Source organism: Pyrgilauda ruficollis, unplaced genomic scaffold, assembly GCF_017590135.1.
Source record: "Pyrgilauda ruficollis isolate IOZ18807 unplaced genomic scaffold, ASM1759013v1 scaffold17, whole genome shotgun sequence".
NCBI lineage: Eukaryota > Metazoa > Chordata > Aves > Passeriformes > Passeridae > Pyrgilauda > Pyrgilauda ruficollis.
This window is the reverse complement of record NW_024515875.1, coordinates 8,551,096-8,623,184: the sequence shown is the minus strand read 5'-3', so window position 1 is coordinate 8,623,184 and position 72,089 is coordinate 8,551,096. Positions and strand designations below refer to the sequence as shown.

The following is a 72,089-nucleotide window of genomic DNA, read 5'->3' as shown; positions in this document are numbered from 1 at the left end:
ATTGTTTGGTGCCCCACAGATACAGGACAGGTAGGTCCTCCTAGTGTTACTTCCACAGATTTGTAACACTGGGTTCAGTTAAGCATGAACAACAGATCTGCACTTTTAAGGAAATAGATTTTGAGGATTTCTTTCAAGCAGAATTTGTTCAGATCTGCATACTATATCGATGCTCAATAGATTGCCCTGGTGGTTTTGTTCTGCTTTGCTTTCCAGAGCAACAATTTTACCCTGACCCTGATCCTGTCAGACCTCATTAGCCAGGCAGGTTTGTTCCAGCACAAGAGGTAGCTGGCAGAGTCTGGCACTAAGGAGCTCATGGACCACGATGTGGCACTGTTTTACGTCACTGTGGCCATCCTTATTGACAAGACCACATGCTCTGGGATACAAGAAATCCCAGAAAAGCTAGGAATCTGAATGTCTTTGTCCTAGGACAACAGCTACATTTCAGACTGGGTGATTATATTTTGCCTCCACCTCCATACCCTTCCAGCAGCTTCATACAAAGACTTCTTCCCTTTCAGTACCAGAGAGCTGCAAAAGTTGCCTCGTGCTTTTATGTATTTGCTGTGTTTTGATCTGTAAATGGCTGTGGTTCAGTATAATGGCTGACATTAGTATTTCAACTAGTTCAGATGACAAAAATTGTTTTCATCTGAAGTTGCCATTGCCGTGATTGTTTCTTGCGTCTTTACTAGTTACTTTTGTGTAATGGAGTCATAAGAAATAAGCAGCCTTCTTCTGTCACAGCTGGGACAGGGCATTATTATTTTCATGTCTGAAGGTCTAAAACAGGGAGGCATTTCACTTCTCCCACTAAGAATTTTTTTTCCTAATAAAAAAGAAATTCTGATCCACGACAAGGAAAAACTATATTTTTCAGAAGGAGCTTTCTAATGTTTATAGCAGAAGAAGGATTTTTAATTTTTCTTTCATTTTTTTTTAGTGAGTTGACAGCTTTTCCACCTGTGAAAAATATGGGTCATAGCTCATTAAGGCATGAGCATGTTTTCTTATGTTACTGCTGCATAAGTTTTTTCTTTCTGTCTCCCAAAGAGCTTTGGCTTCTGTTTGTGGATTGACAGTTCTGGCAATAGATGCTGTTTGTAAACACAGCAGCTGTAAGAGGCTCTGCCTGATTTACCCATCTCTGTTCAATGCTCCTCTGGCTGTGAGAAGTCCATGAGTGAGTGCCAATGCTCCAGTCACTAGAACTTCACAGTGAAGTGTCAGTACGTCGTCTGTGGTGTTTTGGGTGAGGTACCTGCCCATACAAACACTTACATAATGGAGAGATCACTTTCTGGTTGCCTACAGGCTGCCAGAGAGTGCATTAGAGCTCTTGTTCATACCTTAATGTTCTCATTGTGAATGCCAGAGTTGGAGATAGCCTGGAATCGCACGGCCTTGTAGCTGATTTCTGCAGTCAGCTGCTGGATGATTTTCTGCACCTCCTCCACCGCTTTGGAAACCAGGTAATGCCGCCTTTCCACCTGTCAGTTCCAGGAAAGACACTTCATGTTACAGGTAATTGCAGTTTTTGTCTCCAGTGGGAAGCAAACAAATCAGCTTAAGGCATCCTGAAACATTTGTGCTTGTGCTGCACTGGGAATAAAAACTGTCCCCCTGTGTATTGGAACCAATTTACCGTGAGACAGAGCTGTGAACACCAAAGGGTCAATATTCAAGACTATTAAGCATTAATTGATATTTCCATGCCTACACCACCGGATGGAAGGAAAGGAGTTCATTACACAGACAAATTTGTTATCAACTACAGCTACAGTCTCAATTCTTCATCCATTTGATGCACAATACCCGTTACTCCCCTGAATATGGTAGCCATTCTCAAAGTCAGGATATGTTCCATTCCAAGAGATGACAGGACATCAAGAGTTACACATCTGTCCATAGCCAGGTGGTAGATATATGTGGTATCATTCAGATGCCTACCTTATACACTGAAAGTATCCACACTGTCTTTGTGGCTGAAGTTCAGATGAGACTCTACTCCTAGACAGTGTGAAAGCATCTTTCCAAAGCTGGTCCCGTTGGGAGCTAGGTGTTTGTGTTGCTTAAAGGGTAGTTCTTCAATTCAGGAAGTAGTAGCATAATGAATCATTGAAGATTATTTCAGTGAAATGTGTGAGTCTTGGGAGAACTGAGGTGAAGGGTGGACAACTCAGAAAAATATAAGATGAACTTATGACTAAAAATGAAGGGAGCATAGGGGGACTGTCACAATCTGAACAAGGAGATTCAACAAGAGGAACATGAAGGAAATATGTTAGTAAAGTACATTTAATATTTCCCAAATATCCTTACACATTTACCAAAGTGAGGAGATTCAGCTACTGTTAATGAAGTTCATGAACATATTTGTCATTACTTATGCAACCAGAATTACTTATGCAGAGTGAAATATTAAGATGTTTACTGTTCATTTTTGGATCCTATGCTTCATCTCATTTGGTTGCAGCTTTTGCTTTCTTCTTGATTCTTCTTTTTCCTCACCATATTCTACCGAAACTTATTGTTTGCAGGCAGGAAAAAAAAATCAGGAACAGAGTTCATCACTTGGCTAAAGTGAATGATAAAGCATAAAGCAATGATAATGATAATAAATTATAATTAATAAATGATAATAATGATAATAATTAATTAATAATGATAAAGCATTTGCCAGTCAAACATAATTGCTACAGTCTTTTGTTATTATCAAAGACCAAAAGGAAGCAAAAGCCTAAATTAAAAATTCTGTATTGTGACGGTGGTGAGGCCCTGGCAAAGGTTGCCCAGAGAAGCTGTGGATGCCCCATCCCTGGAAGTGTTCAAGGCCAGGATGGACAGGGCTTTGAGCCCTGGTCCAGTGGAAGTTGTCACAGTCCACGGCATGGAAATTGCACTAGATGATCTTTAAAGGTGCCTTCCAACCCAAACCAGCCTATGGCTTTCTAAAATTCCTGTGTCCTGTTCACTCAGCATCTTCTTCAGCACTTGAACAACTCTCTTTCCTCTTTTAAAAAATATCATTGACAAGTATTTCTTTAAAAGTCCTTTTGGACACCTTTATGCCAAATGTTGAACTAACAGCCAAAAACACTCAAGTGTGTTGAAATGTGTCCCCAGAGCCTGGAAGGACACATTCACTTCTTCACACAAAGGGACTATTCAATGGACTAAAGTGGACTAGTGCTTGCCTTACATCCATTAACCCACGAACAGCAATTGACTAATACTGAACTTGAAGATGAGCAGAGTTTGAATACCTTCCTCCCTCAGACAACAAAGTTAATAGTACTTTTACTAAGCCTGAATAGCTTTTGGAAGTGGGAAATATGTCAGACAACAGCACCATACTCCCTTGACTCATCCACCCTTGACATCCTGTTTCTTTGCTACCTTAACACCATGTAGTCCTTTACTTTTATATAATGCCCTTTAATTTCCCTAGTAATTCACCGTCCTCCTCATTCCAATTCATCCTTTTCTCTAAGAGCAGTTTTAGCTACTTACATGTACTAAAAAAAAACAAAAAAAAAACCTACTAAAAAATTTTAGCCCATGTTCATTTTCACCTCCTCATCTCAGCTTTCATTTATGGCACTTCTCCATCTGTATCTATACTGTATCTATTTTCTCCACCTTATTTTTGTTCATCCAGAACAACTCCTTAGAACAGTCCAATAAGCTTGACAGGATACCTAATGGTTTCTTCAGCCAGTGAATGGTGAGTGGCAGAGAAAGTTGTCCATGTCTAAGACCTTTTAGACAAAAAATAGACTTTTTTTAAACTGAAAAGTATAAAAGGATACAGTCTCACAGTGGGTCAGCTCAAACAGAGACTAGAGTGCCCTGTGTATGCATTGCTCATGCTCTGTTCTCTCTAAGGGGCACCTGCTGGAAACATTTCTTGCCACCTCCAGTATCCAGGGAGAATCCATTCAATCCAGCCTGGCCTCATTTAATTCTGCCTTCATCACCTACTGGCTAGGCTACAGCAGTTGTCATGAATTCTTTATAAGAGTATGCACTAAAAAAAACAGTTGAGGGAGTACCACTAAACTCCACTTTCCATGGGTACTCCCCATCACTGGAGCAGGGATTAAAGAACAATGGGCATGTGACTGACAGAGGGTGCTCACTATAATTAGCTAACTATAATTAGCTCCCTAGTCATCCTGTTGGAAAATATAACCTTCCTACAGAAGGGAGGGCAAAAAATCAGAAAACAGAACGTGAGTCTGAAGAGCCAAGGCATTTATCTTAGGTACTTCTAGTACCAGCACAGACACACTGGGAGAAAAGACATTGGAAGGTCATTGCTGGACAGTCACTTCTGTGACTCACTGGCATTCCCCTTACCAGGTCTTAGGGAATTGTGCTAAAACAAATGCACAAAACCTGAATAACCAAGTCAATTAAGGTTTTATTAAGGAGAAAGGAAGCAGGATTGGGATTCATTAGGAACTGCTAAGAACATTTGGGTTTTCTCTTATTTACCCAGCCACATCCACTCCATACACATTTGATTTTTTCCTTTGATGGGTGGCTTAAGGATGAAATCTCTGGTATTACAGAGATTCATTGCACCAGGTGGTTGACCTGTTTCCAAAAACAGGCAGCATTTGATAAGCTGAACTGCCTGAAGTTGGACAAGAGACTCAGGAGCAGGCAGAAACTAAGAATCCATCAGAGCTGGAGGGCTCCTAGAAAACAGACTTCCAGTATAACCTAAAATATTGGCAACTATGAGCCTCACTTAACTACAGTCTGCTTCTGTTCCTTGTACTTATGGCTGTCATATGAGCATTTTCCTGTGCATGGCTTCCCTCTGTTCCCTCCTTTGTAGCTCTTCTTTTTAAATCTTCAGAGAAGCATTCACTGTTATAGCTCACTGAACAGATTCACATGGAATGATTTTCCTGTGCACAACACTGCATGCCTGAAGAAGGTGTATTTCTGGGACCTCTTTTATACTTGCCACAGAGAAAACAAACCTTTCTTACCAGCCCCTTCATTGTACTAAAATACGTGATCCTTTACAGAAAATAAAGCCTCACACTTTCTCATTTTGAAATTATTTGTCACGTTGGTATCTTGCATTTTGTTGGGGAAAGCAGACTATAAAACAGGATCTAGCTAAGTACTGCCATGAAACATGTCAGCTTTAAAAAATGTTATGGCTCACTTAGAACTTTTATTAAACAGTATTGTTTCACAGAAGATTTTATTCTGTTTTATTTCATTTCATAATGGGGGAAAAATTGAGTGTTGGAATATCTTATAAAACAGAAAATGAGATTCCAGTCTGCATGTGCTAATGAGACATGTTATTTTAATCATGATATATAGAGAAGTATCCTAAGCTGAGGTGACAGACTGATGACTGAATTCTAACAATATTGGTCTGTCTCTGCAGTTCCTACATGAATCTTTCTTAGAGGCAATGCCTGGTGTCGGTCTTGTTTTGGTCAAGCCAAGACCGGGAGAGAGGCAAGGACACTTCCTTAGATTGAAATGCTGGCAATTACAGCTAGTCTCACATCTGGAATTCCAGATCAGGAACAAAAATTCAGGATACCTAGGAGAAGAGGACAAGCACCTTGAAAAATTAGGCTACCAGGAGATAAAATTCTGCAACAGAAACCTAGAAATCTCATTAGAAATACAGCTCTCATGAAACATCACCCAATCTTGTCTCTGAAATGAAGACAGGAGGCGAGCAACTAACTGTTAAATTTGGCACCCTTCAGAACCAACACCTAGTGTGGGAGACAGAAAATCTGGTCAGATAAAGTCTTACCTTGCTCTGGATGTAGATTTCTACATCTTCATCTGTGAATGGTTTCATGGCAAGATGGTCTTCGCTGCTCTTTAAAGTGTGAATTCACTCTTCACTTGTTCACCTGCCTCTGGAAGTAGAGGAACACTCAGAGAGAGCTGCTCAGAGCCTTCTTGCCCTGTGAAGCTCAGATCACCTAATATCTCTGTGCTGTGGATGAGTAAGAGAAGATAGAAGCAAGGAAGCATGCCTATTTTTAATAATTTTCTTTGTGGTCTGAGCTACAATGGTGACATCCAGATCATTCAGAAAACTATCTCCAAATATTATTCTCTAAGTTCAATTATTATTATTCATCTTACTACTTTTAAATGGTGGATCTTGCATGCAGGCATACACAAAAATATCCCAGCAACTGCTCTGTGTCAGGGCAGATCTGGAAGTGCTTTTCAGATTGCAGTGCAGCCCCAGTACATTCATGCACAGCATTATCACTCTGCATGCCACTTGTACGTCCCTGCCTTCACTACACCCTTTCTTAAATGCTCTCAGTTATTCCTTGTTGACTAATCCACTCTCTTTCCATCTGAAAACGCATGGGTATTTTTACACTCAGATCATTCACTGGGGTTGCAGTCTGCAACCCCTGTTCCCCTCTCCTCCCCTCTCCTTTTATCTCCTCTCTCTCTCTGGCTGTATTGACAGTAAATATTATACAGCCTGTCCCCTCCTGCAGCTTGCTTCGCTTTCTTTACAGTAAACACACAGAAAGCTGCCTCTCGTTTTCTGCCAGCAGCTCAGCTAACAACCCCATATGGATGATTCAGAGGCAAAAACAATTGATCAGGCCTCATTGATCCAGTGAAGCTTGGTGGCTTTTAGAAAGAAGGGTACATCGGCACATGGAAGGGAGTGACAGAGTATAGAGATGAGATCCCACGCTGCTAAGCATTCCTTATTAAGGAAGGCACACTCCACTTTTGGGTAAAATCACTATTGCCCCCAGGAAAACGAACTTTGACATCCCTTGACCAATTTACTGCCTCTGCAGCAGCTGGCAAAAGGCAGCACCTGGGTGAGCACTGGGTGCTACTTCAGGAGAGGCACTGTTGTTGCTAGTTATCCTTCATTACGTCCTTCATTAAGTCAAATACGAAGTACATTAATTTAAGTAAGTAATTGGAGCACAAATACCTGCAGGACATCTGCTTCCCCAGCACCTACAAAGCAAACCTTTCTCTGCGAGACAGCTGCCATTGTCTTTTTGCTGAGGAACTTGAGCACTCCTTCACAAAGACATGTGGGCATTTACTTCCCAAACCAGGTTCCACTAGATTGGGCACTGAAAAAGATTTTCTTGGTTCCCTAAAGTTTAGGGACTCATACCACGTTTTTGCTCACTTCAAGACTTACTGGATATCTTTCCTCTGAGGGGCCAGCAGTTTATGTGAGCTCTGCTAGGGAAACCAGATAAAAGGCAGGGTCTGAAAGAAGGTAAGTGGAATAATAGGTTGGAACAGAACTTGTAGGGGCTGGTTGGATGGGATTATATCCAAGTAGAGTGTACAAGAGAGGAAAATTAGCCTTTTAAATGGTCAGGTTCCGTTATTAGCATGCCCCTAAAACATTAAGTCCCTTGCACCCCCTCAGATAGCCCACTGCACATACAGCAGATAACTTCCTTAACACTCTTGACACCACCACACATTAATACTCAGAACCTCAGATGTGTATTATGAAGCAAGGAGAGATTCAAGGGTCTCTCTCTTCTGTAAGGTCTCTCCTCGTGACAGCTGTCCAGAGACATGGTGCTGGCAGAGAGATGAACTGGTTTTGGTAATTTTTCTTCTATATAATAACATATGTTCATAATCCATATTATTATAATCCATCCATTGTTTCCATCCTATAAGTAGCACATATTATGCTACTATTTGGCTGACAGAAAATACTACAACTGATAAAGGCCTTTACACCACCAGCAAACAGCAAAATACAGGTTAGAGTGGTATGGGAGGCAGCAGCCAGTCTTGACCTCACAAGAACTTGTGTTCATCACATGAGGACCAAATAGCATAGAATGCAGCAGAAAAGTAGAGGCAGATGGTCACGTGTGAAGAGGGAATCTTACTGTGGGAAAAGCCTGCATCAGAAGGAAAGAGTAAAGAGAAAGGACAGAGCAGAAATCAGAACATCTGCATAGATAAAAGCGGATGTAGACACAAAGTGGGAAGAATCCAGGCTTCTCCAGTGAGGCATACTGAGCTGATATAGTGGTACTGCCGAGAAACCTCCACCGGATGGGTCCTTCTCAGGAACCTTCTACCATGACAGTGCTTGTATAAAGTAAGACTAAGGTGGAGAAAATCTGAGATGGATCCAAGCTCCAAAGGCTGACAAACACAGTCTCCTGAGAAAATATTTCCTCTGAGCCTACAACAACTTAATTCCCCAGGCACACCGGCAAGAGGGAGTGAAGAATGGCTATTTCTTTTTCCTCGCTCTTCAAGAAGCACGGAAGGAAAGAAGGAGAGCATCAAGAGGATGAAGCCAGGCTCTTCTCAGTGGTTTCAAGCACCAGGACAAGAGACAATGGGCAGAAACTAATGCACAGGAAGTTCCACCTGAATATGAGAAAGAACTTCTTGAATGTGGGGCTGATCAAGCAGTGGAACACGTTGCCCGGAGAGGTTGTGGAGTCTCCCTCACTGGAAATATTCCAGAACTGTCTGTATGCAATCCTGTGCCATGTGCTTAGGGATGACCTTGCTTGAGCAGGGAGGTTGGACCAGATGAGCCATTCTTTTGTGAAAAGCTCACAATGGCTTCATGGAGATAAAAAGCACTCTGCTGAAGCCAGGCAACCATGTGAAGACAAAACCACAAAAGGTCTCTCCAGTTCCAGTTAGCTCACAGTCCATCAGATATCATGAACATGAGCACTATTGAGAGCTTTTGGACTTGATTAATTTGGCAAATTGAACTCCCAAGTATACTTGTTTCTAAGGAGATTCTCATCCACACTGAGAATGGCTATCTTTTTGACACCTCTGAATCGCTTTCTTTTCTAGTGATTGTTAGAAGTGCCTTAAGCCCCTGCTAGGGTCTGGGCATATTTTTGAGAGACAGTTTCTCCAGACAGTTCTTGCTGAAGCACTGCAATTTTCCTTCCCTCTTTGGTGGTGTTTCTGAGAAGGTTTTCAGCATCACACATCTAATTAGCCAAACACATACACCCAAATTCTGCTTGAGGAACATCCATTGATTTATAAACTTTCAAATATTTTCAAGCCACACATCAATACTTTGCTTTTCTCAAGTCCCAGTTCCCTGCCTGCTGATCTGCGTAAGATCATATGGAATGACTCAGCTATATTACATCATCCCATTTATATTATTTCAGTTCCCATTTCATAGTACCTCGTAATGGAGTTCAGATGGTGGCTAATTTCCTTTGTACCTGCATCTTCATTTACTTAGCAGTACTCTTTTAAGAGGACTCAGAAATTTCCTAGTATCTGCAAAAACACTGAATCTGTGGTATATAATTTTCATTCATGCTGTTGGCAATGTGCAGGACTGAATATGATTTTGGATCTGTGAAACCCTTGTGAAAGTATTCTGTGAATATATGCCTTGAATGGTATTAGATTGGCTCTTGTACACTCTGAAGATGCCAATTACTGATGCTTTCCATGCTTGCTTGGCTCTCCTTTCTTCACTCTTCAGTTTCACAGATATGACAAAGACATTTCAAACCTACAATCAAAAGTAATATGAACTGTGAACTGCACAACAATAAAGAAATCACCAACATCTTGTAAATAAGAGCAGCAGTATTAACTGCACAGGGTTGTCCAATATTGTGCCTTTTTCTGTTGGGCAACTATTTAGAAAAACTATTCATACGGAACAGTGAGCATGTATTAAAAAGCCTCTGCTAAATCACACAAATGAGTCAGACCAATGTACCACTTGTGACTCACAGACGATCTGCAGTGGCAACAAATATGCCCTGTTGAAGATGCTGCCTTCCAGATGAAATACAACCCTGAAATTCTAGTTGCTAATGATGACCCATCTCTTCTTGCTCTAATTACCGGAGGCATTAAGTCTGTTGTATTAGCTGAAGCATGTACTTGGGTCAAGACAGACTACTAAACCAAATGATCCCAACAGATTTAATAACCTCTGACAGTTCTCTTGCCTTCTTAAACTGTTGTCCCGTTTCTCCCCATTAGTGGATTAAGTGACTGTGCAAAATGAGTAATTGTAGCTCGAATCCCCTATAACATTTATGCTGTGACAGTCGTTAGAACTGTTCAGTCTCCATTCAGAGGATAGCAGCATAACATAATCAGGCTTTTTGGGGGCAAAAGTTCTGGGAATTTATTTGGGTTTTCTTCCACTTTGTCTTTTAACAAGTTGATATGAGCAAAGGGGATACTTCAATGACAAATGCCTGGGATGGACTAGAGGGAAAAGAAAGTCCTGCTAATTCACTGTGACAGCACCAGAATCACACATGGGTGCCAAATTGAAATGCTTCTCCACTCATTCCCTCCCATTACCAATCAATACTTGGCAGGCTCAAAAATGCTCCAAATGCTTATGCTGCTTGTTCTCACTGCCACACGTTCTCACATTAGCCTTGGGCCTGCACTTCATATCAATTAAGTTAAAGGTTTATATCCTTTCCAAACTAAGAACAGGATTGGATCAAGTCCAGTCATTTATAAAACCTGGTATCTTTTTTCCATTCGTGGTCTTACCAGACACATCAGAAAAAGGCAGACAGCTTTTGCTAGAAATGAGTTCTCATAATCTGGGAAGAGATTTTCAACCCCAAATTATTTACAACCTGAATGTTTTCAGGCTGCAGTGTAGTATTTCCAAAGAACGTGATCCTGCAGGATCACCAGCTGAGGATGTGGGAAATTCTGAAAAATGCTGAGATTATAATGCTGCTACCCACCACTGACCAGCCTCAGCTAGGAAATTCATCAGAATCCAGTCCATTTTGCAGCTGCTGTTAAGCATCAAGCCACTGTGCAACAAATATAAATCAAACAGCAGTGCTTCTAGTATTGCCAACATCACTGGGACCATGTCTGGTGATGTATCCAGGGCCTGGAAATTTCCAAGTTTAAAATGGTCAGCTCAGAAGATGGCAGGAGAGGCAGAAAGCTGGGAGTCCTGGCTGCATCAGCTCTGAGGCTTCCAGGAGAGGTTACTGAGATGCGGGACAGGAAAACTGGCATTTTGAGTTCTAACTCCATGTACTGTCCTCTGAAAGTTCACTGAAATAGTGTAAGTTCAGTGCATGATAATTTAAACATAAAATATTCCACTAGACCATGTCTGTGGAAATTTTTCCTCTGTTTTATCCATCACTAAACTACAACTACTGTTCTGCTGTTTCAATCAGGATGTCCCACCATCTTGAAAACCTACCTGCACCCAACATCCACACAAATGAGAGCCTTCCAGCACTTTTATTTATACGCCTAGGTAAATAGTCTGCATGCCAAAAAGGAAATACTTGATACCACTGATGGTACCACACATGGTTAGAAAAACAGCATCTGGAAAAAACATGTTTGGCAGAGCACAGTGCAACTGGGAAAACCTTTAATAGTGGAAGTCTTTCCAGGTGAGAAAAAGCTGCCTGACTTTTGATGTCAGCATAGGTTTGCTGGTTATTTTCAGGTGTCAAGAAAAAGATTTTAAATTTAGAGGCACAGTAACTTGGGACAGAGAGACCAAGTCCAAGATTTAAAAGAGCCAAACCAAGAAGCATGCTTGCAATGATGCTCTGTCAACAAGAGGGGCTGAATGAGGCTGGCTCACTGCATTTCCAGGAGCTGGTATTTCTTTTTCATGACTGCTCTCAGAGTGCAATGTTAGCTTGTATTATTTTTACATTTTGCTGTTGTGTCCAAATTGACCCGATTCAGAACTTATTGCTTGAGTCCACAGCAGTTTGAAGTAAATTGAGTAAATTACCAGTGCTAAGTGAGAACAGTCACTCCAACACAAACTCACTTGGGAGAGAGAAGACTCAGACTGGCATCCCTGTTTATGTGCTTCATCCAGTCACTGACTAATAAAAAATGTACAAGAGTTCACTGGAGCCAGAGCTAGAAACTAGGTCTCATGTATCACAGGCCAATAACAGCTACACACCCGTAAGATCTATTGCCTTCTCTTGATCAAAATACAATTACTGCAGAACAAACAGTTCAGCTTGAGCAAGGAAACTGAGAAGGGTCTCCAGGCCAAAAAATCCTGGTCTCTGGGAGTTATTTCAGAGTGCTGGAAGAAATATTTGTGTGGGAGGAAAGGGAGATTAAAAAAAAAAAGCTAAACCAACCAAACAAAACAACAAAAAAAGCCCCAACAACAACGAAGCAAAAAAACCCCATTCTCTCCCACCCAAAACAAACAAAAAACCACAAAAAGCCCCCAACAGAGTGAAGACAGCTGACAACCACATTCTGTCTGAACCACATGAAAAGCAGATGTGGTTTTGTATGATCTTGGTGAGCAGTATTGCCAATCTACTATAAAATATGTCTGATCAAAGTCTTCAGCTTGCCACCCTATACACAAGGTCAAAGGTACTAAACTTCCCAGGTGATCCTTAGGATATGTCAACTTGGACACTGTGTTGTGTCTCAGAACTAATGTGGCACTGTGGAGAGGATAGAAAGGAGAAGCTGAAGAAGCAGTCAGGATTAAAGATTTTGCCAATATACCTGTAGAAGTGTCTCAAGAAAAGCACAGGGGGAGGCCCAGACAACTACATGCTTTGTGTGGGAAGAAAGCAGGGGAGGAGAGTCACTGGGACTCTGCAATGGATGGGCCCAGAGGGAAACAACTGCCACAAGGGAACAATTACTGTGCAATGAGAGCACCAGCAAAAGTGAGAAATGATTTGCTTTTTATTAGAAGTATGATGTATGTACCACAAAGCAGACCAAGATAATCAGCAAACTAGTGAGAACAAGACTTGTCAGAATCTCTACAGAGGCTTCAGTCGAGTCTTTTCAGAGAATTTCTAGACAGATCAGATAATGACCTGCATAGCTACACACTCCAGCTTCAGTCACTGGAAGATGAGCTAACAGCCTCCAGTCCAAGCTATGTCTGGCTAATACATATGCTTTTCTTTTAGTTTATAACTTCTGAAAATCTGTCATCTGAAGAGCAGGTAGTAGGAGAAAGAAAGCAAGCAATTTAATTCTCAAGTAAACACTTCCTCCTTTCTCTCAGACCTATAAAACTATACAGCATCAAGCTAATTCCCATAATCAGCTGCCTAGCCCTTTCCCCTTTATTGGCTGTTTTGTGCAGTCAAAGCCAAACTGCCAAAGGGAGCAGGTCAGTTGTTTGTGCTGTATCTGCTCCAGGCAGTGACAGGCCACGGGACAGATATTCAGGGCTAGAACTAGTTAAATGCAGATTAAGGGCACTGAAAATGGGAGCAGGGGAGGAAAAGCAACAGTGGAATAAAAGCACTGGGAATATGCAGAGCAAGTTGCTTGGCCAGGCTTGTGCATGAAGGAGCAAGCCATCTCTCTGCTCCTTGGGTTTTCATGGAGGGAGGCAAACGAGCAGACGTGCTTCAAATGGAAAATGAGGTGAATAATGCTACCAGTCGTCTGGTGGGAGAGGGGCAGTTTGGGGCAGGAGGGAAAAACAGCATTCACAGGAGCACAGAGCTATTCAGTTCTGATACCAGGGACGCCATGAACTGCTCTGTAACAAAGCAAAGGCTGGCAACAATCAAGAAAACAATCAAATGGCAGTTTAGAACAGAGCACTGATCCCTACTCCCCACAGTCACTTTTTCCAGATTCTGACAATATTTTCTTTGCCACTGGACAGGGGACAGGAAATGCAGTCAAGCTATTTATCACCTCATTGCCAGGTAATGAAGACAAATGTTCAAATTTTGCCATTCCCTGACAAGATGTTTTGGCAGGAGCACTGAGGACAGGGACTATGGCCTTGTGCATTTGCATCCACTTTAAGAAGGGGTGTTTAAGAGACAACTAGAGCTCATGGGAACTCCCCCAGTACATGTTAGTAACACCACCACAGACGTTTCGCTATGCTAAACCCCCCAAAGTGTTTCCAGTCTTTCAACATCAATCAGCACAACTGAAGCCAGTAGTAAATTGATTCTCACATCCCACTGGTGCCAGTTTTTGTTAGAAATGATTTGTGATAGATATGGTGGAATATATTGATTAGTACTGACAGTCCCAGTTTCCCAGGCGCTTTGTAGCACTGCCTTTCCAAAATGACCTGCTTTCCACCTTGTCAATTTTCTTCTGCAGAGTCCATTAGAAATATCTATTCTATTCCGAGAGCTTCATGTCCCTCCAGAAAACAAAACAAAAGGGTCAGGCAAGTAAAAAAATCAGTACAATAAAATAGGTTGTGGTGTTGCAAAAGAACTTGTTTTTATTGAGACATTTTGTGTCAGGGGAAGAAAAGGCACAAAGTAAGTTACAAAGACATTGGATGAACTGTATGAGTCAGAGGCAGTATCAGAGCTGTTACAAATCACCTAAAACCTGGCTTACTAACATAGGTTAGCCTCTACAAAATTCTTAAAAGAAAAGATGTATTTAAAATTATTGAAATAATTCAGAAATTAAAAGAGAAAGGAAGAGAAAGAAACCAATATTAACTTTCTGACTAAATTCACCTGGGCTTACCCATCATCACCCTCTCTTAGTAGACAGAGATCACTGGAAAATATTTAGTATTACAGAATTATTTTAAAAACTCATTAACACATTGTAAATTAAGAACCTAATAGTGACTTTTTGTACCTCCAGTGAAGTACAATACATACAGGTAAGGCAGTATGCATAGGAAATACATTAAGAAAACAGAATAGATAAGTGCAATTATTCTGAATATTTCAACATTTGTTATGGCCCCTCACCTATGGCAAAGAACATCTTAAAAAGATGGATCCAACAGCTGTTCACAGAACATATGAATATATCACCATAAAAGGTCTACTGTGGAAAAGCTTATGCTGTCTTCAGTTGTGACTTCTCAGATGAAGTATCCTACAAACAGACTTTCCAGCAGTACAGCTCTAAGTTAACAACAGCACACTAATACAGTTAAAGAAGAGAAAGTACTTCTGAAATATATCAGTCTTCATTTTAATATGGGAAGGCTTGTAACACTCAGTATTCCATTAATCCAAATTAAATATTTAACAGTACACACATCAACTATATACAACTTCATTTTTGAACTGGATCTGCTCCCCCTGCCCATGTTACTAATTTCCCGTTACTCAGCTATCAACTGGCAAGGACTTCTGATTGTTAGTTCAAATTAAACAGGAATGAGAAAACAATGCAAAAGTCTACAGCATATAGAGAATACACAAGATTTGTTTTCATGATGGTGAAAGGTGGAGCAGAAAAAAAAGTAGTTTACCCCTCTGGTCAAGAGGAGGTCTAACTTCTGTTTTCTGAAATCAGCAAGGATGTAAATGCACACAGACAGAGCTTGGCTATAAATGTCTGTTTATGTCCTTAGGAGTTTCAGTTACTTGACCTAAGACAACAGCAACACAGAAAGGCAACACAGTACCAGCCACCTGTCAGCCCAGGCCAAGGATTTGATGTGCAAGAAAACCCTGTGGAGTGGTGTATGAGCACGGCTGTCAGGGCTTGGGCAGCGAGAGGGTGCAGGGCGTCCTGTGAGATGCCAGGGACTGCCTGTGCTAGTCCCAGACAGCTCAGCAACAGCCAGCACAGCAATCACAGAATGGCTGAGGATGGAAGGCACCTCCTCTGGAGGTCACCTGGCCCAACCTCCCTGCTCAAGCAGAGCCAACTACTAAAGCAGACTGCCTAGGACCATGTCCCCATGACTCCTGAGTGTCTGCACACATGGAGGCTCCACAACTTCTCCAGGCAACCTGTGCCAGTGCTCCATCTTCCTGACATTAGAAAGGTGCTTCCCTATGGATCCTCCTGTGTTTCAGGTGGTGGCCACTGCCTCTCAGGCCCAGTAAGCACTGACCCACTGCACTCCAACACTGCCAGAGGAGCTGATGGCACTTGGACAAAAGCATGTTTAAGACAGGGCTGTAAATGCCAAGAAAAAAAGATTACAGTGCTACAGCTGGACAAGGAAAAAGAATAAGCCCACACCAGCACAAGAGAAACTCAAAAACAGCTAAGCAGAAACATCAAAGGAAAATCAGCCTGAGCAGAGGCTTAGAGTAGACTGAACAGGAGCTACAGCTCTAAAAGGCTTGTGGCTGGTGATGGAACCCACAAGAGAGCAGCGAACAAGAAACAAAGAGCACTGAACAAACAGAAGCAACAAACAACAAACTGATCCCAGCCTCCTGCGCTGCCTGTTGCCTTGCTGAAGGGACCGAGCATGACAAGCAGCCAAGGAATTGGTGGATGGCATAGGCAGAGAGAAGGAAGGAAGACCAGTGTCTGAAGAAAAGCAGCAGTATTTTCCTTAAGGGTTTTCATTATTTTTAATTCCAATACCAAAGCAGTAACAAAACCCTCTAACTGGCAATAAGTTAAATTGATTAAAGGCCCCCAACTCAAAACTTACTGCCCCTGAAAAGTCATGCCTTCAGCTATATTAGTATAAATTTAAGGGCTTTCTGTCCCTTTTAAAGGCAAATAATATATACAGAAAAGCCATGTTCTCACTGTGGAATTATGATGCTTCTTGGAAATTTTAAGTCTTTTAACTAAACTTAAAAGGCCTTTGACAAAACCTTTAAAAGGGAAGGATGACTTGAGGACTTAGTCATAGATTCCCACACAAATAAAAAAAGGAAATATTTTGTAGTTTCCCGAATCAATGAAATACAAAAGTGACAACAAAATGCTCAACATAAAAGAGGTAGCTTAAAAAATCAAAATACTATTTGACTCAGGAAGCAAAGGTAGTGCATTAAAAGTATCCATATGAAAAATATACTTCCCATTTCCACATTACCCAAATTTTAAGAAGAACAAAATAAAATCTGGGTTGGATTTTGAGGAATGAAAGGGATCAAATACTAGAAACCAGTATTTTAGAGGCATACTTAAAATCAAAGCATACACAACTCTCACCATAAATCACCTAGCAGTTGTTTGCCCTGTAACAGTTTTCACCAGTATTTGCAAAACTGATTTTTCCTACAGACTAACATCAGAAATGCCTGTCTCCCAATCAGGCTTCCATAGCTTAAAAACATTTTGTTTGAAAACAGATGTACCAGATACCTCTCCCAGGACATTTTTAAGTAAATACAACTTCCAATACTGGCTAAGGTTTTCTTACCACCATACTTTTTGCCTGGCTCCTAGCAAAGTAGGTACAAAATGAGCACCTCATGTTGGTGGGAAGCAGAAACATGCAAGATAAAGACAGATTTCCTCTAGAAACCTTTAGTGAGGGCAGGTAAGTATTGAAACATACTCCATCCTACAATCTTACTGTATACACCCCATGGTCCCCCTTTATTCTGTACACATAGCAGAGAATGGCTCGAAAGAGATAATCTTTCTTCTGGGCCTAATCAGCCCCTGCTGCAGGAAGTTTTATCCACCTGCTTTTTTGCTGACAAACATGCAGCTATGACATGGCTGATGTGCAGTGAATATTAGTTGTAGTAGGGATTTAAAATCCATACATTATTATTTAGCAATGCCTCAAACAGAGTGTGCATTTTATAAAAACCTGCTAGATCCCATGAAGCTCCAGGCAAAGTGTATACTGGCAATGCTAACTTGTAAGATTGATGAATGAACTAACAAATTCCAATGTGCAGTTTTTAACCAGGTTTTATCAGTCTTAGAGAGTAAACTTTGACACTTGCAACTCAGAATCAAAACAGGTTCTGCAGATTTCTCTGTAATGGCTACATGGTATAAACTCTGAATGTTCTACAAAAAACACTTTAATCCTTCATTTAATTTCTTTGGTTTCTCAGAAACAAAAGCTACTTAAGTGTACTAAACAATGAAAGACAAGCAAACAAAGGTAACTCTCTGTCCCTATAGTTTCAGGGATGCTTGTAAATACCAGTTCTGCGGACCAGTTCTGCATGGATAAAGTCTAAATAAAGGCAGCTAGAACTAGTTTTGGACTATTGCTTTCCAGCAAAAACTGTCTTTGGCACTCATATAATCCTATTCTATGATGCTACTTTACACATAGTCCCATATAAAATTGATGGAGGAAATTAACAACTACTTTCACAAAACAGGCACTTCAAATTAGAACAAAAAAAATCTATTCCCTATTAGGCAATACAGAAGCATTTTTCAGAATGACAGAAACAGAGAACAGTACCAAAATTAGGATGAGAAAGTTCAGTAAATTCAGACTACCTGGGTAAAATTTTACCCAGATCTAGTAGCCTTAAATAACAGTAGCACCTGGAAAATCTGAAGGCTACAACAGACTAAACAAAATTAAAATACATTAAAATACACAGCTTGGAAAAACGATGTATACATTTGTTCCCCTCCAATTCCACATTTAGATCTGCTAGAGAGGTTTTCTTACATAGGTGCCTTCCACCACGTACCTTACAGTAAGATACAACAAATGAGACTCAAGATACAGCTATACCCTAAGTCTCCTGTTTGGTAAACAGCTGAATATAGACATTTCTGATACAAGCATTGTGTCAGGCCAGACTAACTTCCACCATCAAATGACAGCACTGCTCTTGGGCTTTTCTGACATCTTCACTGCAAGGCTCACAGTTTGCAGTCACAGATTCAGCTGTGCCAAAGAGCATGACCAGAGAAGCGCTCACGGGGTGGGAAAAGGGATAAATAGCATGCAACCTTCAGCTAAAACAAAATACTGCTCACCCAATCTGCATTCAGAAGACTCAAGAACAAGAGTTTTAGCTTCAATATTCCCTTTAACATACTCCAGAAAAAAATTCCTCACTTTCCCCTTTTCCTGAGTACAAGAAAAACATTCTCTTGCAAACTGCATTTATATGCTTAGGTGAGATACACAGTAAAATGTATGGATCAACCACATTCCCCATGGTTCTGTAAATGACATCCTACTAACCTCAGAACATCCACACAGTTTGGAAAAGCTGGCACGGATGCACACTTTGAGCTGATGAGCATGTGGCTCCCATCCTTAAAGCATGGACAAACAAGCTGCAACCTGCTCCATGTTAGTTAGGTGTCTCTGGAGAGGTTCTTCACTCAGCATCCTGACCGGAACACAGAGTCATCTCTGGCTCTCCTTTAACACTAGCACTAGCTTTGTTTTCAGGAGAAATATAAAATTGTATTGCGTTAAAGGGTATTTCCACCCAACAGTTGCTATTTTGTGTTTTCACTTACCCTTGCCCTAAAGTGTTTCAGTGGAATTCTCCATTTTTTTTCCCACTTCTAGCTCATTCTCCTCCATGCTGCCTCACATGACCTGTCACTCTCCTTCACTCTAGGTGTATTCACTTATCACTCGTGAGCTCCCCAGGCAGGTGAGGTACATTTCGGATTCTGCTGAGACCTGACTAATGAGCAGCATGGGAAAAGCTCTCATCTCTCTAGCATAATCCCACTAAGTGTGCTACCTGAGGAAAAAAAAAAAAAAAAAAAAAAAAAAAAAAAAACACAGCCAAAGGAATCCAGAGAAGAAATTCCATCTTGGGAAAAGTGGTATCTTAGTGCCTGCACAACATGAAAACAGCTAACAGTACTGGCTACTCTAGCAAAAAACATGGCAGAAGATTATCATACTGCAGTAAACTGAGACCAAGGTTCTCAGACTCCTAGCACTACAACATGTAATAAACTGATGTACCCAGTGTTCTACTTTCCAGTAGCTCCTCATGGCAAACTTACTACCCAGACACTGAGATACAACTACCTCAATACTGTAAAGCATTACACATCATGGAAAAGAAGAAGAGTGATCCTAAGGTTTCTGTACCAGAAGGCCAGCTCATACTAAAAATGAACAGCCTCAGAAAAGAAACTCAATGCACCGAATGGATTTGAACTTCAGAACACAAAGCTGGACAGCAAAGTCTGATGCTACATTGCTGAGCTCCTCCTGCAGGAATTCTCTCCTCTAAACCTGAATTAACTGATATGGGAAAGTAACAATGGAAGATTTAGAATTCCTTTTCAAATATTCCCTTTAAAATTCCAAATATGAAACCATGGGACAGATTTAAGGTTAAAAAAGAGCAGTAATTCCTATGCAAAAAATTTGCTAATTTTGTATTCACTCTTGTTTTTGCAATTTTACATATGTATACCAATGATATAAAAGCGCATGAGTGGAGAGGTAAATTTAATTTTTATCTGAAGATTCACAAAATCTAGCTCAGGTCCTGCAAAGAGTAATCTTCTCCACCTGAAACATTACAGCATCCTACTGTTAATGAAAATCCTATTGACGGTCTTGTGGCATTGCACAGGGTTGCCAGGAGCAGATAATGACAGTTCCTGACTTATTCCACCCAACACCCAAAGAGGGACAGAGGCAACAAACACCTAAAAACAACTGTTAGTTCTTGGCAACATGTTATTACTACCAGGCTTACTGCTGTTTGCCACCAGCAATAAAAAAACATTTTTCCCAGCTGTCCATAAATTAAAGTGTGAGTAAAAAATTTAAAACTATTTGAATAGCTCCAACTTTTCCAGTTATTTTTGAGTACCTTATTTGGTGAAATTTTCTTACATACAAAAGGGCCAAATAAGGCAGAAAGACTACCAGCCTGGGTTAAAAAGTGTCTCATCTACAACAGCTACTCAACAGTCTGGGGGGGGAAAAAAAAGTGAAGACCACGAGTGAGGATTGTTCCAGTGAAGAATAATACAGACAAAAATCACAACAATAATGATAGGCTGTTCATAGGGACTGAAGTTCCCAGCTTTGCTCACAGTCAACACCTGGATCAAGCTCAGAGCCAACTGGAATGCTGCATGTGTCAAACTGCAGACTCTGGGCTGCTCTCTGCACCAACCAGGGCAGTTGCACTTTGCTCTGTGTCACAGTTTCCAGGGAACAAAGTTCAAGCAGCCAGCTGCAAACTTCAGATGTGGTTACTTTCACTTCCTTGCAGAGTAAAGGAACTTCCCACTTTAACCAGGAAATATCCAGCAGACAACTTTTTGATATTTTTAGACCCACCTTTTTTAATTCTAAGATCTGCAAAAATGACTCGTGAGCCTGAAAATATATTTGCTGCCATTGTGTGCTACTTTGCTAGGAACTCAAAGTAGGAAGATTAACATTTTATGGAAACCAATCTTAACAAAGAGAAAGCCACAGGTTAGAGGATGAAGATGACAATGTCATCAGGAAAACTGAATCATTTTTGTAGTTGGAACATTCCACATGTTCATGTTTCGCATTTCAGGATTCCATATCCCTCTATTGAAGCACTTACAGAAAGTTCAGTGAAACAGGAAACTGAAGTTGTTTTCCCTAACAAGGTCAAGTAACCAAGTGCTTGAGTAAGCACTGGTGAAAAAACATCAAGTAACCAAATAGGTCCAAAGAGATTTGCTGTCTTTTTAAATGAAAACCTTAGCTACACACAAGATTTTAAAATAAACACTAGCAGCTTCCTGATAATAGCACCCAAAATATAACAGCACCCCACAAGTTCCTCTTACCACTTCAGACTTAAGCCTTTACCAGAAATAAAGACCCACATAGGCCCACAAAAGTGAGCTATATATTCTATCACACCACACACACGGTATGTGATAAACACCTCACCTTTGTTGCACCCAGGAAACTATATCCATCACAGAATTGTTTCACTCCACAGAGAAGTTGCTGAGCTTCAACAGTTATGGCAAAGTGAGGACAAGGTAACAATTGGCAAAGCTATAAACAGCCATGCTGAGATGTGGGGAACATGTGGCGAACATATGCAGAAGACCAAGAAAAAGCTTTGTGTATGAAAAGAAGGAAAAAAGTCAGTGACGTTCCTTATGTTCACAGGCTTTGTGGCTGCTCTTTTGTGTAGTCCTTCCTCCCAGCCTTCCGTTATCACTAAGTTAAAGCCCAGCTCATGACTAACCACCTGCACCTGTAACTCTGCACAGGTGTGCACACAGAGAAACCTTTTGTTTGCAGCTGCCTCTCCTCTACTGAATATGCAAAAGCCATTTTAACATACAATTTCAGCAATTTTTCCCACTGGAGTAGGACACAGCACATTCTCTGACCACTATCACCCTTATGGAAAATACAGTGGTTGTTTCCAAGTTTACCAATTTGTACTAAAATAAAATCCACCACCTTGAAAATAAAATACTAACACATGCACTGATAATCTGTCCAAGCCGAGGTTATTCCCTGGGCTTCTGACATACATCATCTCACTCCTGCTGTCTCACCTGGCTTCAAATGCAGTCCATGCACTGTACTCTGAACCACAAGAATTGGAATGGCTGCCTCGTATGGAGAGCATCAGTGATGTCATCAGTCTGAACAGTCCTCAAATCCCTCTCCAAGTAAGGAAAAACACAGGCACTTGCCCAATTGCATTGCCTGGCAAGCAAGGTCCCCAGGGCTTGTCATACAGCTGGACTGACTGGGCAAGAAGAGGCATAAAATGAGCCAGTGTTTCTTCTTTTCATTACTTGATCATGTGAGTCTCTTCATCAGCATCATAGAACTCCTCATCTTCACTTCCACTCCCTGTAGAGCTGTCTTTGTCTCCAGACTAGAAGCAAAAATGAAGTCATTAGTCAGACTGAAGCCACTAGATCAGTCTCAATATAAAGAGCATGAACCGTAACACTTCTGTGGAATGCTGGTATAGAAAAAGTAAGAAAACACAGGTCAAAACACTGCATTTAAACTTTATAAAAGACATTATGTGAATTCAGATTCAAATCCTTGGTTCTTCAAAGTCTCTTTAAAAGACATGGGGGTTGTAGTGGATGGACTTTCTCTGCTCCACCAGTACGCTAGAGAATATATGCAGGAGAGACTGGCTAGAGGGGTAATCTACTAAGCTTTCTTAAATTTAGTCTAAGGTGCCTACTCTGTGGAGAGCTACTGGAAACATAGTAGCTCACCACAGCTCAGAACACATATATTACTTATTTAGGTAAAGCTCCATCCACAATTCAGATTTTTACTTGGGTAGCACAGACATTTTACTGTGCAAGCTGAATTAAAAAGATCCCCCTGCAATACTAAATGAAAGTGTTATGGAGAAGGGAAAATCATTACCATGCTGTATGTTCAAAAGGTAAAATCCCTATTATAGGCATACATACTCCAGTCAGAGTCCTTTACACAACATAATTTATACGACATACCCAAAATAAAGTCAGCCATTACAGCTAATTGATTTTTATTTGGCCAGTGAAGCATTTTTCCATGGAACTGACACAAATGATTCCAGTTAAAAACGTTCTCCTGCCAGTATAAACTCCATGTAATTTGATTATTTAGTATTTTTTTCCCCAATATGCTTGCACCCATCCACACAACATAATTTATACGACATACCCAAAATAAAGTCAGCCATTACAGCTAATTGATTTTTATTTGGCCAGTGAAGCATTTTTCCATGGAACTGACACAAATGATTCCAGTTAAAAACGTTCTCCTGCCAGTATAAACTCCATGTAATTTGATTATTTAGGATTTTTTCCCCAATATGCTTGCAACCATCTGAAGACCTCTGCCTGTCTAGTCATATGCTAAGAAGGGTGAGAGAGAGTGTGAAAAATAGAGAAATGGAAATAGTGCAATTATGACTGACAGTACCATGCAAGCAAAATCTGTAGCTTTAGATCTCTCTTCAGAGGAGCTTTGCTACAGCAATGTGCGTTAACTGCAAAGGAATTTCAAACAGTTTGAGCACTACGACCTGTCAGAAGATGTAAAGGGAATCATGTTAGGCTTTTTTTTTCCTAGACTTCTAAAACTATTTGAGGAAAGTCAGGCTATCACTGGATGCTGTCCAACTTGAATATCACATCCATGTACGTTAACAGGAACAAAACCTCTGTTCTGGGCAATCAGAACACATGTTATCTTGAAAATGGTACAAAAGGACAACGGATTCCACAGGGGGAATTCAGAGTATGCCACATAAATTCTAAATCTTTCTCACAACAGCTTTGTAAGACCTGTCATGGCCTTGTCAAATAGGGTTAATCTTTAACAGCTCTCTATTTTATCAGCACTTTCTTTGTGAGCTTTAAAATAAATCCCTAATGCATTCTAGATATAACTTCACTGAAGTTACAGGATTAGTTAAGGCCTGAACCAATGACTTTTTCATTCAGATTCAGTCATTTTAATCCATCTGGGCAAAATGCTCCTGAAAACCACTCAGAACAACACCCCCTTTCGTGGGTTGTGTTCAGGTTGGGATTTTTAAGCCTACAGAAGGACAAGCAAAGAAGATTTAAACCTGAGAGGACTGACTGACATAAGCTAACCAATTTGTTGGAATACTAACACACAATATTTGTCACCTCAAAGGGTAATACTGACTGTAGTTGGTTAAAGAAGAAATGAAAAATGTGACTTTCCACCTGTAAGCTGAACACCTGCACTGCTTACAAAAATTGCTTTCGTTGGTGAACCATCTGCACAATTAAGACGTAATAATCATGTAATTACCAAAATAACAGCTGATGTAAATGTATATGATGGATTTGTGTAGTCAGCAAGAATATGGTGCCATAACACATTATCCAGTATGGTTGAAAATGTTTATAAAATAAGCATGTAAAGCAGCTAAAGTATAAAATTAATGGTTACAGGGCTGCCTTTTTCAGCCTTTCTTCAAGGGTGCTTTCGTCAATAGACTGTGCTGTCCTATCAAGAACTATTACAGCTAAACTTGGTAAACAAGGCAATGTACTGAAGATTCTGGTAGGAAGCCAATGTCCCTACTCCAGAAGTATGTGATTTCTCTGAAAATAAGTATGACTACCTTTGAATGTCAGAGTGCTTGACCAACAACTATTCAAATGAAAGTAAAGGCATTAAAAGGATCCTGTCTCATCTCAGCCTAACGGGGCAACTAAAATTGTTTGTTACGAGTTTCCCTTCAAGTCTTCTGACCACTTATTCTATTTCTGAAAGCCCCTCCATACTTAAAGTTTTGGGACCAGGACTTGAGCTTTAAAACTTTATCCAGATTCAAACACCCACTCCCAGCTCTCTAGCTACTTCCTTCTAATCCCACTTCATTCACAGAGAATTAACCATGTCAAAAAACCTCCAGGTGAGTGGAAGATACAGACACCCAGAGAGGTGTCCAGAAGTTTAACAAAATGAAGTGATTTGAAAATCACAATCCATGGAAACCTCATTGAAAAACATCCTGCTGCCACATTTAGTTATGCTTATACCTGAGAGTTTTGTAGTCCCAGTGTTTTCAATGAATCTCATTTCACAGAGTCAATAGTGGGAGAGATCTCAGAGGTTAGTCTGGCTTTAACCCATTCAGAGCCTGTCTAGGACAGACCTGGTAAATGACACTGCAAAATAGCTGGGGCAGGTCAGAAGTAGTGTGCTGCCTTTGAGAGCAACCCTTCACAAACAGGCTTCTGGTTTTGTTAACATCTAAGGCTTCTCAAGCTTCAGTGTCCAGCTTTGGCTGAAGCACACTATAGCAATCAGTCTTAGAGATTAGAGACACACAGACATCACTTCATCCCAAAGGGAAATGTCGTAAGCTTGTGGCCTTGAAGGGATGAATTAATCCAGCTATATTTCAGGCCGCATTTCCAGAAAACATTTCAGACATGATGGTAGGGCTGCTACCCTACCTTCTCCTTGGGGTCTATCCTCCACAGGCCAAGAATCACTACCCTAATCTATTTAGAGTGGCAGATTCAAGCTGACAGCTGAAATAAACATAACAGAAAAGTACTAGGAAAATAATTAGTATACCTGTGAGCCATCTAGGGCTTGCAGTGACATGGCTTCATCACCCAGCCTCCAGTAGGAGCACACCTGCAGGTCTGAAATAGTTTCTAGCAAAGGGCTGTTTAAGGTCTCTGGCAACAACAAGCTTAAGAGCCCAGACAACAGACCAGTTGCTCCAAACACAATGTAAGGCAGAGACCACTGTACAGATTTCTGGAAAAAATAACGGAGTTAGGTTGAGATTGGTTCCTTGTAGTTCATGTTGCATATTAAAAGACCTAGCCTTTACAACCATTCCCTCTGGCAGTGTTTGTGCCCCTATTTAGCACAAAAGTCACCAGTCCTTCTGCTGTGGGTTTTTTTGTTTGGTTGGTTGTGTTTTTCACCAGTATTGTCAATTGTATCTTGTCAATACTATTAGAACCCCACAGATTTGGTCATGAACTTTAAAAGAAACACCTGCTGAATTGGAACTCAATTCTTGCCTCTAACATATGTACTTTTTAACAAATGAAACATCCCTTTGTAGAAGGGAATAGATACCCCAGAAACATAGACATGCTGCTTGGAGATCTCTTGAGGTCATCTAGGCCACCTACTCTAAGCACAATTATAGCCTCAATTAGATAAGGTCAATCACTGCTTCACATAATCAAATAGTGAAAAATCTCCAAGGATGGAGATTTCCTCTCCAAGTAGATTGTTCCAGGCTGCATTAAGCCTCTCAAAAACATTATTTTCCAAATTTCTTATCTAACCCCCAAGCCAAAACTTGTGAAACATGCTAACAGTGTGGGATAGTGTCAAAAGCCTTCCCTGCTCTCCTCCCTTTCCTCATCCATATTGCCTTCCGTGATGAAATGGCTGACCATCAAATCAAGCTGGCTGAGAAGGAATTGTCCTTAATAAATCCATGTTCACTGATCCTAATTACCTTCCTTGCCTTCACATGCTTATAAACAGATTCTGAGATTCATGTCTCAATCCTCCCACAGAGTTTGAGGTGCTCAGCCTATAATACCTGGGTTCCACATTCTGATATTGAAGACACACACAGGATGAGCCTTTTTCCTCCCACAGCTACCAGTGATCCTTCACTACAGTAATGGTTTATCACAGATGATGAACACTTGCTTCACTATTACAAACATTCTTAAGGAATCTTACCCCATGGAATGGAAAGCTTTCAGCTGTAAATGTTCTTGAACCTATTGCTCCTCCTGCTGTTTGCTAGCCTTCTGCTTCCTCAACTGCGCTGACAGCCAGAGTACTGGAGAGAAGCTTTGTCTCTCAAGACTGAAGCACAAGTATTTCAGCTTATTCCATGTCACCCACCAATGGATGCCCCTCCCATTCATCAACAGGCATATTTCCTTTAGCTGACAGAATCCCTATCTATGCCCCTTGCTAGTTTTAGCTTCAGCTGGGCTTTGGCATTCCTGGCATCACCTGTGGTAGCCCAAGCAATGTTTGCTCCTCTTGTGATGCCTGTCCCTGTTTTCACAGTAAAGAAGGCTTATTTTAAAACAGGGAAAGAGTTTAGCTGTTTGTTTCAAAAACTCACATTGTAGAGAGAAATTCTAAATTGATGAAAATAACAGGCTGTGATCAAATAAAAGACCCATATTTCATCTCCTATCTTAGCAGTTAACTTATCCTATTTTTACTATTGTGAGATCTTCAAAAAAAAGACACCAAAAATTCTTTAAAATACTGGAGGAAATTATGAAACACAAAAATGATTGATTATTTTCTCAAACCAGGGTTCACTTGTTATTTAACCAGAACTACTTTCATTTTCATGGAACCCCCTCAAACACTGGATGATCCAAGATTTGTTCTCATGCAGTATCAAATCTCTGGCAGACACATTATAATGAATGCCCCAACTGCTACATAAAAGCTGCCTATTAAATCCGCCTGGTAGACTGGCAGCAGTCTTGGCTTTGCCTGTTGCTCCCCAGAGGTGCTCACGCTCCCACCTGCCCAGTGCTTCGTTCTGCAGATTAAAAGGCTCCCTGTGCTCACCTGCCCTTTTGCTAACCTTCTGCCTCACATGTAAAATGGCAAATGGCAGAGAGGAAAATTACCTGAGATTAAATCTGTCACATTAAAGGAATTGTCACTGGCCCCAGCAAACAGCTGGGAAAAACTGGCACACTTTTTACCTGCATACACATAACACACTAAGCACAGGAAAGTAATGGTATCAACCCCATGTTTTGATCTTTAGAATCTTTCTTCGCCTTGAGGGTATATGAGATCTCCACATCACCTTCATTTATTAAAAGACAAACTGCTTTGCTGATATTTATAACCCATGGATATTTAATGAAGTGCACTGACAGTAAAATGAACTTTTTCTCAAAAATATGAGTTATTGAGCGCATATGCTTAATTTTTATGCAGTAATTCTTTTAGCCATGTGGGTCTTTTGCTATTGCTTGTGCAGGGTCTAAAATTTGGTATCACCATCTTGGTGATTTGAAATTATTATATTTTAAGGTCCACTAGATAGGTCCCAAAATTCCTACAGAGCTAAAATACCTTTTAAATTAAATAATGCTGAGGTTTTGTCTAATCACACAGAAGATACTACAATGCCTTTGGCCTACCATGAGACCGTTAAGATAGTCAATTTATCTTAATTTATAAATGAAATATATCCCAAACACTCCCATCTCTGTAAGCCTCTGATACACCAGAACCACAAAACAAAAATATATGTAACAGAAGTTCACACAAACCAATGAAGGGACAAAAGGCGCAATGATTCCACCAACGCGGGAAAACATGGAGCAGGCACCCATTCCAACATTCCTATGAAAAAAAACAAAAATAATTCATCTTTTGGGAAGTGTTATTGAGCAAGGAAAAAGACTCATCAGTTGTGACCCTGAGAACATTAACTGGCAAAGAGAAGTCAAATGTAACTGAAAGCACCCCAAGACAGGAAGGAATCATGTTTTTTGTGATTAAAATGAAGCAAAAATCCCCTTTACATACAGAATTTTTACATACACACACATGCAAAACAAGTGTGATTCAGTTAATGCATCTTGCCTCCATCTAAAACTCTGGCTGAATTCATTTATTCAAACCCTACTTATCAGCAGATTTACCCACTCATGAAAAACACCACAGTATAGTTTCACTGGGGGCTGAACACCATATGCACCCATATAGCACAAGTTTCTGCCTTCTCTGTCAGCACAAGCAGGGGGTGCTTTTGCCCCTACTGTTGCTCACATACTGCCTGTGAAGCAACAAGTTACTTTTACAAAGTTTACTGACCAGCCATCTTCAATGTTCCTGGTTAAGCATGTATGATGACAGAGTTTCATACCAGAGTCTGGTTTTACAAAGCACTCATTAAAAGAAATATCTGCAGTGCTACAGTTATCCTCATGAGTAGAAGGGGAGTTTAAACAGGCCAAGAAGCTAAGGGTCTATTTTACTGTTACATCAAAATACAGTTAGTCTGAAGAGAACACTGCAAACTTGATGGAAGTGGGAGTGAGAAGATGATAAGGGAAGAAATTGCAGATGTAAAATGACATCTAACCATTACAGGTAACTGAAAACGATAGTTTTTAATTTGATTTTAACAGAAAAAAATTAAGAGAAATAAAAGATGATCATGTAAGAGAACCAGAAAAATGAAGACTTAAAATTAATTTGTGTTACCTTATGACCGTGGGATAAAGTTCTGATGTGTAGATGTAGACAATATTAAAAGCAGCACTGATTGTCAGTTTTCCCAGCAAAGACAGAGAGCGACTATTCACCACTGCAAACACTCCAGTATCTGAGAGAGAAAATGTAAGGCTTTTGAGAACTCTAATACATCTCTAATAATTTCAATCACACAGTGGAATGGTGTGAAAAGGAATCTAGTGAAGAATACAAAAGCTGAAGCTACAACTCAGTATTTTCGGTCTACCGCTAATTAAATGCCAAATTAGTTCCATCAGAAAGCTGAAGAAGAGTGTAACAGATACATTTTCCAAAAGTGAGCACATTTTTTTTTAACAAGAGTCCTATTCATTGTCATTTCTATAGTATGCTAATATTCTTCTAACATTATTACTTTGAAAGGAAGATGCTGTGAAGAATCACACTAAATTTCCCATCCATCTTAGTTTGTCAGAACAGCCAGTGCTTATTCGCTTATAAAAGGCAAATGAGAGCTTATGCCCAGTGAAGACAGGTTCTTGCTTCTGGCCAGTGAGCCCCTTTCACTTCCCAAGGCACGTCACCCTTGCCTGACTTGGGCAGTTCAGTACACAGCTGATTTCCTGGGGTCTCACAGTTCTGTCCTCTCTTTTCACATCTTGTGTTTGGAATGATATGAAAAAAATACTTGGTTCCTGATACCAGCAAAACCAGAATATTTCCAAGTGTCCATGCTCAATCACCTGGAATAATTCTGAAAACTTGAGTTGCATCCCTTTAAAAAAGCTTTACCTATTAGACCCATTGGCATCTAGAGCAAATTCTGTACTCCGTCATAGATGTTTGATTTCTTGAATCATTCTTCAAGTGTTTGAAATATTCTGTTGCTTTATGAAAGGTAATATACATCCATAGATGTTACAAGCAAGGTGAATTTATCTATCTGGTTTTAAAAAGAAAAACTGCTATGTAATCTCAAAATTAACATTAGTGCATCTTTACACAAAAGATGTTTAATTTCACATTTCTTAAAGACTTTCTAATTCAGAAGTTTATCAGAATGCTCTCCTGAGCTGTCAGTTATGTGGCCACATTATTATTACCACAAGCACACTACTTTTGAATATTACTGAGCAGTGTGGCAAAGATGGAAGCTTGCTCCATCACTCAGTTCTTCAGATCTTCTGATACTGATCTTCCACTTGGAGAGATATATCCAAGTTGCATGGGTACTACTTACACTAACCTCTCATCTAGCTATCGGAGATACCACAAGAAATATCATTCATAAGGATTATGTCAAAAACACAGGAAAGGAGCAACTGCTGTGAAGAGAGGTAAAGGGCAGAATCCAAAGGCAAAAATTCAAATCCAAACCTTACTAAGAAGTTTTTTCTAAGGTCTTAGGGAAGTTAACTCTCATTCTTTTTTTCTAATGAGTTGGCTTCTCCACCTTCAAAAACTGAGACTCACATGTGGTATGAGCCTAATCTTCCAGCAGCCATCAAATTGTTGTGCTGTAGGATGCTGCTTTTACCAGTTCTTATCACATAGTTCAGAAACAAGAACTACTTACCTCTCTTCTTAGGCAGAAACATGACAATAAGACAAGCCAATCCTCCCAGGAACAGAAATGCACTCAACGTTCGTTTCCGACCAAACCTGATACGCAAAGATAACAAAGGTTTATATTCTGCATTAGGTTTGTGTGTCGCAGAGTAATGAATCCTCAGAATTCACACTGACTTTTTCTTTGAAGTTGGGAATTCTGAATACCATCTTCCACCAACACTTCCTCTCACACCGTTTTTAAACAAGCTTCTGCTGCACACTTAACAAAATGAGAGCCAACTTTATACAGCGACTGACAATTTCTAGGATTTGCGCTGCTTCCTGCTGTGTGTGACATTTGTAAACCTCCTCAGGAGACAGAGAGCAGAGACTGGGAGGAAATTCTACAAAAACTGAGAGACATTGTCCAGAGTGGTTCAGGAAAAGGCAGAATATCCGCTCTGCTCTCAGAGTAGCTAGCAGAGGTACTGCTATTGCACGAGACCACAGGCCAGCCCGAGCAGAGCGGAGTCGGGATAGCTCTGTCCCAGCGGCGAGGATGGATGGGATCACGGGGCAGCGGTGGGAAGGACGCTATCTAGTGTTAGCCGGCAGGCAGCGCAGGTTCCTCCGAGCTGCATCAACCCCACCCAAGCCACAGGGATGGCTCACCGTGAGGTGAGCGACTGAAAACAAGTTAAAGTGCTATTTGAAATAGACATGAATCAGTGGCACTTTCACGACGAAGCAGAAAGCCCCACACAACGGGTACAAGCTAGGAGGTGTGATACATAGAAAACCTATCTTTGAGAAAAGTTAGGTTTAGGAAATCCTGAATGGGTTAATAAATTCCATACTTACCATTTTTGGTTAATCAAGTAAATACAGATTGGGTACGCTGGGATTTCTATCAAGCCTGAGAGGGCTAAATTGGCATAAATATTTCCGCCTAAGTCACCCACATTAAGGGTAAGACCGTAGTAAACCAAGCTGCACACAAACCTGCAAAAGACAGGAGGAAAAAAAAGGGAAATCAGAGCTGACACTTTGCCTGCCAAATCGAAGCACTGGTCTGGCACAATACACTATAAACTATATCTAGTGTTTCTGCAGATAGGTCTAAAATGTTTCTCTGTAAGTGTAGGATGCCTACTAGGGAAATAAACCATTCAGTCCCAGCAAAGACCCAATTCCTGACTTACTACTGAGTAAAACTTAAGACTACACTTACAACAAAGTGCACAAACCAGTATAAAGTTAAAATACAATCACTACTGTATTATTTAACTTCAGAAATGTCTTTGTCCCTTTTGTTTTTATCAGATTACACGTTCATCTACACTTTTTCCAACTGTGTGTAAACCAAATTTCTCAAGCAGTTCAAACAACACTTCAACCTTCTTTTAATTTCTACACCCTGGTCCAGTTTTACTAATTCATTCTTCAACTCTGTTTAACTTTTCTTTTGTAACCCTACTGTCATGTAACCCCTGTAAAGAGAGTTGTCTTTACAGAGAGGAAAGAAACTGGTCATGAATTCATTCTGCAGCAAATCAGCAACTCTCATTTAAAGAACAGAATAATCAAGTATTTATTCTGCAGTAAGCACTTGGAAAAGCAACACGAAAATGGCTCAGTGCTGTATGCTGACAAAACCATTTGTTTTATTCTTAATTGATACATCATTCCCAAATATATGCATTATAAAAGCAGCTATACGAGCAGTCATGCCCAAGGACCTGCATACTATGTCAAACATAAGCTTATTTTAAAGAAGCAGCAAAAGACCTCAGGGCTAGCGAGATACCTGAAAAAACCAGGCACTTTTGGAGTTAAATTTCTGCTAGTAACTGGAGGGAGCATCACAGGCTCCTGTGCCTCACTGCAGCAACAGCAAGCACTTTCTCTTAAGAACTGTTGCCTATGATGTCTACTCATCAGACAAGGCAGGCCAATCCTTACACATATGGGCTCCTTACACATAAGGAATAATCCCTGTGAAGAGATACTGACAGCTCTGGGCCTAAGAAGAGGACACTGTGACTAATCTCAGCAGCCTTGTGGGTCAGAACAGAAGGGGTAGTTCTCAACTATTTTGAGACCCAAAACACAAGACAGAAATGCAGAGATGAAAGATCTCAGAAGTGGACTGTAAAAATGGCTTTGTGCTAGAAATGCACTAAGGAAATACTGTAATAGATACTTAAATACTATAAAGGATCCTTTTTAGCTACGGTGTCCCTAACAATCTGTAGGACAAGGCAATTCCCAGCACCACATTCTCTCAAAGACCTAAAGAGGTCGCAGTAGGACAGCTGGGCCTACAAAGTACTTCCAGCAGTACCAGGTGAACATCATGATCAAGGTGCGTCCCAGGAGAATCCTGTATCGGAACAGGTCCAGGAAGCTGCCAGCCTCTCTGGAGCTCCTCTCTGCTGGGAGTTTTAATGAAAAAGTGCATTTCTGCTTGCGGTTCCTCTTTGCAATGAGGTAGAGGGCATCTTCCGCCTCGTTCAGACGGCCCTGGGAATAGAGCCAGCGGGGGGACTCGGGAATGAATCTGAAACACACACACACAGACACCTTTAGGGGTTTTCTTCTCTATGAGGCTGAACTTGTCTAAAGGAATAAGGCTGAAATGCACTTCAGGATAATAAAGAGTTTTCAAACAACCCTTCAGGTATAAAATTCATGTACTGAAACAGCAACAAAACATGCTGAAAGGAAACATAAGCCGTACATAATTTAGATACCAAGAAATTACATGGCACGTATACATACATACACACATAGAAAGAACAACATTACAAGTTACAGTATGACTAGGATCCTGTCTTTGGAGAATTCAGAATTAAGGAGGCACACATTACGACAAGTAACACAGGATGCTTTTGTAAGACCCACTAGTTGCATTTCTCATTTTCCACAAGACTAATTCCACTTCCCAGTTTTCAGCTTTTTGCCAAATTCTCTCCCACAGACAAGAAGGCAGAAACTGTGCAAAGGTCATGCTCCTCACTTGCACTCTTCACTTGACAGGTCTGTAACTCCAGCAATGTCTACTACACACATCTTCTGTTATTTTCAGGCTTCCAGAACTAATTTAAACTTTAGCCTTTGGCCAGAAGCTTTTTAAGATTTTTGCCTCAGACCAAAAATTCTATTTTTCCTCTAAGTTTAAAAGAATGTGATTCTGTGTTTTCACCAAAAAAAAAAAAAAGCTTAGAAAGGAACATATTTTCTTCCCCAGGATAAAAATCTGATAGTAATTTCTACATTGAGTAATTTTTAAGCAATGTGGCAGGAGGCAGTGTGAAATCAGGAATTAAAAAAAAACCCTTTTCTTACAGGAAAGATAGGCTTCTGAGCACAGCTCTGAAGTCATAAGCACAACTCACTTCAAAAAGTTGTACCTATCAATCTGAAAGTTAATTTTTTTTTTCCCAAGGGTGCCTATCACCACAAGGTTTTGAAATATCCAAAGGGTCATCTCTGCCTTTCACCTCATGAACAGCCTCAAGGACCCTTCCCTGAGTTCTGATGCCTCCTTTGAAAGGGTTGTGTGGATTTTTTGAGGAGCAAAAGCTTTAGTCAAAGAGTTACTGAAGTGAAATAGACGTTGAAAAGTTTGAACAGCAGCTAAAGTAATTTTGCTCTTTTAGTTACTGAGATTTAGATGTCAGAAAGCATGTCAGAAAAGAAGACCACACTGCATCACAGAGCTTTCAGTGCTGCAATTCACAAAGCCCCTACTATCTCCAAAAAGATCACGTTTGAAAAATTAAAGGGAGATGCCCATTTTTATTTTTGCGTGTCACTTTTAAGACTGGACAGGCAAGCAATTTTGATGCTGTTCCCTTTGTGTAAACACAGGAGAAGCATCATGTTATCACATAAATATGAAACAATTTCTGTATCTTTTAACATGTATTTACAGTGCCTCATGGCACACCAGTTTAGGTCACCTACATGCACCAGCTAAAGACCAAGATGTGCTTCTCTTCCACCCTAGTCACTGTTCCCATCTACAGTAATACTGCACACAGTACAGTGTAGACTTACAGGCTGCAGATATTGCAGCACTACTATTTGAAGAACCACAAACCATGTTGGGGGGAGGGTGTGTACAAGTTGAGATAAATACCTTATTTACACCATTTCATGCCATCCTAGAAAGGCAGCTTGACTTAATAGTTTGGGTACTCTGTTTGATTGTTTTTTGTTTTGTTTTTGTTTTTTTTTTTTAAACCTTTCTTTATGAAATTCAGTCTGGACAACTTACAGAGAGAGGAGAAAGACGACTGTTCCTTCCAGATTAACCACAACAGCCAGAGTCCTCCAGGAACGAATGAAATACCCTAATAAAGCATACTGGGCAATTCCAACAGCAAAGAACAAGCCACCAATAGAACCTAACACACAATTAAAAACAAAACAAAACATTATCACTTCTGTAAGAAACACTAGTAAATCTCAACAAATGGGATCAGACAAGAACTAACTCTTCAATAGCAAAAATTCATTTAGCAAGTCAGGCAGAACCACAGCTCTTTGACCAAAGAACACCCTGTCCTTCATTCATGCAGAGCAGAAGTATTACATCTAATTGCAAAGATCAATAAAAGCCCCTTCTACATCCCCCACACCCAACAAAGCCCTGTGAACAATGAAGTCTTATTCCAAATATGTGTATGTATGCAGCATAAGTATGTACCTTTCTATATGCAAAAATAAATACTACAAAACACTGAAAAACTGGTACCTTTCGGAATATGTAGTATTCATTTATAGATTTCATTATTTATAAGACACCCTGTTTTAAAACAGGCTCAGCATAGCACTTCTTGGGTTTTGTAAGTCAGGCCCTGGAGCTCTAGTGATGCCTTAGGTTTTAGCTTTCATATTATTCAGATTCTGTACTGCTTTAGTGTGTAGTTCTGAACTTCATATTAAGGGGTGGCAAGCTCTCTTCACAGAATAGCTAAACAAAACAATTCCTTTTCTAGCTTGGGACCAAGGACAACCGATCCAAGAGCATAAACAATGGAGGACTGAAGAGAGAAAAGCAAGAAGGATGGGACTTATAACCTAAAGCTATAGTTGGACAATTAATGCCAATATGCAAATGAACCAGAACTTATAGAAGTGTGAGACCCCATGACCAGTTGTCCATTTTTGTGACCACTTTGCTTCATCTTGGGTGTAGCCCTGGCTGGGTTCTTGTACTGCCCAAGGTGGATCCATTGAGGCCTTTTAATAAATACCCACTTTATTCTTTAACTCCATCTAGCCTCTGTTCTAGGTCAGCTTTCACAAGGCATCAGTAGCAGTACAGGTTACACACATTTCTGAAGGACAGGTCCAACACTAGCAATGAAGACAGTTAAGGGTGTCTTATCTTCTAAATTCTAAGGATAATTACTACATGGTACAACTTTTTTTTAGTAACATATAAGCAACAGTTTTCTCATCCTCCTATGATATAAAAACCTTTTTGATTTCATTTTAAGAACTGCCAGGAAGGAAAGAATTTATATTTAGCATACAAACACTTGGCTCTGTTTAGCAGAGTCCAACATTCTGATTAGTAGAGCTCAGTTGTGACAAACCTTGGATGAGTATTTAGCTGGTAACATTAATGGGAGATGTTTCAGCTGGATCTTTGTCAACTCGAGTGATGCACAGATCTGAATGGCCCCAAGTCATCTACCCTGCTTGTCCAAGGTTCATATTAAACAAGCAGGGTTCAACGGCTGTGATCACAGATATGCTCAAGTGGAGCTAAATTTGCAACTGCTTTGTGTACCTCAAGTGGTGTGTGAGATTGAAATCTATGAATTCTGACAATAAAAGCAGTTTACCTGCTAATGCCCAGTAGGCTGTGCCCACACACTCATTCAGTAGAACAAAGGCTACCAGTGACATCCCACCATTCATCATCCCTACCAAGAATCGGGAAACGGCAAAGAATTCATACGAGGGTGAGAATCCGTTTGCAATGGCAAACAGGATGTCAAGTGCAAAACCTGAAAAATAAAGTATCATTTTAGAAGGTACCTAAAGAAATAGAAGCACTTACTGGTATCTTTACTTGATGCCCACCGGCATCTGTCTTAAGCCGTCATAGTAAACACCAACACCACAGTTTTGGAAAGAAATTTAAATACCTAGAGTCAATATCAAAAAGGAGGGGACACAGAAGGAGTGGATTTCTGATACACAGTTTGCAGTTTGAACCTTTAAATTCAGTTCATAGCAGTCAGGTTTTTTATACAGTCAGAACCATTGTCTGACTCCTGTTAAAGATGGCTTTATATTTATCCCTGATATAGAAGCCACAGGTTAAATATATGACCAAATATCTCTCCTCATTTTTAGAGAGCAGCGTATAGAAACCAGAGAAGAGAAACATCGCCAGGGGACAATACATGATGGGTATGCATGCAGAGCAGGCCCACCTTTTTGTGCTTTAAATGAGTGCTGCCCCTTCAAAGAGAAACAAAAAGCATAAAACATTTCTTTAAACTCTACATGCTCATGCATTGACACACAACTTTATACATACACAAAACATGCAGTTTCAAATGTTGTTTGATCCAGGGACGGTCAGAAAGCTTATGAGCTTCAAAACAGTACAAGGATCACAAATACATACAAATTAAATCATGCAGACGGGATAAAACGTGCAACAAATTCCTAACAGGTTATACAGGTACGAATGCTGTTACAAAACTACTAAAAATACTAACTGCAACTTGCAGAGATCCCACGAGCACAACATTGCATGAATGAAAGCATTTTATGGTGTGACTCACAAACCCAGAGCACCTTGCAGAAATCTAAATGGTGACTTAACAGTGAAATATTGATTTGTCGTCTGAACTTCTATGGCACAAGCACATTGGAATGCCAAAACAAACAAAACTACAGCACACAATTTACAGCTGCATATCAAGCTCTCAGCAGAAACTGGGCTGCTGCCACTGATCTTCAGGGACACGACACCTTCATGTCATTCATTTTGTCGAGGGGTTACCTGTGAGATAGACTTTCTTCCTCCCGAAGCGATCGGACAGCTGCCCAAAGGAGATGGCTCCAACAAACACACCACTGAAGTAGAAAGAACTGGCAGCACTGACTTTGTACGATGCATTGCCAATTAAAAACCACTGGATGGAGGGGGAAGGAAAAAACAACAAACCAGCAAAAAGGCAAATTAATCAGAATCCGAACAGTTCACCAACAGCTAATAGCTGGAGGGGATGTTACAAATTTTAAAGATCAAACTCTTCATAAATCTCCTAAGCATCATATTCAGTAAATCACCAGTCCCCACTGCTGTCTCCCAAACTTCTCGTAGGAGACTAGCAATCACAGTTCTCCCAAATCAAACGCAGTCTTTGGTTCTGAAATCAAGAACAGATTCCTCACAACACTCCAGTTTTTGCAGCTTTCTCCCACTTTCCCTTCTTCTGCCTTCTTTTACATCAAGTGGTTTACCTAAATTGATTCAGCTCTACCTATTGACGTGTGTCATTGCAGGGTGTAGAACACACATCGTGAAAAAATAGTTGTGGTTTATGTCTGAAGATACTCCTGTACACGCTCCTCCTTATGAACTCTCTTGTCCCTGAGCAATACTTTGGTAGCATTAGACAGGCTAGTCTGGTTTTCTGTGCACACTCATCTTTTTTACAGTGTACTTCATAATTTCCAGTTCTTCAAATCCAATACAAATACATCTTGAAATGTTTGATTCTTACAGACTTAATGTCTCAAGTTGAACCTGACAAAATTCTTTGCCCTACAGAAGTGCAGAATGAAAATATGCCAAGCTCTCAACGTTTACAAGTTATTTCCTTTTGTATTCTAAACATGCCACATCTTCTGTTCTCTTCTTTTACTATTCCTCTTGCACCTTGAGATAATGTTTCCTTTTAGTGACAACCAACTCTTCTTCCTGTGCTGGTAAGCTGGTGATTATGTCATTATCCCTGCAATAACTCTCTAATCTTCTCCTCATAATCTCCTCTTCCTCTACCAAAATCTCATTAAATATCCTCTCTAGCAAAGCTTATATTATTTCAAAGCTCAGTTATAAACTACCTCATCATGAGAACAGAGCCATGCAATTAAACCTCACAAAGATTAGGATGCTAACAAAACATCATTCATAAACTCCAAGAAAATAACTTGCTTACTTTTTATATCTGCTTCATTTTGAGTTGTTACTTTAACAGGAAGGTAGTTACTGATAATAGTAGGAAATGCATCCATAAAGTAACAAGACTGACTGAAAATTCAACTGAAACCAACCACATGACCATAAATCAGCTTTTGAAGCTTCTGCAGCCTTCAAAAACAACTGCCAGAAAAATGCATTTGTAAAACAATTCCATATGAGATTAATTTTATCCTGGAATGGTCAGTTTGTTTTATAACAGTTGCAAGAATCATGCCCTAACTTTTGGTATAAAAATTAAAAAAGCTGCCAACATGAAAATTGTTGACATGAGACACTTTCTGAATCATTCAGGGATTAAGGGATAATTTGATTGCAAAGCAAATTTTCCTTTTTTTAAAGAAGATATTTATCATCTCAATGTCTAAGCCCTTTAGAGAGCTCAAGCCTTTTCTCTTCTAAATAAAAACATGCTACGTATATGCTTATTCACAAATCAAGCTTTTTACATCAGAATATTTTTCAGTGTAAATTTGTAATGGTCATGTTATCAACGATGCCACAAGGTTAAGCATTGACACACCCTCGTTAAATGTAGGAAAAAACTTCTTTACAACCAATCATGAAATTAGATTAATAATGAATTTGTGGTGAAATATTTTCCAGATATGTATGTTCTCTCTCAAAATGTTTGTGCTTAGCACATAACTTCCAAATATACCAAATATTCAGCTAACAAATTCATAAAAACTGTACTTTAATAGAGAGAAAGAGAAGAGGTACAAATATTTTATTCAAATGGGCCTCTGCTGAAACATACGTTAAAGAATTAGAAAGCAGACTACAAAAGCTGCCTTGGGTTTGGGGTTTTTTGTGGTTTTTTGGTTGGGGAGTTTTTTTAGGATTTTTTATTGCTCAAGCGGGCTTTGTTCTTTACCTGCATTTCTTATTTCTACAACCAAAATGTATAAATATCTGTAAAGCATCTGTGTCATGCTCTACAAGCATGTCTGACTTGTGAAGTTTAAGAGAGTAAAAGATTCTTGGGCAAGTTAAAAAAATAAAAAAGAAAAACCCCAGAGAAAATTCAAAAGCTTTACTGAGTTTTAAATAATGCTTAAGAAATCCACCATCCATTAAAATTTTAATTTAAATGGTATCATAAGTACTCATATCCTCTTTACTGCAAGAATAAGAAGGAATGCCTTTTGTACACAAAGGCTTGGTACTATTCCAAAGCTGGCCATTTTTACTAATATGCTCCTAACCAATAAACTGTTTTACAGGAGTAATTTGGATAGCATTAGTACCTCAGGACAATAGCCACAAACTATGAAATGGTACTACACTTGACTCCACATTTCACCTCTACATTCAGGCCTTGCAACCAATGCACTCAGGGCTCTTGTAAAGAGAAATTTGACATTAACAGATACTGACAGACCCAGGAAGGGCAGGTGTTGCACTCATCAATGCAGAGTCTGGAATCATTCCTGTAGGGATTGTGGCTATACCATGAAAGAAATCACTTAAAAAACACAGAGGTGCCAACAAAGCCAAAGCTTATTTTGGAATAGAATGTGAGGGAGCTGCTTTGTCCACCTGACTCCCCACTGCCCATGTTCTTGCATGTGGAACCACAAAAACTGCAGGAGCCACTTCCTCTCCAGTTCCTCCAGTGCTTGCTAACTGCATGATGGATGCACTACATGCACTGGAGCTCAGCAAGGGGATGGCCAGAAAGAGCTCAGAGTCCACAAAGGATTTTGGGGAAATTAGTAAAATGAATGCCATGATTCCAGCTCAAATGTGGAACCAGGCTGCAGGATGCAATATGTAACCTCCACACAGAAAAGGTGGGAAGTTTTGGAGCAGAACATAGCTGCACAGCAATATAAAGCCAGCTTTTGTTGCCAGTAAAGACATGAACACATTACCTGGGCTCTAACTGGAGATAGCACATTTCATTTGCTAATCAAAACATGCATAAGTATGGAAGAAAAAAGCAGTACAAGGAGACCCCCAAAACCATCTCAGTAAGATTTACTACTCACACACGAGGCTGCAAAACACATCTCAGACTTACCTCAGAGACTATGGATGTGAAGCTGCTGCCGAAGTGTACGCGCTTACGCACCTCGCTGCTGTTGGCAGTCAGAAGCCATTCCCCAAAAGCTCCCTGCTCGCTCACTGAATGGTTGCCATGGCTCTGATTAGCTGAGAGCCCCTGGAGATCCCAGTGGTAGGGAGGAGTTGCACCCACCAATGCGATGAGGATGGCTTCAGTGGCCACATAGAGCTGGCATGAAAGACAAAAAACATCAGAGATGCTCAGCTTGAATCCAAGCAATGTCTCCTCCACAGCCAGATCGAATCAGTATTAAAAATATTCCTATTTTTGAATTTGCCTTCTACCACTATGAGATGTCATGTATAGCCCTTGTCTACCAAACAGCACACACTGAAGAACCACAGCTCTAACAAAGTGGTTCTCGCACTTTTTATGTGTGGGATATTTGAGAGAAAATAAGTTTCCCTCCTGACACCTTTCCCTCAGTCAGACAGCCCCAAACTTCCACCCACAGCAGGTACAGACCATGGATGGAGGAAAAGCTATTAGATGTGCTGAGGAGGAGAAAACTCCTATTCTTTTATATATATTACTCTTAAATTTATATATTTTTTATTCTTTATTCTTACTCTTTATTCAAGGGTAATATATTCTTTAAATATATTACTCTTGTATCCTCTCCTTCCACCTGTGTTGCTCACTCCTCTTATTTGGTATTTGGACTAGACCTCCTCCTCATGGTTTCATATTTAATCCTTCCCAGTCCCGACAAGATTAATTCTTTGCTGGCTTTCTACCTTCTGTGGACCTGTTTTACCTTTAGAAGAGACAGAAACAACACACATGCATTTTTAATATACCTACATATTTACAGACACACACAAAGTCTAAATAGTGATCAACAGTCACTTTTGTTTAGGAAAGAATAAATAAAACTGCTGGAAACCCAGACATTTCAAGCCTGGTCTAGAGCTGGGCTGCTGCTGCTGCTTGCTGAGAACATTCATAGGTCACATTACAACTACAGCTTAAACCCCCATGGTTTGAGACCTGTTTGAACATAGAAGAGGCACAAATTCTGCAACAGAAGATGGATCATAAAGTCATCGGAGAGACAAAAGGCATTGCCAGTAACAGTCCCACATGCTCTCCAAATAAAACTGCTTCATCTCAAGCCTTCATTGAGGAACTGTACTCGGCACAGTGGTTCCTGACAAAACAAACAAACCCCTTCCTCCATAAAAACCCCCTCATTCATGCCTCTCCATTCTTAAAACCCTACTTAGGTACCTCCTGAACAGTCCTTGCTCTGCTCCCAGCATCTCCTCCCCATGTTCTTGGGAAGAACGTACCCACAGGAAGTGTGCTCTCTCAGAAGGCTGCTTCACAAATAACTCACAGAACTGGGAGAACCATAGGTACAAAAAAAGCAGCCTGGGGACCTCTGAATTGTGATGCAAGCACCATCAGATAATACTGCTCTGCTCTGTACAACGGCTGAGCAGCTGGAGTCACACCCAGATCTAAGTGAAAATTATTACTCAACTAAAACAAAGCCCCAAGTTATTCCCTGAAAGCAATTTTTCCCATCAGCTCCTCTTTGTATTCCACATGACAAACTGCTACTTTAGTGGCAGGAGGTAGATAAATATTTTTAAAAATAATTGTCTTTTAATTTTCCATTAAAATTATTACATATCAGAAGAAATTTGGAAAAAAACCCAGTTAGCTGTTAATATTTAAGTTTAAGAACAACTTCTACATCAACAACAATGAAAAGCAAAATAACTCATCTGGGAAAGAAGGCAATGACTAAGATCACATGGGAAAAGAGGTTTTAAAAAGCTGAGTGACCACGTTGCTAGGGATGTGTGGATACAGTACTCTCAAGAACAGCTTGAAATTACTGAGAAATGAGAATTACAGGTCATGATGTGTGGTGCATCCCCGTACACAGACTCACTCAGACAATTATGTGCCAGGACTAAGTGATAACATCCTTGCTTTTGTCTCGTGAAATAATAAGCATATTTTTGAAGTAGATCAAGAAATGAAATCCTCAAGGCATTTGGTTTCAAGAAGGAAAATATAACACTTTTCATTTTTGCACAAGGTGAAACCAGCTACAGAAAACTGAATAGAAAAATTAGTGATTGCAGGCACATGCAGAAACACTACAGGGTTTTTTCAATAAAAAACCCGCAACAATCAGCCTTTGACATCCTAGTAGGTGCTGCAACTAAGGATATCACAAAGATAGAAACACTTTCAATTGATTTGTGCAATCAGCAAACCTACGAAGATGGAGATGTGTTTTGATATTATCAAATAGTATTGTTCTATACTCAAGTTCACTGAGTCACTGCTGACACAAAACTCTCCTTCCTAGTGGGCACCTGCCTTGTATTCTGTGTAAGAGGTACAGTAAACCCTATTAATTTCATTGTAGAAACAAAACAAAGCCCACACAACACCCCCCAAAATTCACTGACAATTCTGAAGGTCAGAAACATTTTCTAGAAGCCATTTTAAAAACATGTTGAAGGAAACTCTAGACTTTATTTTGTAATTAAGTTTTCATTTAAGTAAGAGTTGTGTTAATGAATCTGAAGATTTCTCCCTTAAGAATTCTAAATGCTTGCACTTAACAGTAACATACTTGTGCAGACTGATGAACAACACAAAACAGTAACAAATCAAATAGAAATGTTATATAACAACTGTATAAAATATAAAATTACTGCATTATATGTACTGTGGCAAACAAAACCCTTCATTTTTCATTTGTTCTATAACCCAAATCAAGTCAAATATATGTCATTTGGTGTACAGTTCCTGCTTATAAAACGTTTTAATTGGCTCTATATGGATATTAACAGATCCCTATGAAATTCCCTGCACTGATCTGTATTAATCAAGATGAATACCAAGTACAGGGGGACAAGGCACCAGCTCCCAGTCACTGGTCATGAGATGCTCAGAGTTTTGTTAGTTGAGGTTTCTCCTATTTGTTAATATTCTCTTTAAGTTAAAATTTTATAGTCTGCTGAAATGAGAAAACCGTGGTATAAGGAAATTTATTAAAAGGCAATACCCTAATAACCTCTAAACTTTCACATTCCCTGCTAAGTAGAAGGGATTTGAGTCAGCCAGTTAAAGGTATTTCACTAAAAGATTTTGAAATTAACTTGAAGTTACTATTAATAGAAGTGTCTGCCATGTCTTGACCAGTTTTTGAGATGTTTGTTTTCATAGTAAATTACATCCAAGAAAGATGGAGAATCTCTTGTAAGACTAGCAAGGAAGGGGGAGATGAATTTAAAGTTTAATTTGTGAACAGTGAAAATGAACACAGAAATAATTTAAGAAACTCTTTTAGACCACATAATTTACCCATTATGAAGCACAAATGCAAAAAGAAAAGCAAGACTTCAATTCTAGGAAGAGGAGCTTTCAACGTTTTTTAGTCAGCTCATCAGCAATTCTCAACTAGCCTGATCATTCTAGACAAGTATCAGCTGAAGCATTCATTGCTGAACAAAATAATGAGTAAGACAGTAATTTCTGACCTTTCGAATACAGAAACATTAAAACTGTGCCCTGAGGAAAGACAGAAATTAAGGAAGAACAATGACTGACCTTGCTGTGGCAGAAGCTTTTGATAAAGAGATGGTTACAGTTCAAGATTAGAGTAATTTCTTCTGAACCCATGACAAGCAGCTGAAGAGCTGGAGGGCAACCTAATTTTTGAAAATCTGATGATCTCATCTGCTCCAAGTAATTTCCAAAGCGTGATGTGGCTTTAAATCCACGTTTTTTTTCTCCTCAACAACTCCTATGTAGAAAAGCCCTACAACATCTTCTTGCTGCAAAATTATTCTTTGCTGCTGACAACACATTCCTCTATGAAAGTATCCTTCCCTTTGTGGTGGCACAGTAAGAGGGAGAACACCGTAAGACAGAAGGTAGTTAATGTGAAGAATCACCATGTGCAGAAGAACGTGACATCTCAGTTCCTCACTAAGGCCAGACCCAGTCTGACAGGAAATACTTCCCATGCAGAATGTAACCATTGTTGGTTATTACCTGTGACTTACAAACGACAGAGCGGACATATATTTTGAAAGAACTTAGGGTTTCTGCAGAGAAAACCTACACAGTGTAGAGTTCTTAAGCCTGAAACTCCTGGCCTCCAGAATCCAGAGCAAGAAGTCCAAAGTCTGTCCAAAACATTACATAACTTCATCCTAGAAATTCTTTAACATCCGCAATGGAGAAAAACGCTGCACAGCAGACCACAACTCTTAGAGCCTCACCTCCTACAGGTTTGTGGAAAATGCCCCTGTAGCTTCCCCCTCCTGTTCCAAATACCCAAGCACAGCCCTCTCAGCTCTGTTTCATTCTCAGTGTTATTTGGGTGGGCAGTGGCAGCAGCAGGGGTTTGTTGCTCCTGCTCAGCCTGGATGCCCATGAGCCAGGTGACTGCTGCCATACGCAGACAACAGGGTTGCTTTACTTTTCAAGGGCAATCATTGGTGTCTGAGGAGCAAATACCTTCATTGTACAAGCCTTCTGCAACATTTCCTGTGTACACACCTCTGTCTGACAGGGCCACGGGAACACAGCACCCCACTCACATCACAGGTTGACATGTCTCTGAGCATGAATAATGAAGTTCAAAGTGCTATTTTTCTGCCTTTAGAAACACAAGGCAAAAAGAAAGCTCATGGACTGGTAAGTTAAAGAACCAAGGCAATATACATGAACCAAAATTACAAAAAGCACTATCAATACTACCTCTGCTTCAACAGGAATATTCAAGGCAGGCAAGCTACATTAATGTGCAATCAAGTGCCACAACTCCTCAGTCAATTACCAGGTAAACGGTTTCACCAGTATCACATCAAAAGTGTCACTCCACTCTTCTTATGAGGAAAAGGACTTAGAAAAGAATAAAGCAAAGAAGTGCTGTAAGTTCCTATTCCAGTTTATGAATATAATGCAAAGCAGCCCAGGAGTGGACCATCCCAATGGTATTATTTACAGGGTAACATGAAAAAAAGTCAGCAACTGCTGGCAAAAAAAAGCAGGAACTGTGGGCTAACAAGTATCAGGCAGGGTTTAGTCCTGCTTCCACATGAATGATTACTCTTTTGGCTGAGTTTCATGTTTGCCCCTCTTTCTCTCTGTACTTTCCAGCCTGTGCTGGCTATAAACTTATCTGAGTCACAGGCAGTATTTTAAGAGATCAAAGTCCTCACCTTTTCATGACATTTTGGGACACTGCCAAGGAATATTGGGTGAGCATCCTGGTCTCAGAGAGGCAGTTCAGCTAAGACTATAAGAGAAGCATAATATTGGCTAAAGCATTTAACTTGGTAATTTAGTGACTACTTCCAAAGTTTTTGTTTAAGTGTCCAGACTAAAAGACAATGCTGACATTTGTATAAGCTACTTTCATTTATTTATTCATTTTAAGGACCTGTCTGAGGATAAGCAATTAGATCTACTTGTGTTTTGTTTATGGGTTTAAACTGAAAAATGTCTTCTGTTTACTACTATTTCAGAGCAATATGATGCTCCAGAACTGAAAAAATATGTTTTTCCAGTTTTATTGTGAAATTTGTTAAACTACTGATTTTCAGCTTACAGCCTACAGGCCTCAGAATTCCCTGAATTACTTCTTAAGTGTTCAGAAAAAAAATTAAGAATTAAAAAACTGTTTCAGCACTCTTACATTTACTGTAAAGGGCATAACCTCTTCAGGAAGAAGTCTGTCAAGGGTCTACAAATTCAAAGACATTACAGGACTTAATGAAAGGTATTTATTTACTTATTTTTAAGACACCAGTAACTAAACATCACACCACAAAGTCTCATAAGCTATACACACAACTCGTTCCATCTTTCCTTATATGAGGATCTCAAAATCTTCATCGAGCCCTCCAAGGCAAATATTAACACCCTTTCACCCTGAGCCCACCACGACTGGGAAAATGACCAGGGGAACACAACATTAAACCAGGTTAAACTGCAAACTTCGTCAGAGATCACACTGTAAACAGACAAGACCTAGAAAACAGATGTTATTGCTCCAGAGGGACTCCAGTCCCACTGGGCTAACACTTGGAAAAAGCAAACAGGTTTTGCTTAATGTAAACAATACACAAGAAGCAATGTCTTAAAGAAGTAGTTCTATTAACTACTTCAGTTAAAACAATAAAGACATTTGAGAACACAAAACTTTATCAGAAATAAAGAGCAACTATCTCATGCAAGTGGGAAACAACTATTCTGAATTAAATTACTACTAACACCTACTAACTCACCCAAGAGGAAAGGAATTTAGAGCCTCTAAAATGGAGATGTGTCAGTGAGGAGTGCCTTGATATTGCTAGTGGAAAAACACAGGTAATTTATTGCCTACAAAACATGGGAAGTTAGAGACTGTGTGTACGCAGGGGCAGAAAAGAAGGAAGGGGAGATAATGTGTCATAATACAAATACTTTTAACTCATAGTGTTTGCTACCCAGTAGAATTATGCCTGTTAACTCCCAGGCTGCCCTTCCAAGGGTGCTTAGACGACAGATTGGCTGGATGGATTGTAGTTTGCCAGACTAAAAGACAAATAGCAGAAGATGGGATTGCTTCAGCTCCCACTGAGTCCAAACACAATCCCAGTGCACCAAACATTCTATGTAATAACAACTTCGTTATTAATAATCTGAAAACATCTCCTCAAATATTTTACCCATAGCCCATACCAAGATGACAATCACTATTGACACTGTGCCTGCAGGCACCTTCCATTCCCTGTTGTTAAAAAGACTTTGCAAAAATCAAGGCAATTCAGCCACAGCTCCAGTGCAAGTTCCTTCTGACAACTTCACTCTATACACCATGTAGCCACCTTTCTTCTTTTTTTAAAAAAAGAAAGTTGGATTTTGGTTTGCTTTTAGGATTGCCTTTTTTTTTAGCAGGCAGAATACTCTACTATATTGTCTCTGTTGGAAAGCCTTCAGAACGTCTGCTCTGTGCCTCTCCCAAAACTCATGGTTCTTGCTATGCCCACCAGCAGTAGTTCTGTTAAGGTCTTTACAGCAGCACATTGAACAGGCATCTTTTCTTGGACTGAACTGCACAGAAGCTGAAGTCAGCCTTGTAAATTAAATTGCAGAAGCTGAGTAGAGGTGTTTATACTGGCACTAAAAACTGGCATTAAAAGGTGTTTATTAACTGGCATTTAAAAACACCTAAATACGAGCTCAATTGCATGTGCTTTGCAGTTCAGATACAGCTAAACAAGGGAAGGTCTTGAAGTTATACCTCACATTTCTTCTCTACCTCAAGCTTGCTCTGACCATACTCTTGCAGATAAATGTATGTGAACGATGCACTGGTTTGATTAAGACACAACATAATCTTAAGGGAAGATGAAGGCATAGGCAGCTGATTACATATTCCTAAGTTCCCTCCACTACGGATTATTTTTTAAAAAAACAAACAGAAGCAAGTTAGCTTTTTAAAATTAATCAGTAAGAAGGCAACTGTTAGCATTCAGACTTCTGCACTCTATCTGAGAGTTAAGGATCCCACTGCTAATGAGGCATGTCACAGACCAGCATTGTTACTTCAGGTTTTCTGCAGAAAATACTACAATGTCTGCATCAGCTGCATTAATATTTTTAAGGTTATAAATGTAATAACATTAAAGGTAGGTGATTGTCTCTCTTAAGGAAGTTAGTTATGGATCTGAAAGAAGGACAAAGAGACCAAGGATTGTTGGTTAGCACCACAGAAATCAAATGTCAGGTGTGAACCAAGAACTACCTTTTTCTCTTGAAAGATTTCCCCCACCCAATAGAAGTAAATGGTAGGATTTGTCTTCACTTAGCAGTTCCATCAGCTTTCAGATGGAAATATTCTTAGCTAAATGAGTAGCAGCACATCTTTATGCATCCATAGCTTACATACTCACACCCACCTCATTTACTTGTCCTCCCAAATAGGAGGAGTTTCTGCTATACCAGAACAAGGATTTGTATTCAATGATGCAAGTACTCTAAAAGCCTTCATATTTACATGGAAAGCAACACTATCCTTCAGCATGTTCTGAGTAGGATACAATACACAAAAAGATGTGGGAATACAAAGCTTTTCTCAATAAAAAACATTTGTGCCCTAGATCTTATGTTTGTATTCATGCCACATTTGAAACCTTTCCTCCACGGAAGTGACTGCACACGTCTGACATGCACTCGGCAACTGCTTCATTGAGAATCAGAGAGACTTAAAACTCATACTTCTCCCACATACAGAAAACAAAACAAACATTGAGGAAATCAAGATCAAAAAAGATTACACAGAAATTCTGAAAATCCTTTTTATATCTGCCACCTTGCTCACTTACCTTACAGACACTTGTACTGAACTGTGTCTAAGTTACAGTGCAAGTAACCTTGGGTAAACACTGTACCTGTCACGATGCCCCTGGAACAACTGCAGCACACTATACCAGAGTTGTAATGCAATTTGTAAAATATCCCTCTCCTTTCTTAATTTTAAATTGTTCATTACATTTCCAATTTGTTTTGCTCTTCCTATTTAGATAAAGTCAAAATAGCATACATCATCAAGGACTGGGAATAAGTTGTTCAACGAACAATCAATTCTGGCTGGTTCAAAGAAAAGTTTAAAAGATTCAAGCAAATGTAAGTATTGAAAGAAGATTCCCTGACCAAGTAGTTTATTACTGTCATTGCCACTACAGAGTGATGGCTCATGCCATTAAAAGAGGTAGAGTACATACAGGGCATAGATAAGAAATGTCAAGGAACAGTTAAGCAAGGCTACATAGGGGATCACATCTGCATACTGTCTGAAGACAGACACCATTTCTTCTGAATTATTTCCAGAGATTTGGAATGTACTTAAGCCACATGCCCCAGAACGTGCTTTCCCTCAAAACATTTGTGCAGATGGGATGATTAAAGACCATCTTTCTGCACTGAGATATTGTAATGACATAAGTCATACATGATATTGTTGTCAACAGTAAAGTGACGTTAGCAACACCACTCATTACCAGTGCACTGCACCACAAACAGTTTAAGGCAAAGGTATAATTCAAGCAACTTGATGTAACTATCTCAACTGTTTTTACATCCTCCCTTCAGTTAGTAAGGAGTTCCCGAGATGGATAGGAACAACCACCCTTGGTAATGATCCATATTACTGTGCTAAGCACATTACTCAACTTGAGGCAAAGCCCTTTTCAGCTGTGCAAATAAGAACTCCCTTCTGAATTTTAACATGTTTTTTAAAGCCTTTTAGTAGAGATACAGTAAGAGCACATTTCCATTCTGTTTGGGCTTGGGCAATCCTGTAGCTCCACTGGCACAGGCCAGACTCATTCAACCAGATATGTTGAACCACAAGAGACAAAGAAACTTTTTAAGTATGTTTGTGTGCTCTGAAGCATCTGATCATGGTGATGTTTGTGTGCTCTGAAGCATCTGATCATGGTGTGGGATTTTGTCTCACATTGCTACACACACTAAACAAACACCAAAAGACTATTCTTTAATAATACTTCAGTATAATTTCTTCTAAATGTTGTGACAACCTTTCCAGTAATCAACAGGTATCAAGTACTTATTTAAAGCTCAAAATAAAGTCGTAAGTATTTTAAGAGTTATCAGCTCCCTTTGTTTCTTCCTCACTTTCTTAAAGATATACTAGAAATGCAAGACTAATCCAGCCTTAATTCACATCATTAGTCAATCTCCACATTCTTCAGCTAAGTCTGGTCCTTCTGTAATTCCATGTCATTTGGAAAAACATTTTTCTATTGTCAGTCAACTGTTGTCGGTCCATTATAAAGTTAGCAACTATTGCTACAGAATACGCCTAAAAATCTTCCAAATTCCTATTAACTTGGTAGTGATTAAGCCAGGCATACCCTGATATAGTAAAAGCTCAGCAGGTTAATGAGTAACAGCAGCAGGTGGCAGAGGAATAATAGAAATCAGGGAAGATGAAAGAAGGAGCACACAAGACTCACTGATAACATAGAAAAACATTTTTCTAATTAGAAGCAACCTGGAGGTTTTTGCCAGAATGTCAGAAAGCTCATTCCACATATCAAGTACCAGTTCACTCAAGCTCACCTGAAAATTGACTCATATGGAAAGTGTCATCCCTACAGACAGAAGTGTTTGGTAGAGCTTGACTCAAAGAAGTTCTGTGAACTCAACTATGTCTGTAATTAGAATTCAGAGACCAGATACACTGATACATCACTAAGGCTACCTGGTGGAAGTAGCTTACTACAGAAATTTATATTTTAAAAGAACCACTAAAATAAAGGAATATACTTAGAAAGTATGAAACTCAAATATATTAATAACATGCAGAGATGAAAAAGCATAAAAGCCTACAAGGAAAGCAAGTGCACCTGCTTGGAATCTTGCTGGGAAGGGAAAGCACAGAGTCTAAGCTCTGGATACTGGCTACAAAGACGACGGGACTTGACACAGCAGACAACATTTTCACACGTTGGGTATATTTACCTTTAAGAATGTAGAAATATTTTTTATACCAACAGGCCAACATAAAAATATAGGCCAGCTGAGGGAGCACATGGAAAGGGACAGGGAAACTAGCAACAAAATGGAATAATCATGGCACAGCCAGTGATATAGACTATCAGGAATTCTCACTCTGCTGCCATATGCTGCACCTAATCCACTACAGGAGTCCTCGATTACCTACATCTATATTCTACATCACACACAAAAGATACATTACTTACCTTTGGGTCCATCTTCCAAAGGCTGATGATAGACCAGACAAAAGATTAACACCAGTCGTGGAACCTGCCTTCAGTCTTGCTCTCACACTTCCCAGTGACACATTATGTAACTTGGCATCAATAAAGGAACACAAAGAGCAATCAACCACCCAAGCAGGAACCAGATGAGTAAGTCCAAATCTACTCATGAACTGAAAGGCAACAAGCTTCACATCTGAACTCCTTACAGACTCCTGTGCCTACACGATCTGAAGTAAAGAAAGCCTGCAAGTCAGGGGATGATAATCATTGGTACAGTTCAAGAATTAAAGATAACACGAGGAGAAAAAAAGCAGACCTGCAAACCTGCTATCGTTCTTTATTTATTCTGAGTTAGTTCCGGGATTTACAAAGATTCTTCTGTTTACTTCTCCCATGAGAAATGCAAGTTAATCCATTAAAAAGAAAACAAACACAAACATTACGGAACAGATGACCCATACTAAAAATTCTGGAAACACAGAGCACTTGTCATGGTTTGCAGTTCATTCCAGAACATGACCAGCACTGGAAGAAGCAGTAACTATTGCTTCCTTAATTCCTAATCTTCTGTGAACATATACATTTTCTAGCCAGGTGGCCAGCAGAATAAGCAATGTCTAATTTTAAGGAATTAATCAGCTAAATCACTATAAATGAAAGAAAGAAAAAAAAACAGTAGAAGGAAATAGAAGCCTACAAAGCTTTTGCTGTTTATCATCATAACTTTGCAACCAAGTGTAGAGCTCCCATCCAACAGGACTGGGCATCTTAATCTTCTTCGGTCATCTCATAAAACTTCTTAGTATTTTGGTCAGTTTAGGAGAAGTAGGGGGTGCCACGAAAAGACACCTTCAGTCTCACAGCTCATGACCGAAGTTCTTGATTAGTACAAAATACGCGTCAGCAGAGGAGGGAGGACATTTACGTTCCCTTCTTCCTTCTTGCAACTATTAAATTTCCACAGTGGAAGTAACCCGGCACTTGTCAGCCTAGCTGAATTCATGGCAATGAAGTTTTTGATGCTAACCTGGGCTAAACCAGACTTCTGTCAGATTCAAACCATACTTCAGTCCTATGCCTGACTGTGACAGTACACTTATGATTCTTGTCTTCCTTCCCTGTCCTCACAGGAACATGCACAAAGATGAAGCGAAATTGAAAGGCGACAAACATGGCTGCAGAGCACACATCACTTGTACATGGAGTCTCTGAAACTCTCTCCAGAGAGCCTGTCTCTTCTAGAGCACTAGAAAAGTGTTCTCTTCTAGCGCTCTACTGTTATTTTGGACTCCACTTTTATCACGAAACTTAAGAGAGTTCCAGCTTTGTATCTCACAAACCTGACTACCCAAAATGCAGGGCCTCATCCAATACCTAATGGAGAGACACTGCCCCTGTACTCTAAGAGTTAAGTCGGGGCAAATCAAAGCACCATAAGCAATCATCACCTGCCAGCTGTTTACAGGAGAGCTTCTGCACACAGAGGTATCAGTGGCCACCTGTCACTTTATCAGTGACAATCAAGCCACACGCAACCTAGAAATTGCCATCTAGCCCATTAACTCCAGGTTGTGCAGGATTTCCCAGGAGAGCCTCTTACAGAAGTTCACGTCTTTCAGTCCAGGTCACGGAAACCTCCGTTTAACCTCAGCCAGCCCTTCACCTGACCAGCTCCTAATGTGCTCCACGAGCGGCACAAGGTGTGACCGCCCAGGAACTGCGGCACAGAGAGCATCAGCTGCCTGCCCCAAATTCACTCTGCAGAACTGAGCGCTGCCTTTGGGCAGAGGTCACCTGTGTCCCAGGAGCGCAGCACGCTGCTGCAGGACAGACCCAGAGGGGAAGACGTGTTAGTGCCACCAGCAGCCCTCAGCAGAAGCCCTCCCACACCAGCCTTCGCACCGGGCAGCACTCCCCGCAGGGACATCCACCCAACACTTTGGGAACAGCTGTCCACCGCAGCCAGAGCATCCCCCTCCCGGCACTGCTTCCCCCTCGGGACAAGAGCGGGCGGGAAGGGCGGCCTCTCACCTGGAGGAGCACGGCCAGCAGGACGCACAGGTACACCTGATAGGGGCCCATCTGCCCCACCAGCGGGAACGCCTCCTCCACCTCCATCCCGCTCCCCGCCCGCCGCGCAGCTCCTACGAGCGGCCGCCGAGCAGCGCATTCCCGGGGCGGGGCGGGGCGCGGAGCGGCGGCCGGGCCCTCGCGGAGCTGGAGCAGAAGAACGGGGAGGAGGAGGGAAAGGAGGGAAGGGCGGGAGGCGCGATGCGGTGCTCATGCGCAGGCTCCGGGGAGAGCAGCCGGGATGCGGCCGCCTCCCTCCTTCCCGGGCGCCCGGCGGGGAAGCGGAAACGCGCGCGGGCTCAGCGCAGGCGCGCGGGCCGCGGTTCCGTGGTTTGGGTTTGGGTTTGGGTTTGGGTTTGGGTTTGGGCCGGGGCGTGAGGGGGGCGGGCGGGAGCGCCGTGAGGGGGGCAGCGCCGAGGGCCCTGGGGCCGGGGCCTCGCAGTGAGCTCGGCACTGGGGGGATGTGCCTCCTGCAGTCACACCTGGGCACAGCGCTTGGGAACGGGAAAGGGCACAGAGGTGTTGCCTCTGCACCCTTGGTTAGACCAGGGCAGTACGCTGGTCCTGTGGGCTGGGCGAGAAGGCTGCACTGGGTCCATGCTGGCGAGGCGTTCCCGGTTTTGTGGCATTGTCCATGCAGCAGCTGGGCTGCCGCCGTCCAGTTTCATCCAGAAAAGCACAGCGGAGTCACAGGGTGCACTCAGCGGGGTTGCACCGTGGGAAGCTGTACCCACAGAGTACCCACAGAGCTGCTTAGGTTCTGTCAGTTCACAGCGGACCCCAAAATGCTGCCACACCTCAGCTGTGGAATATTCTGTAATGGTACTTCATAGTCTACCTGCCGATAGTGGAGAAAAAAAAAAAAAAAAGCCGAATCCAACATAGGGCTATTGTGTAGGTGCCACTAGAGGTCAGTTCTGCACCCACACAAGTCTTACTGTTCTTGATGTAATGCCTGGCAAGGACATTCCTCTCTCCATTACACCACTTCCCACAAAACTGTAGTTGCAATGTATTTTGTGAAAATAGTTTTGAGAGCCTTCATTGTGAACATGGGGTAGAACTTTTCACTTAGAAGTAAAGGGACTGGTTTGGGAAGGAGCATGAACTCCACTGCACAGAGAAGGGAAGAGAGATAAATGCAAGTGAAATAGGCATCTTGCAAAATGGCAATGATCTTTTCATGGTCCATTTTCATTACACCTTTACAATAAAGCTCCAGGAACACAAAACAACTTACATTGTTGAGACGTTTTTTTTATCTAGTGGTACTGAGAAGCAGCAGCAACATCTTTATGCTTGTAGCTTTTATTGTATGAACAATGGAAAGGAAGAGAGTTGTCATGAGCTGTGACCTTTAGGACCATGCCAGGAGCCTGGGAAATAATACCATTTGTGTGCTGAAAAAATCTTGGCAAATCGACAATCATCAAAGCAATTTACTCTTAAAATGAAATTCACCTTTGCCCTAAGCACTTCTTTTCATATTTGAGGCTTAGTACAGATTGATTAAAGGCAAAACAGCAAAGGATTTCTGAAATGTCAGGACCTTTCTGCTGTTCACCCAACTGCTCTTGTCTCATTTTATTGCTCAGCTAAGATGTGGAGGACATGTCCTTGTGTTTGGGAGCTCTGCACTCATGTCCCCTGCACCCTTCCCGCTCTCGCCAGCTCAGCCACACTTTTGTGGCAACCACAGCTTTCTTCCAGCTTGGCCAGTAACAGAGAGCTTTAGCATCATCACCCAGCTCCTCCCTGACTCCTGAGCCAAGGTGAACAGACCCTAGGGAAGGAGGTGGTACGTGTCTCCCTGTCAGGATTGTACTGTCCCCCGAATTGTTTTGTGCACCCTGCATTCCCCAGGCAATTCTCATCTCTGCCTCACTTGGGACCTCCAGCACTCCTGCCTGGGGGTTTTCCTCCCTATGCTCCCTGCTTGCTTACAGCCACCCAAGCTCCAGGCTCTGCCTGCTATAGGGGCAGCAGCTAAGAACTGTCAGCTTTCTCTATTCACCTCCATGGCGTGCTGCCTTCCAGATGATGCTTCTGCTCTGCTCCTACCACACCTCTGCTGAGATAACATCTCTGACTCCCACAGCTTCCAGTCCTGACCATAGTGAAGTTACAGCCTTGGCCTTACAGCATCAATACCATGCAACAATGCCCCGTGCCTGGGGAAAACAGCTGTCAGGGAGCTGTCTCCTCTTGTGCTGCTGCTTCCCAAACTGAGTCCAGCAAAGAGCCATGACGGTGATTAAGGGACTGGAGCATCTGTCATGAGATGAAAAGCTAAGAGCTGGGACTGTCTAGCCTGAAGCCAAGAAGGCTCAGGGAAGAACTTCACAATGTGTGTAAATAACCTGATGGAAAGGAATGAAGAGGAGGAGCCCAGGTTCTTCTCAGTGCTGGCTTCCAGCAGGACAAGAGGGAATGGGGACAAGTTAAAAAAAAAAAAACTCACTGGCAATGAAAGGCCAATGTCCCATGAGTCCAGTGGTTTTGAGAGGATTGGATGTTTAGAGGTTTCAGCCAAATGTTTAGAGGTTTCAGCCAAAAATAGTACTGCACTCTACTTAGCCAATGATCTGTTCTTGCTGGAGCCCTCAGATCTTCCCAGAGAATTATTGTCTGTGAAGTTCATTAATGTACAATTTGCTCCCTCCTCCTCCTCATTAATAACCATGTCAAATAAGAATACTCTTAATAATCCTGTCTGAGGGGAATTTTTCTTTTAATGAGAGCAAATCAGGCTTCTTACTCATCCATAAATATGGTGCCCTGTAGGTTTTTCCACATTGCTCCCAACCCTCTCCCTGTTACTACTGCTTCACGGGTTTGTTGCCATTAGAGGCTTACACATCAAATTCGCCTGGGCAACCCAAAACTGAGACAGCTGCGTGGCTTCTTTTTCAGCCTTTCTGAAATGATTGCTCCAGATACATTCTGCCCTTTTCTGTCTCTGTGTAATGATGACCCAGAGCATTCAAAGTATGAGATATATGTAAATGCAAAGGGATAACCCTAAACTAATGTTCCTGGGGACAAGTTAAACAAACAAACAAACAAAAAAAAAAAAAAAAAAAAAAAAAAAGAAAAAAAGTGAAATTTGATATCTTTCAGATATCGAAGAACTAAAACCTCATTCTGGTTCAATGATGTTGTGTTTCCAGATTTGCTATATTCATTTGTAGTAGATTATGATAATGGCCAGTAATTTTTCTTTGGAAACACAAGGAATAGTAGTTTTAAAAAAGACCTTAAAAGAACTTTTGATGTTCCCACCTTCTGGCTGGGGATTGCTTACCCATTCAAAGGTGTCCACATAAATTGTTCATTCAGTAGTTGGCACAAATGAGATCTAAAGAAGTTCTGTTCCTGATGGAGGAAGTTTCACATCATCCATGTGTGGATAGTGTGAGTTAGATATGAAACTCTGTAGTCAAGCTGCTGTAGATGACAGAAGATAAGTGGGTTTAAGTGAAGGATCAACAAGTACTAAACAGTACAAAATTCCTCTGAGGTTTATCTAAAAAAGGAAACACCTCTGACTGTGAAAAGTCCCCAAGAGACAAATTGTTCAAAGCTGGTATCTGAAGGAAATATTTACCTTCTCTTGTGATACTCCTGTGTAGCATTAGCTTTTGCCCACAGCAGGAGATGGCATTTGGGCCAGAAAGGACATTTGCAGTCCTGTTGCCACTTTTGTGATCTTGCACTTCATCAGGTTCCCATCTCCTCATGGCCTCCACCCCCCACCTCACAGGAGGTTTCCACCACATCAGCTGTGCTGAATGGTGGACACTGAATGGCAAAAGACTGAGGTCTGACTGCGGCAGTGAGAATGGCAGCTGTGGGAGGAGTGGTGGAAATCTCTTCCACAAGAATATAAAAGGGTTGTGCTTCATTAAACCTGTTACTATTAAACAAGTCCAAGGCTAAGAAGGGGTCCCTCCTTTAGGATGAAAATAAAGCAGAGGTTCTCTTGATCTCTTAACTTCATCTGGTCCACAGCACGATGACAGGAGCAGTCAGAGGGTTGAGAGTATCTGCCAGAATGCTTGCCTTTGCTGGCCCCTTGTTACAGAAAATGAAGATTTTTTTCCAACCAGACTAATCAGCTGCTCGTTGCAGCTGGCTTACCCCATAATACTATGCAAAGCTAGCATATGGCTCATTACAATATACCCTGACTAAGTGTGCAGCCAAACAATCCACCAAGGCATTTTTGCTTCTCTGATGTGTTGTTTGCACTTTTTGCAAACAAAGCAACAAACAATTCCTTTGGAGGCACTTTTCAATTTTAGAGGAAGCTTGGGGATACTGAATTTCTGTCTGAACTGCGAATGATGTTAAAAGCAGATTCCCTGTCCCTTCCTAGATGGACAGTTGTCTGTTGCAAAACAGATCCAGTTCAGGTTCCTGAGAAATCTGAGCTTGCTCACATATCATGTATCTCTGGTAGTGGATAGTTGTTCTCAGGATGTCTCCCCTGGTCACACCCCAATGTGCACATCTGTGACCAACACCTTCTTGGCCAGCAGCCTCTGTAATCCTCTCAATCCTGCTCAGTTTCCCATCAGTTTAACATTGCCCACAGTGTCCATCCTGGCGTGGGAGCTCTACTTTCATCACAAAAGGGGGTTTCAGGTTTGACAGGGGTTTCAGGTTGAGCAAAGGAGTTTATGAAGCACACCTCTGTGCTTAAACATAGTAAAATCTTAGACATTAAAAAAATTTAAAAAAGAAATAACTGGGTAGTCTTAAGAAGCAGGATTGGCCTCTGTGGCCTCCCAGCACTGACTGGGACAGAGATGACAATGTTGAACATAAAGATGAATGCTTGTACCTCTAAATGGCTCTCTTGAACAGTTGAGCCACACTGCCTTTGAGAGAACCCATGTGTTCTCTGTAGGTTCTTTTCTTTCCAAGTAGTCATCATTTGGCTGCAGTGCTGCTCATAATCTTGACATTTACACCATTCATTCTCTGCCATATCACCAGCATGCAAAAGTCTTGTTTGGACCATGCCTCGCTCTGGAGACTGATGAAGATCCCACAGAAGTCAGAAGAAGCACTTACAGGTGGTTTGTCTGGCAGAGGCAACAGCGCTCTGGATTTGGAGGCAGAGAGGGCATTCGGCAAGTGATTGCTTTTTCACAGTTCCCTCAAAATGCAAAAAGTAAGGATAACCTCATAGATTTCAGCAGCTATTTCTATCCCAGGTGTCCCATGTAGTGCAGTACTGGTATTCTGCTCAGTATGTTTGAGCCCCTCATTAAATTTCTTAATCATCTCTGCTGCAGGTTATCACAGGAGTAACTTATCTTTCAACAGCAACTTCAAGCTGAAAAAAAATAAGGCTTTTGTTCCTGTCCTGCTCTTACAAAAGTGTGATAATCTAGGAACACCCCTCAAAAAGGAAGGTGTAAACACAGGCAGACACCAGGCAAGTGTTGCTGAGTATAACGTAGAAGCTCATAGTCAAATTGATCAGAAGTTTTGAGACCTAGGAGCACTGTGGCAGCACCATGGAAAGTCTGATGAGGACCTGCTTGTTGGACCTGATGGGCAGGCACAGAGTGTGTTAAATGGACTGTCAGGCTCTGGCTGGCACTAGCTCGGGGCTATCCAAAGTATGATCTAAGGAACCATGTATGTACCTTGGGCTTGTGCATGAAACAAAGGAAGCATCCATGGATGATGGGAGTCTGTATATTTAGTTCTAGACATGGGAGGTGGGGGATACTCATGTGAATAAACAGAAATCCACAAAGAGGTTTCTTATAGGTAGTAGTAGGGCATTTCTCCAGCAAAAAGGTTTGCACATTGGGAGAGTTCCAAAGACACAAATGTCTTGTGGACTTTGTTTCTCCAAAGAACTGTAGTTCTCAAAGTGATCTTGTAGAGCATCTACAAAAGATGTCGTCAAGAGAAGACCTTCACTCAATAATACCAGAAGGGACACTAACACAATCTGGGTTTTGCAGCAAAGAACTCTTTTGAAACTTATGCAGCTAGGCAGTGAAAGAAGATAATCCCAGGTGCTTCCCTTGCTACCCAAGGAAAAAGAAGGTTTCAAGTCATCCATGTGTTCTGATATTGCAGTTCATTTATGGGTTAAAAAAAGACACACAGGGCACACTGTCATAGCATCATAGAATTGTTAAGGTTGGAAAAGACCTTTAAGATCATTGAGTCCAGCCATTAACCCAGCAGCATCACCTTCACCCCAAGGCCATGTCCCCAAGTGCCACTTCTAGATGGTTTTGAACACTTCCAGGTCCCTGCACAGCCAGTTGCAATGCCTTCCAGTGAAGAAATTTTTCCTAATATCCAATCTAAACCTACCCTGGTACCACGTTTTTCATGTTTCTGCTTGGCACCCTCAGCAATTGGCACTTAGGGTAAAAGAGCAGGGTGGGAAGGAGGCAAAAACGAGCCCTTCTGTGGTCAGAGGCTCCCTCCCGGCCCCCAACTCTGGCCCGACGCGGGTGGAACAAACAGGAGGGCGGAACCCTTCCACCCAACAGAAGGCAGGAGCCGAGGAAGATGCCTAAATCTCTTTTCAGGACGGGACAAAACCCATCAACAAACGACCAGCTGGCGGAGGTTCCCTGCGCGCCGGGAACAAAGAGCGGCTGCGGCGCCGGCGGGGGCCTGCAGGGGGCGGCCGAGCGCTGCCGCGCCGGGCGAGGCGGCGGAGGGGCGCGGAGGGGCCGCGGTGCGCTGCGCGGGGCTCTGCATCGCTGCTAATGAGTTCCCTGCAAGCCGCTTATGCAGGGCGGCACTCGAGCATCAGCCCTCTTGGCGTGTCTCCTGAATCATAGGGCATGACAGCAACTTGCACATCTTGCTGCTTAAATGTGCTATTTAAATAAGGCACGGCTGAAATCTGAGGTTGGATGCTGTAGCCTGGATTAATCTTTGACAGAATATGAAAGCGGTCTCATCGGATGTTTCTGGCAAAAGATATGCAAATTTGCCATTCAGACTTGTAAAGATCTAGTTCTTAATTGCTATGACTATTAGTCACTGTGCCCATCACTACATCACACTATTCGAGCATGGAGCTGTGATATACAACAAAAGCCAAAGAACATTTTTCTACCAGAGGTGGGAGCAGCAGCTGCTCTACAAAGGGTTGACTTCCACAACATGGCAATGATAAGTACCAGTCTTACCGGTATATTGTCTCTTGGTCATGATGGTCATGTTTTCCAGACTTCTGGGGTGCTTTAAATTGCCATAACAGGTACAGAGTAGCTGCAAAATTTGTTTATGTTGGCAAAACCTAGCAGAAGGGCAGAATGAGACCCTTCCCAAGTCTAAATGACACAGCTGAATTCCTGAAGATAAATGCATGTGGCAATTTTATACATTTTTTAAGTCTCTGGGGTACTGCACAGAAGCAATTTTGTCTTGAGTTAGTGTAGGCTGAATGGGAGAAATCCTTTTAGAAAACTGAAATGGTAGAATCCAAGTCTTATGAAGCAAACTCAAAGACTTTTTAGAAAATCTGGATGATGCTAAAATCTGAGAGTCATCCTTGTACTCCAAATAGAGAAGGATTTCTCCACATTAAAAATACATGATCTTCTGAATCAACATGTTCTAGAGGAATTCAAAATACATTCAGCAAAAGGCAACCACATTTCTGGTCTTTCTGGATATGTATGATAAAGGAAAGGGAGATCTTATTTCTACTAGTATTTCTATCATGTAAAATTGTGGGTGATTCCCTGGACAAACTTGGTGACTCGGCTGCATTCATTCCAGGTCAGTTTCTGTACTCTGTAGGTCTGCTGGAAATGTGGATGCCTCTCCAAAACATCATGTTGCTGTTCTGGGTGGATTTCAGTAATTGTTACACAGCTCTGTGGGGGTGGGTTTGGATGTCTTCCTCAGTCCCGAGTCAAAGGCCATGAATGCCTGCACTTCAGTTCCTGTAAGTGGCTTATGGCCACAGGGAAGTGTCTGTGCTGGCCAAGGTGGGCTGACTTGGAAATGAGCTTGTTCTAAGATCTGACTAATCCCATTCACCCTTGCCAGTGTCATTAGTATGCACCTCATATAGAAGTATCTGCAGTGTGTCTCAACAAAGATCAGTCCTGTCTCTACCACTGACAAGTTGTGGGTATCAAGGAAAGACTAGAGGGAAGGTGGAAAGTATATCCCAAGATTTCCCACACCCCTTTCCCAGTCTTCTTGCAATGTGTGGTTGGTTCAGCCACAGCTGATGCCTTCATGCCTAGTAGGTCTGGATAGGTTCTCTTCCATTGTCCAGTCCCCTTTGAAAGTCCTGCCCACTCTTTTGTTCACTGTGTCTTGTAGCAAAGATTTCCACCATGTAACTTCATGTTCTTGGAAAGAGGACCTCTTGTTGATTTCCTGACACCCACCACCTGCCAATGCCTTGTTCCTCATTTGGTGAAATTGGAGGAGATAGGAGATTTTGCATCTTCCATGCCACTTGTAGTTCTGTAAATTCACAGAATCATAGAATGGTTTGGGTTGAAAAGGACCTTAGGGAGCACCTAGTTCCAAACCCCCTCACCATGGTCTTCCACTAGACCAGGGTGCTCAGAGCTTCACTCAACCCGACCTTGAAAGCTTCCAGGGATGGGGCATCCACAACTTCTCTGAGCAAGCTGTTCCTGTGTCTCACCATCCTGAGAGTAAAGAATTTCTTCCTAATATCCAATCGAAATCTCTTTTCTTTCAGTCTAAAGCCATTCTTCCTTGGCTTTTCACTACATGTTCTTGTGAAAAGTCCCTTTCCAGCTCTCTCTTAGGCCCCCTTCATCAGGTACTGGAAGGTGCTCTAAGGTCTCCCCAAAGCATTTTCCTCTCCAGGCTGAACAGCCTCAACTCTCTGAGATTGTCTACCTTGTTACATCTGCTATTCTGAGACAGTGTACAGAGGAAGGATTACCTGGAAAAGCTCCTCAGCTGGAAATGCAGGGAGAAATTGCATAAAAGGTTCTCAGATGTGTGATTTTCTGTAACCAGCTCCCAAAGTACTTCTTTCAGTCCAGAGCTGGCCATTTGGAACAATCTGATTTAGGACTGTTGACATAAATGAAGTAAAAGCTGGAGAGCACTTTTGCTGTCGAAGGTGGTGGTGATGCTGAATTCAAGCTATGCAGAGCTTTCGTATCTACAGACTTCTCAGAAGAGGTTGCAGACAATGTTCCTGCTCAATTTCCTCCTTCTGTGGGAGCTCTGGACTGTGAGAACAATCCATCCAGCTGAGTTTGATCTCCCAGTCTAATTCTTTCTGGTAGTAGCAAGCAGGCAGATAGGGTAGGATACACATTTCTGTATCTGGTTATACAGATACAAAATCTGGTTATCCACAAACTGTACTCATCAGTTGGCCTCAGACACTGCAATTCTTGATGGGATTGCTGTGCTGATCCACCCCCAGACTGATCTCCAGAAGACCTGTGTGGAGCCAAGGAAAGAAGTTTCCTGAGCAGGGGACAGTTCACACAGGCAGCTATATTAGATTCTGGTGACAAACAGCATCAGTAGGAACTGACATCAACTCCAAGCCCCAGTAGGGAGCAGCAGTAGAGAACTTCCCTTCTTCAGTTTCCACTACTGGCATTCAGGGCCTGAGGCCTCCTCTTGGAGACTGGGTTCATTCTCCATCACTTAGCTCCTCATTGACTCAAACTGCCAAGGAGGACATCTGGTAGCAAAGGGAGGTGGTACTTTTTCTGAGGTGGAAACACAGTGTATTTATTAGCTGCTGCAGTTAGACTTCTAACTAATTTCATCTAGGCCACTGAACAGTTGGAGAATGACAGCAACTCCACTGAGTTTTGAGGGTACAAGTGTACCTAAAGGCTTCAGCTGTATTAACATGTTTGGCTACTGTGTGACAGATCTGCCGTGGGGTATGAATTCAGGCATGGCATTCTAAGAGGAGCTGGCATTTTTGATCGGTTCGTTGGTCATGACACCTGAGGCAGGAGTTTGTGTAAGTCTCAAACCCTATTTCCAACGCCTTTAATGATTGCAGTCACTGAAGTGCATTGTGTTGAGGGGGCAAAGGCTCCATTTGGAGGGATAAAGGAAGCACAAGTGTGAACAGCTGCGTTACTCTTCAGTGAGGCTGGGATATCCATCCTAACCCCAGGGTGGGCGAGGGAAACAGCTCTGAGCTTCTCAGAAGAGATAAACTTCCTCACTGCCTTCCAGTTTATTTTTCAAGTCCTCATGTGTGAGTATGGGGAACTGAATCCCACCCTAAATTACCAGATGTCCTAGGGGCTAGAGTAAAGCAAGAATTCAAAAGTCAGTTTTAGGAGTCTTAGGGAAATGGAGGCCATGAGCAAAGCTGGTTTTTGTAAGCTCTGTGAGATGCACAGGGAGTCAGCAGCAGTGCTGGAAGATGTTATGAGATCTTTTTCCAGATAGCTGTGAAGTGGACTGCCACTATCCCAGGTCTTTTTGCAAAGACTGGGCTGGCAATCTTCCTGCAAGAAGGGGACCAAAGGTAAAAAAACCCACAGTAAGGGTAGACACATTAGGACAGCAGGTATCTAGGAGGATAAAATAAGTCCCTACAGTGATTTTGAGTTCAAATTGTTTATGAGATGCACAGGGAGCTAGATGGGTTTTAAACAAAGATTGTAGGGACAAGCTCATTTCTCAGTCAAAGAGTATCCTGATCCTGTTCATGCTTCAGATGTGTGCCACATTTTTTATACCAAAGAAAAAGAAACCCGACTTCTTGGACTTGACTTCCTTTGCTTCCTGTGAAATGTGTTTCTAAGGATAAGTTTGTGGAGCTGAAAGAGATGCATGGGACATGAATGGAACATGGTGCAGTGAAGCTAACACACCGTAACATTTCCAGTACTCTGAATTGAGTATCTCTGCATGGCACAGTGTGGACCTGGCAGCTCATTCAAAGCCAGCTTACAACTCTTAGACTTGATATGCACTTGCATACCAGACTCAGCCATTCTGGCCTTGCTAAGCGGGACTTTGGTTGTTGTTTCTTCACTGAACATTTTTTTCTCAGTAAAAAACTTCATGTCAGTTCAGCCCTGTTCCATTCAAGTTACAGTGCTGGGAGAGGGAAAGCTACCAATGTTTGCTTTCTGTACCAAGAACAATAATGTTCGAAGCACTAATGAGGAGAAGGAAGGGTGTTTTCATAGAAAACATGTTGCCTACGTTCCATCTGAAAATGCGAAAAAACTGTGGTTGCCAGCTCTAAACTTGACAGGTTGCTGCCAAAACAGAAGCATTGCCAATAAAAGCAAGGAGAGATTTGCTAAGAATACAGGCAGAGCTGCTTTTGCTCTTCGTGAGTGGAAAACAGTTGGGAAGTGATTAGTCCACAGTGTCACTTGAAACAACTTTATCATATGTGCCATATGGACTTCAATACAAACTTCTCTATAGTTTAATACTTGCTAATAAAGAAATCAACAGAAAGAAGCTAAGTGAGAAAAGTTACATCTATGTCTATGTAGACTGAAAAAGAAAAAGCGAAAATGGAAATTGAGAGGGGTTTTTTTTGGCAGAGATGCACTGCTAAACCTACAAGCAAATAGTCAAGAGGTGAGAACCACAGATCTGCCATGGGGAGGACATTAAAACTAGCAATCAGCCAGCATAGATGAAACACCTCCCAGGAAAGGGAATGCAACACTTGAGGTAAAATGCAACACCCCCTTCTTCAAAACATGCTGTAACTTTAGTCATCTGACCAGAGTCCTATGTTTTCCTCTTACATTTTCTGGCCCATCGTGACCACTTAAATTACATTACCAGTTACATTATATATGATGAGTTAAGTTATATTTCTAATACCAAAAGAAGGAACCACACTCCATAATTCAGACAAGGATCTATATTTTCAGCCATTTGAAAGTCCATAAAGACTTGTCAATTGAATCAATTGAGAGCTGTGATCAGAGGCAGGTCAATCTTCTACAAAACACTTGAGGAAGTCAGTTCCTAGATTTTAGGTCTGGGGACTTAGTTTTTCTCTAAACCAAGAAAATCTGGGGCCAGATCTAGATAATCTAAGGTATTTTCACCCCATGTGTCAGAATGTACCTTTTGCCACCCCATCCATCCATCCATCCATCCATCCATCCATCCATCCATCCATCATTAATGCCTCTAAGCAAGACTATTTTAAATACACTCATAAATTGCTGATTTCTTTAGAGTTCCAGTTAGGATCATTTATGTTCCATTTCTAGTTATCTGTAAATAAAACATAACAGCTACAAAGACACCAAAGGAGGGGAAAGGCAGAAATGGAAGAGAGAATAGTCAAGAGAGCTTTTTAGATTCAATTAAAAGAAGTTTTTCCTTAATTCATGCTATACCAAATCCATATGAGACTCTGGGATTTTTTTTTAGATTGAAAAGTTTCTTGAAGCAATTTGAATTTTCATTTTGAAGTTTATACCATTTCACATCAACTGAACATCCTCATGCCATGCTCAGTACTTATAAGATCTATGCATTTACCTAGTGTCAGTCTCAGTTTATCCAAGCAGCACCAGACAAGATATTTCACCTCTGTGCCTCCATTCCTCCCCATACCCTTCAAGAGGAACCAGAGTATTCTTCTTGCGTACATGCTAGGATTTTCCAGAGCCCACATATTTCCTTATTTTGTCCCTGATCCAAAAGCTACTTAAGGTCAGTGCAAAGATTTCAACTGATTTCCCTGAGCTTTACCTTAGTTTATAAATATACTCACTCTGAAGCCTTTGGACAAACAGCATTGTAAAAATGCACTGTTGGTACCACTGCATCTTACACTGTCTTCCATCCCTTCTTTAGCTGGCAATAGTCCCACAGAAGACAGACTGAGTGAAAGCCAAGTGTCAAGCTCCAGATTTCACCCATTGTCTTCTAAAACAACTGAGTTGTAATGCAAATTGTTCTGCTTTGTTAGGAATGAAGTGCAGCAACTCAACAGAAGTGTTTATTCTCAGGGATATTTCTTTATAGACAAGCTAGGCAGGGAGATTTAGCTTTTTGTTACACCCTAGGCAGTGCAAGCAGAAAGGGAGCTTCCCTAGTGAGCAGAAGTATCCATATTTCCTAAGCAGAGAAGAAAATGACAGTGTAAAGCCAAACTCCTGTCAGACAACAGGAAACCTCCTGTAGCCTCAGAAGTGCCCAGATTTATCTAATGAATCAGCAGCACAGGCAGGGAACTGACCCAAAGCGCACATGAGCAAGAATAGCTCTGCAGATTGGCCCCATGACTCTGCTCCTTCTTTTAGCATTGTCTAAACTCCTTGCATTCATTTAGCCATGTTGATGAATGGTTGTCGACTTTCGCCATTCATCAGTGCTGAGGCTGGGTAATGGCATGGAGGCGCTTCTGGCCTTTTCGGTCCCATTTGGTTTAACACTGATCTGCTGAGGTCTCTGTTTAGTGCTTAAGGCCCTGACAGGAATCTTTCTGTGGTGGAGATCCAGCACTAGTTAATACTGGAAAGGAATCCCGCCAGACAGAGAAACCCTGCAATGCTTCGTTGGTGTCTCTCAGGCTGTAAGGGTTTACCTCCTTAGCAAGATCGCCGAGATGAACAGATGTGCCCTGACCCGAAAATTCTCAGCGTTTTGATCAGTGTATTAACACACAACACTTGAATTGTCAAAATCATTTACACCTCCAAACACATTCCTTTTGCCAGGCAGTTGGAAGAAGTGTGTTGAATGTTTAAACAAAGGCACTGACCTGAGTGTGAGGCTCAGCAAGCTCTTTGGATCGTTCACCCTGTAATATTGCTTGTCAAAGCAAGACAGAGGTAGGAGTTACCAAGTCTGAATTGCCACTCTGGAGTCACACAATACACAACAGACATTTCTTTCTGGCCTGGAAGTGGTGTCACATGCAGAGAATCCTCTGTAAGCTCATGCAAGTGCTCCGTGTCAGGTGGATAAGCAGGGAAGGTCAATCATGCTGCTCTTCAAGGTGTTTCCCAGGGCTGGGCAAGAGAGGCAGCATTTATGGTCAGATAAAGGTCAGAAATCAATAGGTTTTAGGGCACATTTCTGTGATCTGTTAATAAGCAAGATCATCTTTACATCCTTTTACAAGAGTTGCATCATTCTTCCTTGGGGGATGAAGGGCAGGGATTGAAGATTTCAGTTTCTGTAGCTTGGGATATTTTGTAGAAGCTGCCAATGTCTTATTTCTGTCTATCAAGTGATCTACCAAAGCCATCGGTTCATCTTGGAGAGGATCCAGGGAATAAGAAAGAAATGGATAACAATAACTCATTATTAAACCTGGGTTGTTGACTTGTTCCACCAGTAAGTAGTTTAGATATCAGGGATCAAAGGCATTGCTTCCAGCAGGAGGCATTTGCACACACATCTGTTTGGCACTAATAAAATAGCTGCTAGACAAAGTGGAGACTCCAGCCTTTGAAACCTATCCATCTGTTGTTTGGGGCTGAGGGCTCACAGTTCCTTGGGCAGCATTTGGAGTGATTTTGAGGATCCAGCAAAAGACATCTTTTCCGATGTTGCAGTCTGTGTTGAAGTGGGAAGGAAATATTGGAGGAACTGCTAAGTCAGTTTGCACATGTATTTTAATGCTATTTGTAAAAAGACGTCTTCATCCCTAAGGATACTTCTCTTTTCTAGCTGGAACCTTTCTGGTTCTTACCCAGTGAGCATGTGGCAATATAGAAGAGGATGACTGCCTGCAGTCCTGTGAGATCTACAGCAAGAATGAGACTACATGGAAAGAAAGCAGCTTGCAGAAATGGTGCAGGGGTAGTCTGCTTCAAGTCTCAAAATTATGTGCCCTAGCCTGCAAGGAAGTGTTCCTGCTTTGATTTTTTTATCATCATTTTTATCATCATTTACATGGGGCACATGGACACAAAAGTCAAAGCTATCCCTTTCACATCACACCAAAGTAAAAGGTTAAGTAATGAGTGGGATACACTTGTTGTGGCTAAACACACCCATACCCCCATGATATAGGGAAGCCTGCAATATATTTGGTGAGTACCGTAGCCTCAGTGCAATAAGAACTGAGAGAGCTGCTTTTGGGGAAGTTACAATCTATTGGTGCTTATACAAGCATACCATGCAGAATAAACATAGGCAGAGGAAGAAACATCAACAACAAAACTCTCAGTGAGCCTCACTAAAGATCCTGCAAGTGATCCTACCTGTGAACTGAGAGAACTCCAGCTTGCCCAAAGACACAAACCCAGAGAAAACTCAGGGAAAGAATAGCACGGGCTGCTGAACTGAACAAAAAGCAGCATCAAAACAATGGCTGATGTAGAAGAATGTGTGTATTTTCCAGAGCTAATAGTTTTCATTAAGCAGGAAAGCCAAATATTAAATCATAATCCAGGACACATCCCACAGAAACAATTCAAGAGACAAGGTGGATAACATACAGTCATGAGCAGGTGTGGAAGATGCTAGAGAAACAGCACCATTTCACTTCCCATTGGGATCTCTTCTGCAGAAGGAAAGCACAGCTGTATAATGGATGGTAAGGTACATGACACAGACTTCCAGTGCAAAGGATTTCTGTAGTGTGACAACAGAGCCAAGGAGATTCACATATGCAAGGCACATCTCTGAAGGCTGCCATTCAGCTACCATTGTAGTAACTCTGCTCCAAGATCAATGACCAGTGTGATTTCTGCTGACCAGCTGCCATGCAATGCTAAGAAAAATGATAAGCAGGAAAATGAGCTGGGAGAAATAAATCCATGTGCTGATTATGCATTGGCCAGTGGAAGGTAAATGCAATTCGTAGTAGAAAATGCATTATTCTGTGCAAGAAACAGCAACCTATTATGTGCCTGAAACAGCTAAACATCCTGATCTCAGGAAAGATTCAAAGAAAGCAACATGCTTTAGAAGAGTCAAGAGCAGACCCACAACAGCAGGCAGAATTTCAGTATTGATGTGTGCAGTGTACTAAAGCAAGGTTACCTGGGTGCCAACATTTCCCTGAAGGTTATAGACGTGATGATTTAATTGTCTCTCTAGATCTACCATAACAACATTGGGTCATTTCTCCTGATAAGTTGGCTCCTTCCATTCTCCTGGAAAGCTGGCTGCTTTTTATTGCTATAGAGTTGACCAAACAGGATGTGCCTGACAGCACCAACACAATACCTGTCCAGGAGCAGCATGATGAGGGCTGCTCTGCTAAGGAGGGCAGGCAGGAAGCTGGGGGTGACCTCAACATAGGCAGAACAGCACCTTCACCCACATGGTCTCACAGTTCTGGAGCAGGGTACAGCAATGACAAGTCCACTGACTGTCCTAGACAGTCAAATGAAGTGAGGTCAGAGAGCTTAATCAGAAGCTGTAGGAGATGGGGTCAGAGCTAGGATAAAGCTGGTTACAACACAGGTCTGGAAAACCAGCCAGTAAGGCAGGATAAGGCAGAGGTACAACTCAGTCTAGAGCTGGGCATCTGTGTCCTGAGCTTACCTTGGGTCTGTGGTAGACAGCCTAACAAAGGCTGTGTGAGATGCTGATGCTCAGTTTATTGTATGGGATAATAGTGAATGCCAGAACATCCTTGTCATATGTGAGGATGAAGAGGTTATTGTAGACCTTATCCAGTTCTGTACCAAAATACTTCAAGAAGGTGAAACCTTCAAGACTAAGATAAAGTTAGATAGTAACCCCTTTGTGCCATCTATGAGATTAATGAAGCTAAGAGTTTTGCTGGCCTTGACTATAAAGCCAGAAAACAATGAAGAGCATCTATAGATGTTTTATGACAACATGAAGAGAAAAAGACAGTGGCAAGAAGATCCCTGGCTGTATAACAAAAATGAAGTGTGCAGTCTGTTACAATTCATGATCATACACAGCATTAAAATGATAATTTCTGCAAATGGCTGGACTCTTAGAAACTGAGATACATTAAGGCCGAGATGGAAATCAAGAACCTTATGAGTAGATGCAAGAATCAGGCCTCACACTATGTTTCATGTGCAAATCTGGGTATATAACTAAATCAAACATACTTCATGTCATCAGTACAGACCAAAGTCTGCCTTCACTGGGGGCAATGGGAGACACACAGTTACCAATCTGAGGCTGCCACGATGATTCACATGTACCATCACAGTGACACTCCATGAACAGTGTTGGAAAGAAAAGACCTCTGTTTGGTCCTCCCAGTGCCACACACCACAAGGGTCCCTGTTAATTGTGGTCAGAGAAATCAGAGGCTGGTGATGGACATAGAGCAGGGTGAAAGGAATGCACCGCTTTGCAAAAACTTTCCGTTTTTCCTCATTTCCCAAAACAGGAAACACCATCAAAGGCAATGCAAGAGAACCAGCAGACAGCACACCCAAAGAGACAAGAGCCATGTCTATAAATGGGTGCACTTGTAAGTAGCCTCTGCCACCAGCTTACTTGATGGGGAGTTAGGAAGAAAAGGCTGTGGGAACAGCAAGAAGGATCAGCTAAATGGATGCAGCAAGAGGAAGGAAACATCCATCTGAGAACAGGAACAGTGCAAACAATGAGTGGGAGAGGGATCCAAAGTCTGGCAGATTTGAAAGGCAGCAATAAATGTTATTCTAGATGGGTCTGTGTGTTGGTAACTGCAGGGTTTGGCAAGACAGCAAACATTCAAACAAACAGACCAACAAAAGCAGCTAAAAAGCAAGAAACAGCAAGTTGTGTGGGCCATGGAGCTGTGAGTGCAGGCTTCGAGCAGGCTGGGCTTTGGAGAATGCACTAGGAAGTCTGTCCAGGCACATGCAGACACAATGACTGCTGTTGCTGCAATGCCTCTAAAACAGCTGGTGTTGGTGAAGCACAGGTTTAGTCTTAGAGACATTGCACTTTTCTTTGCTGTGGGTCCTACTAAGCAGTGCATGAAGCCATAACTAAAGCTACAGTCCAAGCTGAACACATTGCCAGTGCCCCCAGAGACATTTAAGGCTCTTTTCCTGCCTTATACTCCATCAGCTCCAGAATAGCGCATGTGTCTAGAAG

General features: G+C 41.3%; 2 protein-coding genes across 2 annotated transcripts in view; both read right to left on the bottom strand.

Annotated features, from left to right (window-relative positions):
• The window catches only part of MAB21L3 (mab-21 like 3), a 15,621-nt gene extending 9,764 nt beyond the window's left edge, over positions 1–5,857 (bottom strand). Inside the window, exons 1-2 of the mRNA XM_041464048.1 lie at positions 5,810–5,857; positions 1,356–1,496 (exon numbers count right to left, since the gene is read on the bottom strand). Of these exons, the coding sequence (XP_041319982.1) occupies positions 1,356–1,496; positions 5,810–5,857 (189 nt within the window). The remainder of the gene's footprint in view (positions 1–1,355; positions 1,497–5,809) is intronic.
• Positions 5,858–22,436: 16,579 nt separating this feature from the next.
• Positions 22,437–54,134, bottom strand: SLC22A15 (solute carrier family 22 member 15). Its single transcript, XM_041463957.1, has 12 exons — positions 54,048–54,134; positions 41,197–41,409; positions 37,965–38,097; positions 36,790–36,954; positions 35,211–35,340; positions 33,273–33,488; positions 31,790–31,930; positions 30,954–31,039; positions 29,390–29,510; positions 28,450–28,522; positions 25,727–25,915; positions 22,437–22,523 (listed from the first exon to the last, which is right to left on the bottom strand). Exons 1-12 carry the CDS (start codon positions 54,132–54,134, stop codon positions 22,437–22,439), a joined length of 1,641 nt encoding a protein of 546 aa, XP_041319891.1.
• Positions 54,135–72,089: the final 17,955 nt, after the last annotated feature.

What these genes read in the sequence shown, in the direction of transcription:
- SLC22A15 (XM_041463957.1), bottom strand. Translation starts at nt 54,134, where the DNA reads ATGGAGGTGGAGGAGGCGTTCCCGCTGGTGGGGCAGATGGGCCCCTAT. An exon ending in AGCCTACTGGGCATTAGCAG is followed by an intron (nt 35,341 to 36,789) that starts GTAAACTGCTTT and finishes ATTGTGTGTTAG; the next exon opens with GTTCTATTGGTGGCTTGTTC. An exon ending in GTTTCTGCCTAAGAAGAGAG is followed by an intron (nt 29,511 to 30,953) that starts GTAAGTAGTTCT and finishes TTTCTCTCTCAG; the next exon opens with ATACTGGAGTGTTTGCAGTG.